Raw genomic sequence first — 72,089 nt, 5'->3', positions numbered from 1 at the left:
GCTGAAGTTCGATCACATGTTAGAGGATCACAAAAAAGGGTTGTACCCCAATTGCGAAGATGGCAACACAAAGATCGGTCCGTACTGGAATTGCTGCAGTGGAAGGCAGAGAATGTTGTGGCTGACAAAGGATTTGAGAAGCTACTGAAAATATTAAAGAAGAAGCTTCCAAAGGATAACGAATTGCCCGACAGTACATACGCAGCAAAGAAGGTCGTATGCCCTCTAGGATTGGAGGTGGAGAAGATACATGCATGCCCTAATGACTGCATCCTCTACCACGGTGCATACAAGGATCTAAATGCATGCTCGGTATGCGGTGCATTGCGATATAAGATCAGACGAGATGACCCTGGTGATGTTGACGGCGAGCCCCCCAGGAAGAGCGTTCTTGCGAAGGTGATGTGGTATGCTCCTATAATACCACGGTTGAAACGTCTGTTCAGAAACGAAGAGCATGCTAAGTTGATGCGATGGTTCAGAAACGAAGAGCATGCCAATGATTTGGCACAAGTTATCTATGTGAAGGACATGTCTACCAAACCGAGAAAAAGAAAAGATAAGGAAGCGAATACATCATACGATGAGCCAAAGTGCCACATAGTTCTTTGAGGAAAAAGGGATATCCTGGGAGTGGAGGGCAAGACAGACATGTTTGAAGATTATGAAAAGTTTCATGAAATGCCTCCCTTCAATGTCAAGGCTGACCCAAGCATCCTGATAAACGATGAAGATTATCCATGGTTACGGTGCAATAAGCAAATGACACAAGCGAAGAAAAAGTGAAGACTTTCTCCCGCAACTATTATGATGATACCATGCCAACTTTGTAACACACAAGTATGCTATGCCAACTTTTTCAGAGTTCATTTGAAAACTATGAATTTAGGTCGAATTTTCTCTATAAGTGCATCTATGTTCATTTTTTAGTAAAGTTAATCACAAACTTGTGATTCACACAAATTTCAAAGAATTCAAATTTTAACTATTCAAATTTGAAAACTAATGGCAATAACAAAAAGTTTATAATATTTCTAAACTAATGGCACTAACAGAAAGTTTATAATTTTGCTGACCTAAAAGCAAAAAGAATTAAAAAAATAAAGCAAAAAACAAAAGAAAATAAATAATACAGAAAACAAAACAAAAAAACTGAAAATAAAATAAAAATAGCAACAATAAGTACTTTGTTGTAAGTAGAAAAAAAATAAAATAAATAAAGCAACAAAGAAAACTAAAAAAGTGTTTTCAAATTTGAAAACTAATGGCACTAACAGAAAGTTTATAATTTTTCTAAAACTAAAAGCAAAAAGAATTAAAAAAATAAAGCAAAAAACAAAAGAAAATAAATAATGCAGAAAACAAAACAAAAAAACTGGAAAAAATAGGCACTAAAAGCAAAAAAAACTAAAAAAGTGTTTTCAAATTTGAAAACTAATGGCACTAACAGAAAGTTTATAATTTTTGTGACCTAGAAGAAAAAACAAATCACTAAAAAACTATAAGTATTTTGTTCTAAGTAGAAATGAAAAAATAAATAGCAAAAAAAATGCCTATAATATTTGTTATGACTAACTAAAATTACCAAATTGAGTATAATGATAAAACACGGTAATATTAAATAGCAGGAAAAAGAATGACTCAAAAATCAATTTTTATAGTAAAGTTATTCATAAACTAGTGATTCACACAAATTTTAAAAAAATTCAAATTTAAACTATTCAAATTTTAAAACTAATGGCACGAAGAGAAAGTTTATAATTTTTGTGACCTAAAAGAAAAAAATCACTAAAAAACTATAAGTATTTAGTTCTAAGTAGAAATGAAAAAATAAATAGTAAAAAAAATGCCACCTACTGGGCCACCACGGCCTGAATACGACTAGAAGCCCATCCATGGGCCAGGATTCAGGCCCGCAGAAGGCCCAGCAGGCCCACAGGCATAGTGGTGTGAGATTAGGCCCAGAGGCCTGCAGTTATGAGGAGTTCGATGGAGATGGCGGGGTAGCGCTTATAAACAGGTGTGGCCGCTCCTCAGCTAGCGAGGTGGGACTAAACATCCCACCGCACCGCGGCTTTGGCAGGCACAGGCCATTGGTCCCGGTTGGTGCCACCAACCGGGACTAAAGGGTGCATTGGTCATGGTTTGTGCCATGAACCATGACCAATGCCCCGTCTATATAAGCCACACTTGTGAAAAAATTGGTTCAGTTCGATCCCGCCCCGACAACGCCGCCAGGCTGCCCCTCCGCACCTCGCCTTCGCCGTCGTCGCCCCTGCCTCCGACGTCATCTCGCGCCGCCCAGACGCAGTTGCCACCCCGCGTCACCCTGACTCCGTTGTCGCGCGCCACCCCGCGCCGTCGCGGTCACCTCACCGCGCCGCCCCGTCGCCGTCGCCGCCCCGCGTCGCCACCCCGACGCCGTTGCCGCCCCGCCTCAGCCTCGCCGCGGCCGCCCCACGCCGCCGTCGCCTCTCGCTTTGGTCAGGCCGGCACCGCCCCCCTCTTCCCCCCTTTTTTTGCAAATACATATATGTTTTTTCTGATTATATGTATATGTATAGTATATGTATGTGTGTATATGTATGCAAAAGATAGATTAATAGAAAAAAATAGTATTTTTTTTCGTTCACAGATTTTTTTGGTGATATTGATTATTGTAAATATGCAAATGTTTGTATATTCATATGAACAATGAACACGAGGGGGGTCGATATATATACCCCCTCCCTGATAATATTATTTTCCCGCATGTAAGTATGTCGTGTCAATATAAACTCCTGATAACTTCAACACGTGGGGTGGGGTCGATATACCCCCTCCCAATAACTTCAACACGTGGGGGGTCGATATACCCCCTCCCGGTAACTTCAACATGAGGGGGGGTCGAACATGAGAGGAAGAAGAGGGTAAAAAAAGAAGAGGAAGAAGAAAAAAAAGAGGAGAAGAAAGAATAGAGGAGTTCTGCTCCTCTATTCTTTCTTCTCCTCTTTTTTTTCTTCTTCCTATTTTTTTATCGGGAACGAGGGTCGCCGAGGGGTCGAGAGTCGAGAGGGGGTCGACGGTTGCCGAGGTGTCGAGGGTCGAGAGGGGGTCTAGGGTCGCCAAGGGGTCGAGGGTCGTCGAACATGAGAGGAAGAAGAGGATAAAAAAGAAGAGGAAGGAGAAAAAAAAGAGGAGAAGAAAGAATAGAGGAGTTCTTCTCCTCTATTCTTTCTTCTCCTCTTTTTTTTCTTCTTCTTCCTCTTTTTTATCGGGAACGAGGGTTGTCCAGGGTCGCCGAGCGGTAGAGGAAACCCTAAATAGCAAGTATCGTCGGTGTGAGATACATGTGACCGTCGGTGTCAGACACTACATCCACGTCCCATAAGTGACGCCCGAAGAAAAAGTTGAGCTCAGATGAAAAGTTTGAGATCATAGCAATCGCACCCGACGGCCAACCGATTGAACCCCTCCGGACAAAGAGCACATTCGTTGCTCAGTGCGGGGTTTTGGTTAGGGACAAGATCCCGATCAGCATCCAGCAATGGTTAAAGCCGGCTACAAAAGATCCTAAGGTGTCTTATGTCAATGATATGTAGAAAAATGATCTTTGGACTGAGCTGAAGTCAAATTTCACCCTACCGCCAGAGGATGATCCGGAGAAGCCAGTTAAAGAGAAATTAATCAAGTCTTTTGCTCTTAAGAGGATGGCAGAACTATTCAGGAGGTGGAAGAAAGAGGTGAATAAGTTTGTCGAAAATAAAGAGACACCATAATTCAAGGGCAGATATGAGAAGATCAGAGATCATTGGCCCGCATTTGTGGCCCACAAGACATCGGAAAAGAGTAAGAAGATGTCGGCGACAAACAAGCAAAATGCTGCGAAGAAGAAGCATCACCATCGCACGGGGTCAGGTGGCTACCTCGTAGCCCGGCCTAAGTGGGCCAAGACTGAGAATGATCTGGTTGATAAAGGGATCGAACCAGAGATAATTAACTGGCCAGACCGTTGCTGGACTTGGTTCTTCGGGGCTGGTGGAACCTTGGACCCTATATCAGGGAAGTGCATTTGGACGAATGATCAAATGGACATACCAGTCAAGAAGCTTCAGCGGTATATCGAAGCAACACAGCAAGGGACGTTCATTCCAGACAGAGAGAACGACGAGCTCACAATGGCCCTCGGGAATCCTGAGCACCCTGGATGGACACGAGGCACGCCAGGCTCCATTCCATGGAAGGTTGGGTCTCCGGACGCAAGCGGTTACAAATGTGACGAGAGGAGGAAGAAAGTGGAGCAGACCCAACTGCAGGCGCTGCACGCTAGGGTACAAGCGATAGAGGAACGAGAAGCAAATCGCAGCAAACAAACTGCCGAAGCTTCTCCCAAAGCTACCCCGCCATTGCAGCGGAGAAGCAGCGTGGCTTCCACCGAGCTGCTTCAGCCGGAGCATGTCTTGATGGCTCCTACCAGCTATCCCGTGGATGCTATCACGGAGTCTCAAAATTGCCACCTTATGACGCAATGGATTAATATGAAGGTCAAGGCGGCTGTTGGCTCTGTTTTTCCTACTGAACCCGGTGCAACTTTTCACTACCGGCCGATTCCAGAAGGATATGCTAGGGTGATGGTGGATGAAATAACGGAGGGATATGAGGACCTCCAGCTTGACCACCCTACCGGTGAAGGGGAGACTCGGCTGGGTTCTGCTCTGAAGACTCCATGCCTATGGCGGAAGGAGCTCATCAACCTTCCGAACTGGACGCCTTCGCCTCCTCCTCCTCCGGCGAGTCAGGGCACTCTGCCTCCTACACCGCCTCCTCCTCCGGCGAGTGACGATCAGGGCACTCGGCCGGCTCCTTCTCCGGCGCGTGGCGGCACTCCGCCTCCTTCTCCGCCTGCGCAGGCGCGCCCGAGCAGCCAGCCTCCTCCTTCTCCGCCTCGACAGCAAGGGCGGAAGAGACCTGCCGCCGCTCCGGCTGCACCGGCGCGTCGTAGTCCTTCTCCTCCGCCTCGTAAGCAAGTAAAGAAGACAACCGCTCCGTCTGCTCTGCCGGCGTCTAGCAGTACAGCCAGAGGCGGGAGGACATACAGATTCGGTCCTTCTCTGAAGACTCTAGAGAAGTTACCATACGAGAGGACCCCGGAGGAGAACGCCGAGATCGCGCGAGAAGAAGTGAGGAACTTCTTTGAAGGGCTGAAAGCAAAGAAACATCCACCTCCGGAGGAGAAGGTAGATCTGGTGAAAGCGAAGCGCACTCTGGCTGCCCTGACAAAACCACCCAAGTCTCCGCCGAAAGGAAACTATGAGCGCATTATTGGAAAGGAATTTGCCGAAGCGGAGCGGTCGGGAAGTACTGTCAGTGATCAAAGGCTGAAAGAACGACGAGCTGGGAAACAAATTGCCCAGCTCGGCGAACAAGCGAAGCAATCGTGCCCCCCGCTCAAGGTGCCTAGCGACATCGTCGCTAATGATCCAAAGATGGTGCCCGGTTATAGCAATCTTGGAGATTACCTTCCCGACAATGTACATTATGATTTCATGGAGGTGCAGATACAAAGATACGAGTACGGGAACCTCTCGTCAAAGATGAAAGATCTCTATCAACGATGATGCCAAGATTGCATGATTGGTACTTGAAAATCTGCAGAGAGTCTGGGGGGAGGAGTACTTTGTATGTGAGAGTTAAAAAGGAGCATGACCTCGTTGGAATTGAACTGTTGCATGTTCCATTTGAGGAGTTCTTTCAGTTTTTCAATCAATTGGCCCTCGATAAAGCAACGGTCACCCACTACTGCCTGTAAGTAGTACTACTTCTGTCATTAAGTCTCTCTATATAGCTCAGCTCTTTCATTGCATGTATTTATAATTATCCTCACTATATTATGCAGATTGAAGATCGTCGAATTGAAGAAAAGACAAATCGGTGATATTGGGTTCATTAACACAAATCTCATAGATGCAACTCAGGTTAAATTTCATGCCGCAGATACCGAGGCCAACTTGCTACGATCGTTGGTAATAAATGAAAACAAAGATATAATACTCTTTCCTTACAACTTCAAGTGAGTGTTACTGTCTTGTGCATATTCGGTTTCCCTTATATATTAGTCAAGGTTATAGTAATGTAATTGATGAGTTATGCATGCGTGTGCAGTTTCCACTATATTCTCCTAGAGATTAAGCTTGAGCAGGGACTAGTAACCGTCTTAGACTCAAGACGAAAAGATCCCCAGGACTATGCGGACATGACTCAAATGCTCGAGAAGTAAGTTAAATCGATCATTATCCACCATATCAGCAACTTTGTTCATTTCCTGATATATCAAGTAATTGTTTTCTTTGTCTGGCAGGGTTTGGAAAAAATTCACCAAAAAAGCTCCGGGACTCCCGAAGAAGCTGCAATTTAGACACCCGAAAGTAAGTACTATAGTAGCATGTTCCGCGCATCTCCTATTGATTCAAGCGCTAGTTTCATCAATACCATTTGGCATTCTTGCTTATCAGTTTGATTGACCTCTATTTCTTGTAAAGTGGTTGTGGCAGGAACAAGGGAATGATTTCTGTGGATACTACGTTTGCGAGTCCATCCGCCACACGACCTGTGAGCGGGGCTACTCTGACGAACAATATGAAGTGCGTAAATAACAACATTCACAATTTTATTTTATTACCATCATTTGTGTTGAGTTTCATTCATTCATATATATATGTATTGACCCCCTTCTTCAAATTAGATGTTTCGGAAGCGGGATGAACTCCTAGCACCAGCTCGCATGCGAGCAATTCAAGAGGAATTGGCGGCATTCTTTCTTGACCACGTGATCGCTGAAGACGGAGAATACTATGTGGACCATGAGTCCGTATGTTAGGAGATTATATTTGTAAGAGATAATTATTGTATATATGTAGCCGGTAGTGTCGGATAGATATACGAGAACTTGTTGTTCGACCAATCTCTCGGAGAAGGAGAGGTGGTCGATATCACTTCTCTCTGTATGCATATATGTTCATGACGATCTTCTGTTTCCTTCGTTTGCTTACTAGCTAGCTAGCATGTCTAGTCCTCTCTATACGTATGTATAGTACGTAGCGTCGACCAAGCACGGACATAAGAGAGGATACTTCTCTCTATTAATTATAGCTAGCTAACACAATATATGAAACACCTAAATTAACCCCCCAAAACCCCCAACCCCCCCCTTCAAAAAAACAAAAACCCCAGCCACAGAAATGCTGACGCGTGGATGCCTATTGGTCCCGGTTGGTGCCACCAACCGGGACCAAAGGCCCTCCTGCCTGGGCTCCACGCACAGGCCACGTGGAGGCCCATCTGGCCCGGTTCTGGATTGAACCGGGACTAAAGGGACAGGGCATTAGTACCGACCCTTTAGTCTCGGTTCAGGAACCGGGACAAAAGGCCCTACGAACCAGGACAATATGCCCTTTTTCTACTAGTGAAGGGACTGCCACCTAATTCCATTGGTTCATGGGCCAAGTTAAAGGCCCGATTTATTCAGAACTTTAAAGATACATGCAAGCAGCCCATGTCGATTGTGGACTTGACTAATTGCAAGCAAGAGGAAGGTGAGTCCACGACCCATTGGGTGCGCCAGGTAAAGGAAATAATACATTCATCTTATAAGATGGATGCCGGCTCTACGGTCTTAATGTTGGAGAAATTTGCCATTTTGAACCTCTAAAACAGAAGCTAGGGCCGCTCAAGCGCGATTGTAATGACATGGGCTAGCTGATAGCGGCTCTCATCAAATATGCCGATTCAGATAGTACCAAAGATCCTGCGTCTGATGAAGAGAAGACAGGGAAGGGAAAGAAGAACGCCAATGCTAAGGGCCTTCAGCATAACCTGGCAAATCAAGGAGGGAATAACAAACGTAAGGCTCACGACAGCTCGGAGTTTGTGGCGAACACGCAAGGCAACAATCAACGGCGTAAGGGGAGGCCACCTCCTCGGTCAGGCGGGTCAGGTCCCACCCTCGAGCAGTTACTAAATGAACCCTGTCCAAGACACGACACCCGGGAGAAGCCAACCACCCATCTATGGAAAGACTATACGATCATGAAGGCTTTCAAGAATTCTAACATGTTTGACGGTAATCATGGCACGGCCGTGTTATGTTTATCTGCAGCTCAAGATGCCGGGTTATAATGGTACTATCACAGTACATGGAAGTCGGAAGATAGCCTTAGAGTGTGAGGAAGGAGATGCTTCTTACGCAGAATCTGTTTGCACGACGGAGGAGTTAAATTTCTAAAAAGACAATGTTGACCCGATAGACATGACATCTTTGAAGAAGCCAACTACAGAGCATGAGCCGGCGCTAAAGTTTAAGATAGCTGACGATATCAACATGATTGATTTTGTGCCTGGCGACTCATCCAAACAATTTATTATCAGTGCTAATTTGGATCCCAAATAGGAAGGCGCGCTCATCAAGTTCATCCGTGAGAACCGGGACATCTTTGCATGGAAGCCTTCTGACATGCCGGGTGTACCGAGAGAACTCGATGAGCACACTCTCAATATTGATCCAAAGTTTATGTCGGTCAGGCAGTTTCTTCGGCGGTTCAACAAGGAAAGGTGCAAGGCTATTGGAGAAGAGGTGGCCCGGCTTTTGGCAGCCGGGTTCATTATTGAAGTCTTTCATCTAGAGTGGTTGGCTAACCCGGTGCTCGTGCTTAAAAAGAACGGCACCTGGCGTATGTGTGTGGATTACACGGACTTAAACAAAGCTTGTCCGGCTGATCCTTTTGCTTTCCCTCGTATTGATCAAATCATTGGTGCTACGGCGGGTTGTGAATGTTTGAGCTTTTTGGATGCTTATTCTGGTTACCATCAGATCAAGATGGCGGTTAAGGACCAGGATAAGACAGCTTTCATTACCCCATTTGGAGCCTTTTGCTATGTGTCCATGCCCTTTGGGCTTAAGAGTGCCCAGGCAACTTATCAGCGGTGTGTGCAGAACTATCTTCATAATCAGATTTGGCGTAATGTTCATGCTTATGTGGATGATATAGTGGTGAAATCCAGAGAGAAGGAAACCTTGGTAGATGATCTGAAGGAAACCTTTGATAACCTCCGGGTCTACAAGATGATGCTTAACCCGGCCAAGTGCGTTTTTGGAGTACCGGCGGGCAAGCTTTTGGGTTTTTTGGTGTCTAACAGAGGCATTGAGGCTAACCTGGAGAAAATCAAGGCGATTACGTCTTTGGCTAAACCAGCGTGCATCAATGACGTTTAGCGGCTGGCGGGTCGTGTCACAGCTTTAAGCCGGTTCATAAGCCGGTTAGCTGAGAAGGCTATGCCGTTATATCAAATGATGAAGAAGACGGATGATTTTGTCTGCAGTGATGCTGCTAACTCTGCCTTTGAAGATCTGAAAAGACAGCTCGCTGAGCCGCCGGTTCTTGCTGCTCCCATTGATAAGGAGCCACTGTTGTTATATGTGGCTGCTAACACACGTGCTATCAGTGTGGCCATTGTTTTAGAGTGCAAAGAGGCTGGCAAGGAATATCCGGTTCAACGACCGGTTTACTACGTCGGTGAGGTACTCATTGAGTCCAAACAGAGATATCCACATTGGCAGAAACTTGTTTATGGGGTGTTCATGGCAAGCCGGAAGCTTAAGCATTACTTTCAGGGTCAGCCTATCACTGTGGTTAGCTCTGCTCCTTTAGGATATATTATTCAAAATAGAGAAGCCACGGGACGAGTCGCCAAGTGGGCCATTGAACTTGGGACTCATGGTTTAAAGTATGTGCCATGTACTTCCATCAAATCTCAAGCACTGGTGAACTTCATTAACGATTGGACGGAGTTACAGATACCTGAAGAGAAGCCAGACAACACATATTGGACGATTCATTTTGATGGGTCCAGACAATTGGAAGGCTCGGGGGCTAGAGTTGTTTTAACTTCTCCTCAAGGTGAAATTTTTTGTTATGTGTTAAGGTTGATGTTTCCTTGTACTAACAACGCAGCTGAGTATGAGGCCTTACTCCATGGTCTTCAAATGGCTAAAGAAATGAGTTTAATCCGGGTACGGTGCCTTGGCGACTCAGATTTGGTGGCTCAGCAAGTATCAGGCAAGTGGGATTCCAAGGACCCTCTCATGGTGTCTTATCGCCATCAGGTTGACGTTGTTGCTGGACACTTCAATGGTTATCAAGTGGAGCACATTGACCGCAGAAAGAACAAAGCAGCTGATGCTTTAAGCCGGTTGGGATCTCCGCGTAAGCCGGTGCCGCCTAACACTTTTTTAGATGTTCTGCATAACCCTTCTGTCAATTTACCTACAGAGGAAGACTTGGCTGTTCCAGAACCGGAAGCACAATTGGTGGCGGCTCTTCATGTCATTCCAGATTGGACAGTGCCGTATTTGGCTTATATGACCCGGGGCAAGTTGCCGGAGGATGAGACCTTGGCTAGATAGATAACTCGACGGTCCAAGTCAACGACAATTTCCAATGGTGAGTTGTATCATCGCAGTGTCACCGGAGCGTTTCAACGTTGTGTCTCTCCTGAAGAAGGTCAAGAAATTCTTCATGAGATCCATGAAGGAGATTGTGGCCATCATGCCGGTTCAAAGTCTCTTTTGGCCAAAGCTTTTCGTCATGGTTTTTACTGGCTAACGGCTCACGCCGACGCGGAGGATCTGGTCAGTAGGTGCGATGGGTGTCAAAAATTCGCACAACGGGCGCACATGCTGGCTCAGGAATTGCGGATGATTCCAATATACTTGGCCGTTTGCAGTCTAGGGGCTTGACATGGTTGGACCTTGCTACCTCTTGAGCACTGCGTTGGTTTTCCCGAAGAGGAAGGGATGATGCAGTAAAGTAGCGTAAGTATTTCCCTCAGTTTTTGAGAACCAAGGTATCAATCCAGTAGGAGGCTACGAGCGAGTCCCTCGCACCTGCACAAAACAAATAAATCCTCGCAACCAACGCAAATAGGGGTTGTCAATCCCTATAGGGCCACTTACGAGAGTGAGATCTGATAGATATGATAAGATAATATTTTTGGTATTTTTATGATAAAGATGCAAAGTAAAATAAAGGCAAAGGAAATAACTAAGTAGTAGGAGATTAATATGATAAAGATAGACCCGGGGGCCATAGGTTTCACTAGTGGCTTCTCTCGAGAGCATAAGTATTCTACGGTGGGTGAACAAATTACTGTTGAGCAATTGACAGAATTGAGCATAGTTATGAGAATATCTAGGTATGATCATGTATATAGGCATCACGTCCGAGACAAGTAGACCGACTCCTGCCTGCATCTACTACTATTACTCCACTCATCGACCGCTATCCAGCATGCATCTGGAGTATTAAGTTAAAAACAGAGTAACGCCTTAAGTAAGATGACATGATGTAGAGGGATAGACTCATGCAATATGAAGAAAACCCCATCTTGTTATCCTCGATGGCAACAATACAATACGTGCCTTGCCTCCCTTACTGTCACCGAGAAAGGACACGCAAGATTGAACCCAAAGCTAAGCACTTCTCCCATTGCAAGAAAGATCAATCTAGTAGGCCAAACCAAACTGATAATTCGAAGAGACTTGCAAAGATAACCAATAATACATAAAAGAATTCAGAGAAGATTCAAATATTATTCATAGATAGACTTGATCATAAACCCACAATTCATCGGTCTCAACAAACACACCACAAAAACAAGATTACATCGAATAGATCTCCACAAGAGAGGGGGGGAACATTGTATTGAGATCCACAAAGAGAGAAGAAGCCATCTAGCTATTCACTATGGACCCGTAGGTCTGAGGTAAACTACTCACACTTCATCGGAGAGGCTATGGTGTTGATGTAGAAGCCCTCCGTGATCGATGCCCCCTCCGGCGAAGCTCCGGAACAGGCCCCAAGATGGGATCTCGTGGATACAGAAAGTTACAGCGGTGGAATTATGGTTTTGGCTCTGTATATGATCGTTTGGGGGTACGTGGATATATATATAGGAGGAAGGAGTACGTCGGTGGAGCAACAGGGGGCCCACGAGGGTGGAGGGCGCGCCTGGTGGGGGTGGGCGCGCCCCCCTACCTCGTGCCCTCCTGTTTCATTTCTTGACGTAGGGTCCAAGTCTCCCTGGTCTTATTCGTTGAGAAAATCACGTTCCTGAAGGTTTCATTCCGTTTGGACTCCGTTTGATATTCCTTTTCTTCGAAACCCTAAAACAGGCAAAAAACAGCAATTCTGGGCTGGGCCTCTGGTTAATAAGTTAGTCCCAAAAATAATATAAAAGTGGATAATAAATCCCAATAATGTCCAAAATAGTAGATAATATAGCATGGAGCGATCAAAAATTATAGATATGTTGGAGACGTATCAGGCCTTTCAAAAGATCCAAAGATAAAAAGACGCACCTTTTGGTGGCAGTGGACAAGTTCACAAAGTGGGTTGAGGCAGAGCCGGTCAGTAAGTGTGATGCGGCCATGGCGGTTCAATTCATGAAGAAAGTGATCTTTCGTTTTGGTTTTCCACACAACACTATTACTGATAATGGCACCAACCTATCCCAAGGAGGTATGGAAGAATTCTGTCAATGGGAACTTATCCGGCTTGATGTTTCATTAGTAGCTCACCCCCAATCCAATGGTCAAGCTGAAAGAGCCAATCAGGAAATCCTGAAAGTTCTAAAACCTCGGCTTATGGTCCCTTTACAATGGACGCTGGGTTGTTGGGTGGAAGAGTTACCCTCTGTGATATGGAGCATCAATACTACCCCTAACAGGTCTACGGGTTATACGCCTTCTTCATGGTTTATGGAGAAGAGGCAGTCCTGCCCAGTGACATCCGTCATGACTCACCCCGAGTAGCGGCTTACGTTGAAGCTGATAACTAACAAGCCCGTCAGGATGCACTTGACCTATTAGATGAAGAGCGTGACTTAGCAGCAGCCCTCTCAGCGATTTACCAACAAGACCTGCGCCGTTATCATAGCCACCGGGTTAAGTCAACAACCTTTCAAGAAGGTGATTTGGTGCTCCGGCTCATCCAGGATCAGTCTGATGCGCACAAGCTATCCCCACCTTGGGAAGGACCCTTTGTGGTCAGCAAGAACTTGAATAACGGGTCATACTACCTTATCGATGTTCGAGAGCACAAAGACTCACGTAAGTCGGAGGAGGAGACCCGCCGGCCGTGGAATATTGCTCATCTTTGGCCTTACTACACTTGAGCCACCGGCTCTCATAATGTACATACTTTGATGTTGTATATATTATGATAAGTAATAAAGCAGGACCTCTGTCCTTTTTTCCTTAATGATCACATGTCTTTGTTATCTTAAGTATAAGACGACCAATTGGAGGCTGATCGTATTCAAATCTAGCTTAATCCTCTTGGTCCGGCTCATGATCGTATTCGAATCTAGCCGTTAAAACCTCATGGTCACTAGGCGGCTTCCTGTTCAAACATAGGGCATATTCAAACCAGAGAGAACATAGCAGTCGTTACCCTCTTGATCGGCGCAAAGCCAAACTCACTAGGGGGCTTCTTGATCGTATCCGAATCATAGCTTAACCCCTTTTGAGTCTGACTTGGATCGTATTCGAATCAGGATCGTTAAAGACCTCTCAAGGTCATTTGGGGGCTTCCTGTTCAAACATAGGTCGTATATGAACCAAAGAGAACATAGCTGTCGGTACCCTCTTGATCGGCGCAACACCAAAGCCACTAGGGGCTACATGATCGTATTCGAATCCTAGCTTAACCCCTTTGGTCCGGTTTACTGATCGTATTCGAATCAGAATCCTCCAATTTTTTCTTGATACTTGATTTACATTGTTTGAAAGATACTCTTTTGTTTTACTGGTTTTTATTGTCTAGAATATAACTGTAAGTATGGTTTCAATTTAAACCGGCTTGGTTATTTGACAATGAGTTGCCAATGTATAATAGTCATCATGCATATGGAAGTATTGACTTCTAAAAAGATTGGGTTGTCACCCTTACTCTCCGGGTCACATAAGCCGGCAGTCCAGATTCAAAGAACACAGGTATGATATTGTTGTTTAAAATTCATAAATAGACTTATCTGTGTTTTTCTTTAATCAAAGGCTTTCTGGCCTTATTTATCTTTACATCTAGCCTTGATTATTCCGTTAAGGTAATTTCATAGTTATGTATGGGGTGTTTTGACCCGTCCAGCGACAAACTGCCAGGACAGTTTCTCATCTTTTACATACAGGAACAGATTTAAACGCTACAGATATGATAGAGGATATAAAGCATATATTGACATGACGGATAAAAATGCCATACGCAGTATGATATGCACGATGGCATAGGCAGAACATGCAGTTTTAAGCTAGCCTATTACAAGGCGGTGGGAGCCCAAAAGGTTAAAACTGTTTTTTCTCCTAAGCAGATGTTAAGCTAAGGCCAGTTCATTAAGTCTTAGCCGGATTATTTGGATGGTTACGACTCCTCCCTCGCCGGTTCATCTTCCTCCACTGTTTGGAAACTGGGCTTGGACCAATCAAAGCCATGAAGAGCAACGAACTCAGCTTCATCATCAATTAGACCAGATGGGTCAATTTCTGGGGCAAAGGTGTGTTGGAGAACCGACGGGATTAGATCTGTCACTTTATACGACGAAGTCGCCATCTTTTTATTCTCAGCGTCAAAACCCGGCTGATACTTATCAACATTGGTTTCATCGCCAAGGATGGTAGCATGAGGACGAATTCCCCTCACACAAGCAGCAAAATCTTCTTGATCAAACGGAGTCCCGTCTTCCTTAAAGCTGGGATACCCCTTGGCTACATCTGTCGGGTCTAGCTCAGGCACCCATGCTTTAGAGCGGCTTAGAGCAGTTAGGGCTCCGGCTCTTGCACAAGACCGCTTGACTTCTTGGAATCTAGCGGGTAAGATAGATAACTTCTTCAAGACATCACTCAAGAGGTTTGGTCCTTGGTTGGCTGGGGAAATAATGGCAAGCGCCCGTTGAGCTCCAGTGTACAGTTGCTCCACCAGGGTGTAAACCGCCTTGAGTTTTATCAAGTTGTTTTGGCTCAGATTGTTGCTCCGTGGACCTATGAGTATTTTAAAAGGTTAAGCAGGCGGCTTATATTTATGGCAAAAATAGAGTTTAAGTAAATAATACAGTGAATCACCGAAGATTGCAGAGACCATCTGAGACACACGATTCTTTAAACAGGTGAGTTCCGTGGTAACCTCCTTGAGAGCCGCCTCGGCTGTCTCAGCACACTGTATCAGCAAGGTTTTTTCATCGGCCCAGGATTTTTTCTCTACATCAAAACTGGTCTTCAGTTTCTCTGCTTCAGATAGGCTCAACTGTAGTTTGGAGTCAGCATTCTTTATCTCAGTCTCTTGAGCCGCCAACTGGGTTTTCGCATCAGTCAGTTGAGAATCCAAGTCAGTTATGGCGGTCTACAGACATGCACAGGTGTGTCAAAATTTATTCCAATAAAGGTCATAATGATTAAAATCCCAAGTGCTTTGCAACACAACACCACTCGGCACTTGGGGGCTAATGTCTGCCAAAGCAATTTTTAAATGCAAAAATGACTCTTCTATGATTAATGTCCCAAGTGTTTTACAAGTAACAATGCTTGGCACTTGGGGGATAATGCATGATATTCAGAAAGTTTTTTCTTCTTGAGCCGGATAACAATATTAGTTTGGACTGATTCAAGACAGCTATGAAGTTAAGTACCCGCTCATTCATGATGAATTAAGCCGGCCCTTGGGGACTACATGTGAAATTATGCTAATCAGATAACTCTGGTTAAACATTTTAAACCGGACTTGGAAAAATCTAGGTCAGAACGTCAACATATATCACAAGTCTACAGATCATTCAAGTTTATCATAATCAGGAGACTTGGGGGGGCTAGCAAAGCATATAAGTTAATGAAAGCTGGACATCATACTTCATATTTCAATTGCAGCTATTTGACCATCTCAATTTCAGAGTCACGGCTAGAATGCACGTGACTAAGGTAGCCAGATAGCACATCACTAATGCTCAGGTGAGCATAGTGAGAGATGTCAAAGCAAACTTTCTGCTTTTCCAAGCCTCTTGCTTGGCGGAGTGTCTGGCCAGTACCGTTGGATTGCCCGATTCAACAAATCTGCTACCAGTGATTAAAACGTCACTGTCGTAAGTCGCCGACGGGTTAGCTGAGCTTGACGGTTCAACAGTAGATGGGTTGAAAACAGTTTTGTCAATAGGCGACTCAGGAGGATCTATTCGAACATTGACAGCAGGTTCTTCTGGTGCTTCAGGTTGTCCCGGGGCAGGAGTTGGCAGTGTCGGTTCAGCGGCGTCCGGGTTTTCAGTCGTCTTAATCACCCTGGCTTTCTTGGGTTTTGCTTGACCGCTAAGAGGAATTTGATGAGTCAGTATAATGATACGGACATAAAGATACAGAAGAAGGATAATTATCTTTACCCAGGGGCAGTCTTGAAAGCCGGAAGTTGGGTTTGTGAGGAATCACCAGAAGAACGAGAGACCTCCTGCAAAAGTGAAATCACAATTTAAAAGAGCAAGGAAGTAGATTCATTGACAAAGGCAAAAGTTAAAGGTGAAAGAAACCTCATTCTGGCATTTTCGAAGAGTTTTTGGTAAGCAGGAGGGCAGTTCATTGTCGTCACTGGTCCGGGTCTGATGGCGGCTCTCACGTCGCTGTTTTTTCAAAAGAAAATGAGGATCCAAATAAGCCAAAGGGTGTGAAAACCTTACTTTCCGGGTTACCAGTTGAGGTTTCTGTCTTGGCAAAGGATCTGAGTCGGGGGAAATAGTTACCTCTTCTTCTACTGCCTGGCTGGCCCCCGTGTCATCCTGGCAATAGTCAGTGTCAATAAGGTTGTTAAAAGGCAGGCCAAGAGAGTCAAGGGCTACCTCCGACTCAGAAACATCATCCAGCTTGAACATACCAGAAGCAGTTCTTTTCTTCTTAGATTTTCAGGTTGTCTTCTTGGCGGCTATGGCGGCCGCTCTAGCCTTCTTGGCAGCTTCATGATCGTATTTGGCTTTCCAAAAGTCAGATTTGGCCTGTAGGCAAATAACAGGTTAAAAGTCATGCAAGTACTTAATTACTGAAGGAAAAAGGGGGTCAAGGGGATTTACCTCTGGTGTCGGGTTAAGTTTGCAGAAAGGATTCAATGCAACTTTACTATAGTCCTCATATTTACTGTTTACAAGGGTGGTTGACATTTCAACAATGGCCTCTTCAGTCAGCTGTAGAGAACTATGACGCAGAGGGTCATCTGGTCCTCCGGTGTAGTTATACATCAAGTCAGAGCGGCGGCTCAGAGGGATGACCCGCCATGCGATCCAACAGCGGATCAAGTCAACTCCAGTTAAGCCATTTCCCAACAAGGCTTGAACCCTTTTGATGGTTGGGATGAGCTTCTTATGTTCAGCGGCAGTAAGCTTGTCAGGGAGTGAAAACTTAGTGTCAAGACACTCCACGCGATAACCCGGCATTGGTTTATCATCAGCTGGCGACGTGTCTTTGCAATAAAACCAAGTTTGGTTCCAATCATTGGGATGGCTTTGTAATACTACTAAGGGAAAGACATCATCCCGTCTGCACCGAATCAAAATTCCACCAAGTTCCAAGCTGGGGCCGTTGGTGTATTCATTCTGGCGGTTCAAATAGAAATACTCTCTGAAGAGTTCAACAGTAGGTTATTCTTGAAGATAAACCTCGCAGAGAACTTGAAAATTGCAGATGTTTGATATGGAGTTGGGTCCAAGATCTTGTGGATGAAGCTTGAAAAAAATTCAGAACATCTCTGAAGAATTTTGTCCCAGGTGGCGAAAAACCCTGGTTCGTATGATCAGTAAAGACAATGACTACACCATCCTTGGGTTGAGGCTTTTCTTCAGTCGGGTCAGGGGCACGATAAGACATAATGCTCTTTTCTGGTAAGTACCCAATGGTAACAAAATCCTTTAGAGTGGCGTCAGTGACTGTGGAAGGGACCCAGTTGCAAACTGTCATCGTCTTTGGCGGCATGGTGAGAGGACAAGCTAAAAAGGAAGTAATTTGCCGGTTCAAGTTAATTGGTGGAATCAATGGTTAATGATTGCAATGCAGATGAGTAATGGCGGCTTAAGTAAGGGCTAATGTTATATGAAGGAAAAATGAGCTGGCATGATAAGCCGCCATGACTAAAGGTATTCAAAAGTTGCCAACGACAAAAAAATTGGTTAAGTACGGAGATGAAAAAGTTTCACAGGCTGTTGCTATTATTTTGGATCAAGACTGTTCAAAAAAGGAAAATAAATATAGACCTAAAAAACCAGTGCAGAGGAGTTCATCAGTCCTAAGGAGGCCTTTGTGCAAGAAAAGGGGATCTACTAGCATCTAAAATGGATGCGAAACAGCTACCACATGAGTTCTATACTTCTTTTCGATCAGAAGAGGATGCGGTGGAGAAACTATGAAGAATCTCTGATGAACAGCGAAGAACACAGAAGAACTTGCAAACCCTAATGCGGATCTAAGGTGCGGAAAATCAAGAACTTACGGACGCAGTTCTACTATGGAGGATCGCCGCCGTTCTCGGGACAAGCTCACGTTGATGCAGTGGCCAAGGTTGAGGACGATGGTGAGCGCTGCGGCGGCGGCGGAGTTCGAGCGATAGAGTGTTTGTGAGAGAAGGAAGAAGAAGAATGAGGAAGACTAGCCATGCCTATTTATAAGGATATAGGTGAACAGGCAGGCGCGAAAAATGAGGAAGGCCAAAATGATGGTTATCCAGCTAATTAGACGCCTTGATTTCCGGAAGGCATTTAAGATAAGGATCCATTAAAGATGATGTCATGGCGGGTTTCCACATTTTTGGAAGGTGACGTCATGGCGGGTTACAGAGATTTTACAAGCAGTGGAAGATGGATTTTTTCTAAGTGTTGAAGATTGACATGAACAAAGTTCAAATCAACCTGGGGCCTAATGTTGGGGATATGACTACCAGGTATGACCCTCCCAGGAGGGGCCGGATCAACCACGACGGCGGGTTATGTGAATGAAGCCCGAAGAGTATACAAGGTGACGGTTTACAATAAGGCTTATAATAGGCCCAAGCCCAGAGGCGGCTTAAGGCCCGTAAGTATAAACCGCCATGTATGAATAGACTTGTAATACAAGGCATGTAAGAGAGGTCACCGAGCCAGACACGTTGTATGAGCCGGCCGGGACTCTGTAGGCCGCAGGGCATCAACCCGTGTATATAAGGGGACGGCCCAACGGTGGCTTAGGGCAAGAAACAATAGATCGAGAGCCAAGCTAGCGTATTCGCTCCTTGGTTATCGAAACCTAGCAATACCACATCAACTGGACTAGGCTTTACCTTCACCACAAGGGGCCGAACCAGTATAAACCTCTCATATCATTTGTCCCGATTAACCCCTTTAAGCTTCCTAGTTGCGATGGCTCCACGACTAAGACCTTTCACTAGGACATCTGTCGTGACAATTCCATGACAACCACCATCATCTTCTTCATCACCAAAAGAAAATTGAGTATCGGGTATGGGCACTCCCCTTGGCTTCCGCCAAGCTTGGGGGAGGTGCCCCCGTAACGTATCATCCCCCCTATCTTTTGCCTGTACTTATTTTAGTTTGATCTTTTGCTTTAGATGAATAAAAGTTTAGTTTGATCCTTTCTTTTCGAGAGTTTTCTTAGTGATCTATACTTGTAATCGTGTGCGAGATATATAATAAAGTTTAGTTTGAGTTTTTGTTTTCTTTACTTTCATGTTCCAATAAAAGGAAAGGAAATAAATCAAGAAGATCATATGCTAATATTATGGTAGGTGATGACACCACATAAGGAAAAGTATAAGTAGAAAATTTTATTAGAGATTGACAAACATAGCATTGGTCAATGATGCAACTCATGAAAGAATTAATAAGGGAAGAGATGTCACAGCCCTAGAATTGTTTGGAGATAGTTGCATTAGTGAGCATCATGCATCCTGTTAATTTCAAGAAACTTGAAATGAGGAAAGTGAAAGCCTTAGAAATCAATTTAAAAGAAGGGCAAGAACCCTTTAAATTGCATTCATTGTTTCCAAAATGCCTTCATAAATGTTTCTTAATTTTTGGCAAGGCTTTGAGACCAAACCAAAAATAGGGAACATTTTTGTGGAATATTTTGGGCACTGAATTTAAATCACTATCATATTTGAATTTGGAAATATACCCAAATATATATAGGATATATCTCCAAATACCTCTGATATATTTTATGTGCATTTGGAAAAGTCCATTTTGCAACATGAAATTATTAGAGGATAATTGGCACTATTTTTGAAACTATTCTGAATTTTAAAAGCAGTGGCAAAGATAAAATAAAAACAAAGAGAACAAAAAAACAGAAACAGAGAGAGAGAGTTACCGGGACTTTCCTCGGCCCACCTACCTGTTGCCGGCCCAACTTCACCGGCCCAGCCCACCACCGCAGCCCCCTCTGTCGTCTTCCTCCCCGTGCCAGTAGACAGGGCGCGTGCTCGTCGCGCGCGCGCCAGCTCTTGCTTCCACCGCGATGCCCCGACTCTTCTGAACGCGCCACGGAGACGCCCTCGACCCCCTGCGTCTCTCCCCTCTCGCTCTGGACCCCCTCCCCCTCCTCTGCTCTCTCTCTCTCTCACGCGCACGGCCGAGCGAGACCGTCGCTGCCGCTTGTTGTCACCGCGTCCACCATGTTCCCCGAGCCGCCCCGAGCTATCCCCGAGCTCCGCCACCTTGTTCCCTACCTCCTCACCGAGCCAAGCTACCGGAAGGGCCCCAAAGCGCCACCCCCGCCGCTTTTCCCCTCCTCGGCCGCCGGAGATTCGCCTTGCCGCCCCGCTCAGCTCCGGCCTTCCCCGAGCACGCTTCGACGCCTGCTGCAACCGCCGTGAGCTGTTGCTCCTCCTCCCCCTCTCCGTTTTCTCGGTTGCACGCCGTAGTCGCCGTTTCGCCGATGACCGAACTCCGCCGCCGCCTGCGCTCACCGCCATCGACGCTCCGGTGACCATTTGGTCCCGGGCGCGTGTCCACCGAGCCCACTGCACTGCGTAGAGCATCTCCAGTGCTTCGCCCCGCCCGTTTACACAGCGCAGTCGCGCTCCCGCGCACACCCGAACACCGGCCGCCGCGGCCGAGCTCCTCGTCGTCATCTCCGGCCGCCCCAGCCCCTGCAACCACCATCGTTGGACGCGCCGCATCGCGGCCGTTCCAACGAGACCAGCCCCGCTTGCTCCCGTCGCCGGAGTCGGCCGGACGGGCAACGCCGCCTCGTCCTGGTTACGCCGGCGATTAGCCGCCGGTGATAGCCACTGTTTGGGGATTAAACACCCCGCTAACTAAGCCTCTAAGCCACTGACAGCCGGGCCCCATCGCCTAACTAACCGGCTAACTAAAATAGATTAAGGTTAAGCTAATTGCAGTGGCCCCACGTGCAGTTTTGACTATGCTGATGTGTCCGTTGACCGGGCCCCACCTGTCTGTGACCCTAGGCAGCACTAGGTCACTGACCAGGGGGTCCCACTGGTCAGGTTTGACCTAGACTGCGTCTGTTGACCAGATGACGTCAGCATGATGCAAGGCTTACGCAGTAAATGCTTTTCTGTATTTTTAAATAAATCTAAATGATTTATTTAATTCCAGAAAATAGCCAAAACTTCTAAAATTCATATAAAATTATCTATAACTCAAAATGAAATAAATTATATATGAAAAATTATCAGAAAAATTCAAGGAATCTGTTTATGGCATTTGCATGCATGTTTGAACAACCTAGGGTTGCTGTACAGGGCAATTTGCATAATTGACATTTAAATAAGCACATATGGAGTTTGAATTTGAACCCTTGGTTCAAACCAACTTCATTTAATATGATTGCTAGTTGCATTAGGCCAATCAACAACATATTGCCATGTCACATTCATGCATCATATTGTTGCATTGCATTGATTGTGTCCTTCTCTATTTGCCGGTAACCGTCCCCTCTCAGACGACGATGTTTCCGACGACGTGATCGATGACACCGATGCAGAACTATATTATCTTCAGAAGTGCCAGGCAAGCAAAACCCCCTTGTTCATTCCGATACAATCCCACTCTCTCGCTCCTGCTCTCTTTTACTGCATTAGGACAACAACGATTCAACTGTAACATGTTGCGGTAGTTGAACCCTTTTCCTCTGCATGACCTGTCATTGCCACAGTAAATAGATGAAACCCACTAGCATGAGTAGGAGTTGTTTGAGCCCTAATGCGCCTACTCATTCATGCTTGTTTGTCATGCCTGCTATTGCATAGAGTTGTGTCAGGTCTGATTCATCGGGGATGAATCGGAGGTGCGTGAACATGTCCTACTGTGTGTGAGCTAAGTGTGTGAACACGATTTGGTAAAGGTAGCGGTGAGAGGCCATGTAGGAGTACATGGTGGGTTGTCTCATTGAAACCGTCCACAAGAACTGAGTTCTATGTCTGTGATCCATGAATAGCTACTACCACTCATTGGGATCCTTAATTGACCCTCTCGGCTTCTTAATTACCCTAGTACTCTGTCCAGGTGTTGCAACTAGTTTCCGGTGTTTGTAGGTTATGTGTTGGTGGCCGTGCATAGCGCTGACCCTAGGGGTGGGCTACGATGCAGTAGATACACCGTGGCACGGTGTACCGGGCGCCCGTTTGGTGTCTCGGGAACCCTGTTCACATCGTTCGGGGCCGTATGTGGAAACCTCGGTCGGACTCCCTGTGGATGGAACCTGGATAGGAAATAAACCTGGACTAGAGACTTGAGTGTTTAGGTAGGCCGTGGCCGACACCCTCGCCAGGCTTCTGCTTGAAGGTTGCCGAGATACATGACGTGTATATGGTGATAAGTGGTGGGAGCGTGTGTGAAGAAGTACACCCCTGCGGGGTTATCATTATCTATTCGAATAGCCGGATTCCTCGGATATGGAAACTTGGACCCCTTGCAATGTTCATAGACAAGTGAAAGTGGATACTCTAAAACTCGCAAGATAAACGTGAGTGCTCTGGATGGCCTTCTCATAGGGAGACGGGAGCGGATCCATAGTGGTGTATTGATATGGTGAATATGTGGACTCGTGTGCGCCACCTCAAAAGAGTTGCTTGCAGTCGTAGTTTAGGTTAGCTACTGAGTCAAAGCTGGCTTGCTACAGTTAAACCCCACCATCCCTTTGTTGATGCCGATGCATATGTAGCTAGTTCTGATGTAAGTCTTGCTGAGTACTTCTGTACTCACGTTTGCTTAATTTATGTTTTGTAGAGAGACTTCAGTCTCGCTAGTAGTTCCGCGTGGGCTTTGAGGTTTAGCTCGATACCTCAGCTACGATCTTGTGTCCTCGGCAGGATCTGGTAGATAGTCAGGCTTCTTAGCCTTTTTCATTTGTAGATGTCTGTACTCAGACATGTTAAGCTTCCGCATGTGCTTTGATTTGTATGCTATGATTGTTGGGTCATGACACCCATGTTTTTAATATCTCGCTCCTCGGAGCCTAATGAATAAATGTTTGAGTCGTAGAGTTATGTTGTGATGCCATGTTGTATTTACACATATCAAGCATATTGTGTATATGATTGAAATGCTTGGTATGTGTGGGATCCAACAATCTAGTTGTTTATCCTTGGCAACCTCTCTTATGGGGAAATGTAGTCTAGTGCTTCCATGAGCCATAGTAGTCCGCTACAGCCCGGTTCACCGAAGTCCTGCTAGCCCAGCACTACTGCTCAGAACACTTGACTGTCCGGCATGTGTTTCACTTCGTTCCTGTGTCTGTCCCTTCGGGGAAATGTCACGCGGTGACATCCGGAGTCCTGCCTAGCCTGCTATAGCCCGGGTTCCCAGAGTCCTGTTAGCCAGTGCTACAGCCCGGATTCACACACTGCTGACCGACATGCTCGATGTGATTCATGTATGCCTATTCCCATAGGTTAGTGCCGCTTTGGGTTCACGACTAGCCATGTCGGCCCGGGTTCTCTGTCATATGGATGCTAGCGACACTATCATATACATGAGCCAAAAGGCGCAAACGGTCCCGGGCTATGGTAAGGCGACATCCGTGGGAATACCGTGCGTGAGGCCGCAAAGTGATATGAGGTGTTACCGGCTAGATCGATGTGACTTGGAATCGGGGTCCTGACAGCTTTGGTATCAGAGCCTGACTGCCTGTAGGATTACCAAGCCAAACCCGTCGAAGTTGTGTCTAGAAATGCTTTAGTTATGTAGGGGAATTGATTGTGGAAGGGAACGTCAGGCTCTTTTTACTCCTTTACCTTATGGCCTTCTGATCTGAGTCATCCTCTTCTCTTCTACGGGGTTTAAGAACTAGGCCTTCTAATCTATCTATCAGGATGACGTGTTACTAATCCATAGACTTATAGGATTGATGGATTCAATTCTTAGTTCAGTTCCTACTATTTCTATGTGTTAACAATTGATCTCGGAACCTTGATATTGTGTTGTTGAGTGGTTATGCCACCATTTTGCAGGATGTCTCAAATCTTTTGAGCATTTACAGCCGTTATGCTGTCCGAGTCATCCCATGTTTCTAGATAATTTGATGCATTTGCAATCCTTTCTTTCCGTTCCCGATGTCCTTTATGGTCAGAATAAGCACACTAACCGGTGCATTGAGGAAATTTATTGTCTCAACATATATGTTGGAGCTATTATTATGACCGTAGGTGTTTTAGGGAGTCACCTAGTAATCTAGCAATGCTTTGTATCCCCAGTGTGATGATTCTGGCCACCATTCTCGAAAGCATTCCGCGATGCCATTTAGTAGTAGGTATTCTACTCCTGGGTTCTTAACCCAAGATCCACTCTACTTACCTCGTGTTGATAGTGTTGCTCGTACCTTTAGGATATTAGTAATCTTTGTGATAGTCTTCGAGGTCCGTGGTATATCATTCTTCCAAATACCATGAATCATCCTTGGCAAAAATTCGTTTGAATGAAAAGATCACAACCAGATTGCTCTTAATGAGTTCTCCATTCTACATTGTGAATCTGTGAGTTCTACCTTTCTGCATGGGTTATCCGGGAGAAATGTTGAGCTTTTCTCAACATACTAACCTATGTATCCACAACTCAAAAAGATATATGTTCCCTTGAGTTGTCCCTCTTCATTTGTATTCCAACCATCATCTATCAATTGATAGTCAGGAGTAATTGTGCATCCGTGTTATCGATGCTTATTATTCCTGTAGTCCGTCAAACCATTCTAGTTCAGAATGACTAGGAGAAATAAACTCTAGTACCTCATCCATTTCTAGGATTGGGTCAAAGCAGTTGTATTCCGCAGATCAAATGCAATCATGCTTTGATTCTGTTCTACCCTGAAGTATTACCCACTTTTATGTCAGGAACGTCATGAGAATTGCACCTTCTCTTATGAATTTTTGATGCAGCGATACTCTCGCCATCATCGTTCATTCCTCGGTCCCGTGTTGCCATAACCGGAATGCCGACAAGTGAACTGTGATGTGTGAAATCGGCCTAGCAACCTCGTTGCTTGGTAGTTAATGGACAATATTCTCATTCTTAGCGTGTTGGTTATTGAATCATCATTCTAAGATTATTCGTGCTACCTAGTCCATTTTCCTAGTGCACTCTTCGATCAAGAGTTGGGACTGTGTCTATCCTTGCTTAGTTGATCATATCGTCTTGCCCTGAAAAGCAAGATTGTTCTCGAGCTTAGTAACATATCGGTGGTTCGTGATTTTCCGAAGATCTTCTCGGAAGTATTACCTGGTTGTCACCTGACCGGTATGTTGAGTTCGTGATTAAATGGGTTTTCTTATAAATCACCCCTTCTCCAAGAATCTGTGTTGGATATCCCTGAGCTAGTTGGTTGAGCTAAACAACAACTTGGAGAGTTGGAAGATAAAGCCTGTCTGACTTAGTTCATGTTAAGGGATATCTTTTTGTGTGTGTGTGTGTGATGAAGAAAGATGATATCTCCATTGATTGGTCCTCGTGATCAGTTGTTGGATCTATTGCCTTGTCAAAACCTTGACTTGAGTATGGGCTATCATCAAGTCAAATCAGTACCAATGATGTTCGTAATGTTGTCTTACTCGTGGTTGATCCCTCGAGCATACACCATTACATCTTTGGTCTGACCAATGCTATCACCGTGTTCACATGATGGTGGAAGTCCAGTTATATGGAAATTTCGATGAGTTGTTGTTGAGTCCATCAGCAGCATTTTGTCTCCTCCATGATTCGTGTTGAACATCCAGCTAGCATTGGAAACTTGTGTAAGAATTTTTTTTCATGCCCCATTCATGAAGTATCTGTCTGGATGAAAGAAGTGACTTCCTGTGGTTCACGTGCAATCGATGCAAGTTGCCGCCGTGAATTCGAGAAAGTTTATTCTGCCTCCTCTGGAATCATCCCAAGTTAGTCATGCACGTGCGAAGTGCCCTATGGTTTGATAGGTTGGCCGCCTCCATTCTATATGTGTTCCTAGCACACCAAGCCACTGATTGACTTGCTCAAGGATAAGAAGTTCATCGATAAGTGCACAAGGACTTCGATATCCTCAATGATGGTTCCCAACCTGAACTCGGTAGTGTTTTATTATAAGACTACTGTGTGGTCATGCTTGTCTGGGACAGCGTGTTCACATGTTGTAGCAAAACCTGCTCATGTTTTGGAGCTTGCTATCGTAGTTCATTCCCTGAGAATGTTGCAACGTCATCTCGTCGATTTGTGTTGCAACCATTCTTTCCAGGTATGTTTTCTGAAATATCATGTTATCAACCAGATCTGAATCTCAGGCAGATATGATGGTTGGAACATTTCCAACATTAGCATTTTGTTTCCAGCTTGCATGGCCACTGTGCTAGTTTCCCATGGGCTGCCATTCTCAATTGCTGAAGAAGGATCATCTTCAGAAGTGGACTTACCATGAGTCCCATCCATTTCCGATGATAAGCAAAAAATCATTCGTTGCGTTGTCTTCAACAAGGTAGTCCACACCACCCATTCGAGTCCGGGTATGCCATTCCTTTGAACACTGCCAAATGTCTGTTGGTGATTTGTCTTAGGCTGGTGTAGAGAGTTTCAATGATCTCTGTATCAAAAGTAATTCTTTTTGCCACTTAAGGGGATAGATCTATGAGTCACCTTCCTCAAGGTGCCCCGTTGTGGAATCATGGCAGTTAACTCCTCGCTACGTCGTGATCGAGCGTGGATTTGTTGCCTACTTAGTGGACCTTCGTCATCTGTTACACCCCATCCCCCCGAATGTATGTTTCGTGTCTCAGCTCAAGAGGAGTTTTATATCTCACCCTAAGAGTTGATCTTGAGTTGCCCGATCTTCGAGAAGATCGATTCTGGTAGAGTTCCTGTCCGTCGTCATCGTGTTGGATGAAGATCTTGAAAGGAAGGACGCCAAGATCGATCTGAAGCAATGGATCATGAAGATCATGTTAGTTTGTACCCCCTCTGTCTTTGTACCTCACGTCTTGAATCTCGGGACGAGATTCTTGTTTAGTGGGGGTGAGTTGTCACAACCCTAGAATTGTTTGGAGATAGTTGCATCAGTGAGCATCATGCATCCTATTAATTTCAAGAAACTTGAAATGAGGAAAGTGAAAGCCTCAGAAATCAATTTAAAAGAAGGGCAAGAACCCTTTAAATTGCATTCATTGTTTCCAAAATGCCTTCATAAATGTTTCTTAATTTTTGGCAAGGCTTTGAGACCAAACCAAAAATAGGGAACATTTTTGTGGAATATTTTGGGCACTGAATTTAAATCACTATCCTATTTGAATTTGGAAATATACCCAAATATATATAGGATATATCTCCAAATACCTCTGATATATTTTATGTGCATTTGGAAAAGTCCATTTTGCAACATGAAATTATTAGAGGATAATTGACACTATTTTTGAAACTGTTTTGAATTTTAAAAGCTGTGGCAAAGATAAAATAAAAACAAACAGAACAAAAAAACAGAAACAGAGAGAGAGAGAGTTACCTGGACTTACCTCGGCCCACCTACCTGTTGCCGGCTCAGCCCACCACCGCAGCCCCCTCTGTCGTCTTCCTCCCCGTGCCAGTAGACAGGGCGCATGCTCGTCGTGCGCGCGCCAGCTCCTGCTTCCACCGCGATGCCCCGGCTCTTCTGAACGCGCCACGGAGACGCCCTCGACCCCCTGCGTCTCTCCCCTCTCGCTCTGGACACCCTCCCCCTCCTCTGCTCTCTCTCACGCGAACGGCCGAGCGAGGCCGTCGCCGCCGCTTGCCGTCACCGCATCCACCGTGTTCCCCGAGCTGCCTCGAGCTATCCCCGAGCTTCGCCACCTCGTTCCCTACCTCCTCACCGAGCCAAGCTACCGGAAGGGCCCCGAAGCGCCACCCTCGCCGCTTTTCCCCTCCTCAGCCGCCGGAGATTCACCTCGCCGCCCCGCTCAGCTCCGGTTTCCCCGAGCCTGCTTCGACGCCTGCTGCAACCTCCGTGAGCTGCTCCTCCTCCTCCCCCTCTCCATTTTCTCGGTTGCACGCCGTAGTCGCCGTTTCGTTGATGACCGAACTCCGCCGCCGCCTGCGCTCGCCGCCGCCGACGCTCCGGTGACCATTTGGTCCCGGGCGCGTGTCCACCGAGCTCGCTGCACCGCGTAGAGCATCTCCAGTGCTTCGCCCCGCCCGTTTACACAGCGCAGTCGCGCTCCCGCGCACACCCGAACGCCGGCCGCCGCGGCCGAGCTCCTCGTCGTCGTCTCCGGCCGCCCCAGCCCCTGCAACCACCATCATTGGACGCGCCGCATCACAGCCGTTCCAACGAGACCAGCCCTGCTTGCTCCCGTCGCCAGAGTTGGCCGGACGGGCAACGCCGCCTCGTCCTGGTTACACTGGCGATTAGCTGCCGGTGATAGCCACTGTTTGGGGATTAAACACCCCGCTAACTAAGCCTCTAAGCCACTGACAGCCGGGCCCCACCGCCTAACTAACCGGCTAACTAAAATATATTAAGGTTAAGCTAATTGTAGTGGCCCCACGTGCAGTTTTGACTATGCTGACATGTCCATTGACCGGGCCCCACCTGTTTGTGACCCTAGGCAGCACTGGGTCACTGACCTGTGGGTCCCACTGGTCAGGTTTGACCTGGACTGCGTCTGTTGACCAGATGACGTCAGCATGATGCAAGGCTGACACAGTAAATGCTTTTCTGTATTTTTAAATAAATCTAAATGATTTATTTAATTCCAGAAAATAGCCAAAACTTCTAAAATTCATAGAAAATTATCTATAACTCAGAATGAAATAAATTATATATGAAAAATTATCAGAAAAATTCAAGGAATCTGTTTATGGCATTTACATGCATGTTTGAACAACCTAGGGTTGCTGTAGAGGGCAATTTGCATAATTGACATTTAAATAAGCACATATGGAGTTTGAATTTGAACCCTTGGTTCAAACCAACTTCATTTAATATGATTGCTAGTTGCATTAGGCCAATCAACGGCATATTGCCATGTCACTTTCATGCATCATATTGTTGCATTGCATTGATTGTGTCCTTCTCTGTCTGCCGGTAACCGTCCCCTCTCAAACGACGATGTTTCCGACGACGTGATCGATGATACCGATGAAGAGCTATATTATCTTCAGAAGTGCCAGGCAAGCAAAAACCCCTTGTTCATTCCGATACAATCCCACTCTCTCGCTCCTGCTCTCTTTTACTTCATTAAGACAACAACGATTCAACTGTTACATGTTGCGGTAGTTGAACCCTTTTCCTCTTCATGACCTGTCATTGCCACGGTAAATAGATGAAACCCACTAGCATGAGTAGGAGTTGTTTGAGCCCTGATGTGCCTACTCATTCAAGCTTGTTTGTCATGCCTGCTATTGCATAGAGTTGTGTCAGGTCTGATTCATCGGGGATGAATCGGAGGAGTGTGAACATGTCCTACTGTGTGTGAGCTAAGTGTGTGAACACGATTTGGTAAAGGTAGTGGTGAGAGGCCATGTAAGAGTACATGGTGGGTTGTCTCATTGAAACCGTCATCAGGAACTGAGTTCTGTGTCTGTGATCCATGAACAGCTACTACCACTCATTGGGATCCATAATTGACCCTCTCGGCTTCTTAATCACCCTAGTACTCTGTCCAGGAGTTGCAACTAGTTTATGGTGTTTGTAGGTTACGTGTTGGCGGCCGTGCATAGCGCTGACCCTAGGGGTGGGCTACGATGCGGTAGATACACTGTGGCACGGTGTACCGGGTGCCCGTTTGGTGTCTCGGGAACCCTGTTCACATCGTTCGGGGCCGTATGTGGAAACCTCGGCCGGACTCCCTGCGGATGGAACCTGGAAAGGCGATAAACCTGGACTAGAGACTTGAGTGTTTAGGTAGGCCGTGGCCGACACCCTCGCCAGGCTTCCGCTTGAAGGTTGCCGAGATACATGACGTGTATATGGTGATAAGTGGTGGGAGCGTGTGTGAAGAAGTACACCCCTGCAGGGTTATCATTATCTATTCGAATAGCCGGATTCCTCGGATATGGAAACTTGGACCCCTTGCATAGTTCATAGACAAGTGAAAGTGGATACTCTAAAACTCGCAAGATAAGCGTGAGTGTTATGGATGGCCTTCTCGTAGGGAGACGGGAGCGGATTCGTAGTGGTGTATTGATATGGTGAATATATGGACTCGTGTGCGCCACCTCAAAAGAGTTGCTTGCAGTCGTAGTTTAGGTTAGCTACTGAGTCAAAGCTGGCTTGCTGCAGTTAAACCCCACCATCCCTTTGTTGATGCCGATGCATATGTAGCTAGTTCTGATGTAAGTCTTGCTGAGTACTTTTGTACTCACGTTTGCTTAATTTATATTTTGTAGAGAGACTTCAGTCTCGCTAGTAGTTCCGCGTGGGCTTTGACGTTTAGCTCGATACCTCAGCTACGATCTTGTGTCCTCGGCAGGATCTGGTAGATAGTCAGGCTTCTTAGCCTTTTTCATTTGTAGATGTCTGTACTCAGACATGTTAAGCTTTTGCATGTGCTTTGATTCGTATGCTATGATTGTTGGGTCATGACACCCATGTTTGTAATATCTCGCTCCTCGGAGCCTAATGAATAAATGTTTGAGTCGTAGAGTTATGTTGTGATGCCATGTTGTATTTACACATATCGAGCATATTGTGTATATGATTGAAATGCTTGGTATGTGTGGGATCCGACAATCTAGTTGTTTATCCTTGGCAGCCTCTCTTATGGGGAAATGTAGTCTAGTGCTTCCATGAGCTATAGTAGTCCGCTACAGCCCGGTTCACCGGAGTCCTGCTAGCCCAGCACTACTGCTTAGAACACTTGACTGGCCGGCATGTGTTTCACTTCTGTAACATCCCAAATTATCAATTTGGAATGTTATACATTAGATCATCATTGCATATTATAATTTATTTGCTTTTGGTTTTGATCCTAGAAATTTTGCGCAACTAAAGGACCCACGGAGAGAGTTGGGATTTCATTATTTTCATATTTGAGTTTTCTCAAATTTTGAGAATAGGATCATTTGATTTTAATTATTTTATCATCAATTATTTATATTACAAAAATATGAGAGAGGGAATAAAATGACTTTCCCAAAATAAAGAAATATTTAGGATTTAATAATAAAATCAAATAAGATTTTATTTCGGAGTTTTTCGATATTTTATTTGAATTTAGGAAAAATGTGCGTTTTTCAAAATTGCATTTAGGCCCCAAATAAATGTTCACCTTGTGCGCCTTGATTTTAGAAGCCAGGGAAAATTTATTTCGGGATTTTTGGAGTCCGTTTAGTATTCCTTTTATTTGTTTTTCTGTGCGGAATAAAAAAAACGCGACCGACCTACGTGTCGTGTCCGACCCGGACACTAGGCCCGGCCAGGCTTTATAAGCCGGGGAGCCCAGCCCGGGGCCTCCAAACCCTAGCGCCCCGACCGCCGCCGCCCCAGCATCGTCGCCGCCGCCGCTGCCCCCGACCCCCGCGCCGCCGCCGACCACCGCCGCCGGAGTTGCCGGGGTAGTTTTTTTTATTCGCCGGTTTTTTCCCAAAAAACCGTTCGGTTTTCCGACGGTTTTGTTTGTTTTTTTTGTTTCGGTTTTTTTAAATAGATCGGTTTTTCCGATTTATTTAAATAGCGAGCGTTCGTTTGTTCGTTCTAGCGAACGTTCGTCGTTTTTCTTTTCTCGGATTAAATCCGCGATTTTTCTAATCGCGATTCCTGATCCGATTTTTGTTTTAGTATAACTTTTCTCTCGTTTATCAGAATCAGGCGATTCAAGAGCCTGGAGTTTCGTCTTGAAACCCTCTATCCATTTAACCAACTTAAACAAGTTTTTGCCACTGTAAAAATTGCCCTAGATCCAGAATAGTAAACGAAGCCTGTTTCTTTTGTCGTTTGACTTACGTTGCTTCGTTTGATTTGATTCTTTTTGCAAACCGGAGTTATTAAGTTGAACTTTCTGGTTAGATCTCTTATTTGAGTTTTACCTATGCATTAGATGAATAATTATTGTATGCTTGTTTGTTTGTCTGCGATAGAATACCCGGAGTGCGCCGCCTGTTACTTCGAATCTCTAGGTTTCGCGGATCATCAGCAAGGCAAGGAACACTTTGATCATACCTCCTACTACCCAGTTTTATTACATTAGATCAATCCTCAAACATTGCATGATTAGGATCTAATTAAATTGTGGGATGGGAAGTAGTTGAGGTAGTACCTATTACCTGTTGTATTATCAAACCTTTGGGAGTTACTTCTACGTTTGCCTATTATGACATGCTATGCTAGTAGACGTGGATTGGGTGAGTGATATCCATGACAGATGTGAGTTTGTTAATTAATGGTTTATCTAAGGTGGCAACTTAAACACACATCTGGGTGGATTGAGGTACCTGGGTATTCCAGGATTGCCTGTTTTTCTTTATGGACCGCCACCCAGGCCCAAAGGGATCATGAGATTTTTCATACTAGAAACTTCCATGTGCAGCCACAAGCTATTATGGGCTCTAGCATAGTTGATTAAGTCGTGCAAACTCTTACAGGGTAGACTAGCAGATGTAGGGGAAAGTAGGTGTAACGGTCTATCCATCGTAAGGTGCTAGCGCTTCTGAAAGACTATGTCTTGGTCATCCGTTTCTCAAACACCGTGTAGTGCGAGAAACCAAACGGAGGCAATCGAGTCTTGTGGGGAAAAGTGTGCAAACCTCTGCAGAGTGTATAAACTAATCATGGTTAGCCGTGTCCCCGGTTATGGACATCTTGATTATCTAGTACTTGGATTATCATGTGAATCTCAACATGTTACTCTAAAATTTAATTTTGATGGGTTTTGTTTAATGATGATGCTTAATTGGGATTGAGAATGCTGTCAACCATTCTCAATGTTTAACAACTACCATGATAGTTAAATAAAATTTATTCCTTTGTAGTAGGGAAAAATTAGCTTTACGCAAAACTGTAACCATAGAGCTTTCCACCAGCCAAATATGCATATAGTATAGCTGTTTCATTCCATTACTCTGTATGTGTTACTTTGCTAGCATATTCCTTCTTATCCGCCAAATACTTGGGGCAGTTCCGCTTCCAGTGACCAGTCTGCTTGCAGTAGAAGCACTTAGTTTCAGGCTTAGGTCCAGGTTTGGGTTTCTTCTCTTGAGTAGCAACTTGCTTGCTGTTCTTTTTGAAGTTCCCCTTCTTCTTCCCTTTGCCCTTTTTCTTGAAACTACTGGTCTTGTTGACCATCAACACTTGATGCTCCTTCTTGATTTCTACCTCCGCAGCTTTCAGCATTGCGAAGAGCTCGGGAATAGTCTTATTCATCGCTTGCATATTATAGTTCATCACGAAGCTCTTGTAGCTTGGTGGCAGTGATTGGAGAATTCTGTCAATGACGCAATCATCTGGAAGATTAACTCCCAATTGAATCAAGTGATTATTATACCCAGACATTTTGAGTATATGCTCACTGATAGAACTGTTCTCCTCCATCTTGCAGCTATAGAACTTATTGGACACTTCATATCTCTCAATCCGGGCATTTGCTTGAAATATTAACTTCAACTCCTGGAACATCTCATATGCTCCATGACGTTCAAAACGTCATTGAAGTCCCAATTCTAAGCCGTAAAGCATGGCACACTGAACTATCGAGTGGTCATCAGCTTTGCTCTGCCAGACGTTCATAACATCTGGTGTTGCTCCAGCAGCAGGCCTGGCACCCAGCGGTGCTTCCAGGACGTAATTCTTCTGTGCAACAATGAGGATAATCCTCAAGTTACGGACCCAGTCCGTGTAATTGCTACCATCATCTTTCAACTTTGCTTTCTCAAGGAACGCATTAAAATTCAACGGAACAACAGCACGGGCCATCTATCTACAATCAAGCATAAACAAGCAAGATACTATCAGGTACTAAGTTTCATGATAAATTTAGGTTCAATTAATCATATTACTTAAAGAACTCCCACTTAGATAGATATCCCTCTAATCCTCTAAGTGATTACGTGATCCAAATCAACTAAACCATGTCCGATCATCACGTGAGATGGAGTAGTTTCATTGGTGAACATCACTATGTTGATCATATCTACTATATGATTCACGCTCGACCTTTCGGTCTCCGTGTTCCGAGGCCATATCTGTATATGCTTGGCTTGTCAAGTATAACCTGAGTATTTCGCGTGTGCAACTGTTTTGCAGCCGTTGTATTTGAACGTAGAGCCTATCACACCCGATCATCACGTGGTGTCTCAGCACGAAGAACTTTCGCAATGGTGCATACTCAGGGAGAATACTTCTTGATAATTAGTGAGAGATCATCTTATAATGCTACCGTCAATCAAAGCAAGATAAGATGCATAAAAGATAAACATCACATGCAATCAATATAAGTGATATGATATGGCCATCATCATCTTGTGCTTGTGATCTCCATCTTCGAAGCACCGTCGTGATCACCATCGTCACCGGCGCGACACCTTGATCTCCATCGTAGCATCGTTGTCGTCTCGCCAATCTTATGCTTCCACGACTATCGCTACCGCTTAGTGATAAAGTAAAGCATTACAGCGCGATTGCATTGCATACAATAAAGCGACAACCATATGGCTCCTGCCAGTTGCCGATAACTCGGTTACAAAACATGATCATCTCATACAATAAAATTTAGCATCATGTCTTGACCATATCACATCACAACATGCCCTGCAAAAACAAGTTAGACGTCCTCTAGTTTGTTGTTGCAAGTTTTACGTGGCTGCTACGGGCTTAAGCAAGAACCAATCTTACCTACGCATCAAAACCACAATGATAGTTTGTCAAGTTGGTGCTGTTTTAACCTTCGCAAGGACCGGGCGTAGCCACACTCGGTTCAACTAAAGTTGGAGAAACTGTCAGCCTGTAGGATCGAAAGTATGTCTAGAGGGGGGTGATTAGACTACTTGACCAAATAAAAACTTAACCTTTTCCCAATTTTAGTTCTTGGCAGATTTTAGCTAATTTAGGACAAGTCAAGCAATCATCACATAATTCAAGCAAGCATGCAAAGAGTATATAGGCAGCGGAAAGTAAAGCATGCAACTTGCAAGAATGTAAAGGGAAGGGTTTGGAGAATTCAAACGCAATTGGAGACACGGATGTTTTTCCCGTGGTTCGGATAGGTGGTGCTATCCTACATCCACGTTGATGGAGACTTCAACCCACGAAGGGTAACGGTTGCGCGAGTCCACACAGGGCTCCACCCAAGGGTAACGGTTGCGCGAGTCCACACAGGGCTCCACCCACGAAGGGTCCACGAAGAAGCAACCACCCACAAAGGGTCCACGAAGAAGCAACCTTGTCTATCCCACCATGGCCATCGCCCACACAGGACTTGCCTCACTAGCGGTAGATCTTCACGAAGTAGGCGATCTCCTTGCCCTTACAAACTCCTTGGTTCACTCCACAATCTTGTCGGAGGCTCCCAAGTGACACCTAGCCAATCTAGGAGACACCACTCTCCAAGAAGTAACAAATGGTGTGTAGGTAATGAACTCCTTGCTCTTGTGCTTCAAATGATAGTCTCCCCAACACTCAACTCTCTCACATAGGATTTGGATTTAGTGGAAAGAAGATTTGAGTGGAAAGCAACTTGGGAAGGCTAGAGATCAAGATTCATATGGTAGGAATGGAATATCTTGGTCTCAACACATGAGTAGGTGGTTCTCTCTCAGAACATATGAGTTGGAATGGTGTGTGTGTTCTGATGGCTCTCTCTATGAATGAAGAGGAGGTGGAGGGGTATATATAGCCTCCACACAAAATCCAACCGTTACACACAGTTTTCCAATCTCGGTGAGACCGAATCAATAAACTCGGTCGGACCGAAAATGTAAACCTAGTGACCGTTAGAGATTTTCGGTGGGACTGACATGCAACTCGGTAGGACCGATATGGTTAGGGTTTGGTCATAACGTAATCTCGGTGAGACCGATTACACAAACTCGGTGAGACCGAATTTGGTAATTAGCTAACCAGAGAGTTGGTCAGGCAAACTCGGTGGGACCGATTTGCTCTTTCGGTGAGACCGAGTGGAACTCGGTGAGACCGAAAAGTTACAAAGGGGAAACACTGAGTTTACATTGCAATCTCGGTGGGACCGATTCGCTCTTTCGGTGAGACCGAAAAGTTACGAAAGGGAAACAGAGAGTTTGCAATCCCATCTCGGTGAGACCGAGATCCTTATCGGTAGAACCGAATTGCTAGGGTTTGGCAGTGGCTAATGACAAGTGAAACTCGGTGGCGCCGGATAGGAAGAATCGGTAGGACCGAGTTTGGCTTAGGGTTTAGGTCATATGTGGATATGGGAAAGTAGTTGAGGGTTTTGGAGCATATCACTAAGCACATGAAGCAAGAGGCTCATTAAGCAACACCTCATCCCTCCTTGATAGTATTGGCTTTTCCTAAAGACTCAATGTGATCTTGGATCACTAAAATATAAAATGAAGAGTCTTGAGCTTTTGAGCTTGAGCCAATCCTTTGTCCTTAGCATTTTGAGGGTTCCACTTTCACATCCATGCCATGCCAATCATTGAGCTTTCCTGAAATAATCATCTTGGAATAGCATTAGCTCAATGAGCTATATGTTGTTATGAATTACCAAAACCACCTAGGGATAGTTGCACTTTCAATCTCCCCCTTTTTGGTAATTGATGACAACATATAGATCAAAGCTTCGACAAATGATAATAAGCATGAAATATATCGTCGCTTTGAGAAGTATGTGATAAGTAAGAGCTCCCCCTAAATTTGTGCATATTTAAAATTTGCTTTGGACTGCAAATGCACAAGGAGTTAGAGTCATGGGTTACTCTTCCATGTCACATACATCTTGGTGGAGCGCTTAAAATGATAAGAATGAAATACATGCACTCATCACCAAGAAAGTGAATGATCACATAAGATAGATAGGATAATAGCATTAAGCAAGCATTAAGTGTAGCTTATGATCAAACACATGATCATCAATGTCTCACAAAAATGACGTAGTATCTCAAGCACTCAAAAGCAAACAAGTTTGAAAACCACCAAATAAAGCAAGAGAGAAAAGCAACACTCTCTCTCTCTCGAAGCCTATGATCTATACATCTTCTCCCCCTTTGGCAACAAGTTACCAAAAAGTTCCTAGAAAATGCATAGCACTAGATCGACGCTCAGGCTTGATCTTCAGGTGGTGGTGGAGTCCGGATCACTCCAAGGACGAAGGCTTCGGTAGATGCTGAAGTAGACGCTGGAGTTGGAGCTGAAGTAGATGCTGGAGCTGGTGGAACTAAGGCTGTGGCTAGTGCTGAAGTGGTGGCTCTGGTGTCAGCAACTGGCACGGCAGATGACCTCGGGCCTCATGGCACTCTGGCAAAGACATGAGTGGTAGTCCTGCCTCTCCTCTCCTGCATATCCTCCTGGAGCTGCTCCACTGCAGACTGAACTTCCGTTACTTTGACATCCAAGTCATAGAACTTCTGTTCCATGATTCTCTCTAGGCTCTGCTGATTCTGAGTGAGGGTGGCCAGACTTTGCTCAATCCTCAGCGTGGATACAATCAAGTAACCAAGCTGCTCTTGTTTAGTCTTCAAGAAGTATTCAGATGCCTCCTCTTGAGTTGGCATCTTGGCAGCTTTCTCCTTTCTTGCCTTCTCCTTCTTTGCGAATGCTTGGGCAGATGATGGCTCGTTCTCAGTCATGACAACTTGATTGTCCTCGAAATCTGGACGGATGGGCAGGTGTTCCTTGTCCAATAGATATATGCCCGTGCCCATCTTGGAGTTAATGAGCTCCTGAATCTGAGGGGCATATTCGCATCTCCTCTTTTGATCTGCTGCAGTCCTTTTGATAGTTTCCACTATGAGGCTCATCACTTTGAACTTCTGAGGCACATCAAACACATGTAGCAAGTTGATAGCATGGCCTCTGATCATCTTGTGATCTCCAGACTTGGGCAAGAGAGTGTGCCTCAATATCCAATTGATTGTTGGCAATCCTGACAGAAGATAGTGTACTGAGCCAAACTTGAAGGTATCAAGTGCTTCATTTGGGATCTCCTTGTACATATTTGACATTGAGTTGTGGTCCATCTTCTTCTTGGCATATATGTCCAAGTCATCATCATGCTCCTCTGGGGCATTAATCAACTTTGCCCATTCCTCAACAATGGATTGGTACCTCGTACCCTCAGACATCCATGTGATCCTCCCATCTGGATAAAAGTGTGTCGTGGAGTAGAACTGCATGATAAGCTCCTCGTTCCACTTTGTGAGATTCTGCCCAACAAAGTCAGCTACTCCACAAGCTATGAAGCTGTCTTGCACTCCAGGATAGTGCTCCTCATTGTCCTTAATGTATTGCCAATCAACCCATCGCATATCACAGACAATGGGCTTCTTATCTAGCAGCACTGTCTCATAAAAATCCTGCTGCTCCTTGGTGTGAAATCTGTAGTCAACTGCTGTCCTTCTCCTTGAAGCATACGGGTCTGCTTCTCTCCATTTCCTCAGCCCTGAATCTCTCCTGAGCTTCATGTCCTCAGCCACAGGATGAGCATCGTTGTGGTCTGGGATCTTGGGCTTTAGCTTTCTCAGAATTTGCTCTTCATCCTCTTCTTCAGCAATAGTCTCACGCACTGGGGCCTTGTTCTTCTCAGCTGCAGGAATGCTTCTTGTGTTCCTCTTTGTCTTTGGCTTTGGAGCTGGCTTGGCCTTGGAAGCAGCTCCCCCTGATTTTATGGCATCTCCCATTAGCTTGGGTGCCTTGGGTGCTGGTGCAGCTACCTCTTCTTCTTCTTCCTCTTCCATGATGGAAGCTTTGCCAAGCACTCTAGCCACAGTCTTCTTCACCCTTTCCTTTCTTTTCTTGCCCTCAGCTGCAACTGGCTCTATGGGCTTCTCAGTTGACATTCTGGCCTTTGACATTGGCTGCCTGCCTGCTGGCCTTTTGATTTTCAAGCCTGGCTTAGTGCCTTGAGCTGGCTCAACTCTCTTGGAAGTGGCCTCTTCCTTTGCCACATAATCTTCATCTTCGGAATCAGAAGTCCTCTTCTTCCTCTGTCCCGTGGCAGCTTTTGGCAAGTTGCTAGGAGTGCTCCTGCTGCCTTCATCAGAAGAACTGGAGGGACTAGTGCCCTCACTCATCACCACTTGCTGCTCTGACAAGTTCTGGCTGTCACTCTGATCATACATGCTGCAAACTCTGACTGCTGACCCTGTGAACAGATTATAGATGAGGTAGAAAGGATGAGCATCACAAAATGCAGAGATTTTTGCAAAAAAATGATCCAAAAACTTAGTTTTAGTTTCCCACTGAAATTATCTCGGATCTACCGATTTTCAAAATCGGTGATACCGAAGCAGTTTTGGAACCTAAACTAGTGAACTCGGTAGGACCGAGTCACAGTTCGGTGGCACCGAGACTGCTAGGGTTTCAGAGAGTTCCAAAATCGGTCACACCGATAAGTAATTCTCAGTCAGACCGAGTCTCACTTGTGCAATGGCATAAGCCAAATCGGTGGGACCGAGTTTTTCAACTCGGTGGGTCCGAGATGGTTTCGGCGGAAACCTAACCCTAAAATTTACGAATCAAAGCTAATCTACGGGCATTTTGACTGGATAGGAGTGTTTCAATCGTGGCAAGAATCATGAAGAACACAATGTGCTAGGAATCGGACGGGGAATAGCACTGTGATCAAGTCCATACCCTAGTTCGGTGGAGACTTGCTACGGCGGCAACGGCGGGGCAGAATTCCCGTTGACGGCGACGGAGACCAGCGACTGGAGGCGGCTGGCGGCGAGAAGACGATCCGGAGACCACGAGGGCAGAGCAGGCTATCGCGCGGGCGAAGGGGTTCGGAGAAATTTCCAAATTTTGCCCGTGACTATATATAGCCCGACCCTGTCGGTGTGACTGAGTGGAACAACTCGGTGGCACCGAGATTCATAACTGCAGCAGTTACTGAAACTCGGTGTGACCGAAATGTTCAAATCGGTTGCACCGAGATCGAAAACCTAGATCAACTTAATGATCTCGGTTGGACCGAAAGTGGAGTATCGGTCAGACCGAGAATCATAAAGAGGTTTTGGAAGTTTAAGTCTATGACGAATCGGGGACTCCGAGCGCTCCTCACACAGAGTGGTTCGAATCTGACTTGATCAAATTTTGTGATGCAGCATGAATAGAGTTTGAGACGAGAAAAGCATAGATAGCTAGAGGAGGTTCTTAGGCATTCTTGTCCATCCACTTGGCAAAAGAAGATAAAACCAAACAATCAAAACAACAAGTGGATGTCCTCGAATGAGTAAAATATGCAACCAGCATGCTCACACAATAAGATGGCAAATGAAATATGTGGCAAGGCATGCACAACCAATTCTAGCATCTATCAAGCAATTTGCGATGACTAGGTCATCTATATATGAGTATATTGACTTAGGAGTCAAGTGAGAACACTTGATCATAGGTCATACTCATCGTTTAAGCTCAAGTGGGGTTACCACTTTTACATAAAGCATTGTTGTGTTCACATCTTTAGAGTTGCTTTAGCTCAAGTCTTAGAGTAAAGCTCCCCCTAGATGTGATATCCCCCCTAAGAGGGATGAACTAACCTTGGGTTTTGTCGATGATGACTTCATGTAGATGTTGAAGATGTGGATGCTCAATGTTGATGTAGATCACTTGGAGCTATCCATTTGAGTGAATTGCACTTTCAATACCTACATGGGTTAGTCCCACAAGGAACAAACAAGGATATCCATAGACATAGAGTGATGCACACAAAGATGATGTCCATGAAAACTTTTAGGTTACCTTGTCCCTTGTCTTACCAACAAGAGGGTTTGTGACTCCTTGAACTAGTGCAAGATGTGGAAGTTGATTGCACTTGTTCTTGCCAAAATGATAAGAGTGAAGTATGTTGGCGGAGTCACCCTCAAGAACTCTCTAGTTCTTCTTCTTTTGGATCCACATCATCTTGATGGGAATCCTTGGAGTTGTAGTCGTACTTGATGAAGTGGAACTTGAAGTAGTCTTGGGAATCCACTTGACTAAGGTCTTTGGAGCTTCTTCAAATGCATCAATTTCCTCTTGAAGCTTGTCCTTGCCTTTTTGCTTGTAGTCTTGTGGTGGAAGATCATCTTGAGCTTGTGTCCCCTTGAAAGAAGTCATACTTCTCTTGTTGAGGAACAAACTTTGTCTTGGGGTATTGATCTTCTTCCCACTCAACTCCATTGGCATTGAACTTTCGTTCAAAACCAACACCTTGATTCTTCCGGTGCATTCCTTGCTTGCGCACAATTTCCTCGAATTGCTTACTCCCGGCAAGGCTTTTGTACACTCCTTTCTCTATAATTCCCTTCAATAAACTATTTTCTTGCTCAAGTGTAACTTGGCTAAGAGAATCATTAGTGGAATCAAGAGAACTACTAGAAGCAACAATATTGGATTTAGCATGATCATTGTTACTACTAGAGGAAGAATCTTTCTTGTTCTTGTTACTAGACTTGACTTGAGGCATGTAAGTGGATAAGAGTAAACGCTTGGCAATGTAAGAAGAACTTTTCTTGCGGAGATCATCATTGATTGCTTTTAAGAACTCATGCTCTTGCTCAAGATTGAGCTTTTCAAAGCGTAATTTCTCATGAGCTCTTAAAAGTTCTCGATGATCTTCGAAGATAGTTTCATGAGCTAACTTAAGAGTGTTTAGTTCTTTAGTTAGAGCCTCAATCTTCTCCTTATCATTGTCATTCGTTTTATCTTGATTAGCATGTTTAATTGACATTTCATCATAGTATTCATCACTAGAGTTGTCAACAAGCAAATCATCACCTAACAAGTCATCTTCATCACTATTGAAATCAACATACTCGGGGTGTGTTACCTTAGGACCTTTGGCCATGAAGCATCTTCCAATTCCTTCATTTGGTGAGTCAAATATGTCGTAGGAGTTGGTTGACACAAGTGCTAGACCGGCAACACCTTCATCTTGAGTATCTTCGGAGTCGGAGTGATAACTTCTCTCGGAGTGGCTGTCGGAGTCGGAGCCGGATACCCATTCACCAACATGAGCTTGATGTCTTCGTCTTGTGTAGCTCCTTGATGATTTTTCCTTCCTTTCCGAATCCTTGCTTCTCCGTGAGTATCTTCGTTCATAACGATCATCTCTACTCCTTCTCTCTCTTGGTGGTGATTCTTTGCTTCTTCTTCTTGGAGAATCTTCTCTTCTCTTGTAGGGAGCCGTACACTCATTGGAATAGTGTCCGGGTCTTCCACAATTGTAGCAGTTTCGCTCTCGACTAGAAGATCTTTTGTCATTGTAGGACCTTGACTTGAAGCTTCTATCTTTGCTTCTACTCTTGTAGAACTTGTTGAAGTTCTTCACCATTAAGCTCAATTCTTCATTGAAGTCTTGTTTCTCACTTGATGATGTAGGGGCTTCACATGAGGCTTTATAGGCACCACTTGATTTGTTGTGAAGTTCCTCTTTATCCTTAAGTGACATCTCATGAGCAACAATTCTTCCAATCACCTCCGTTGGCTTGAGATCTTTGTAATTGGGCATCATTTGGATCAATGTGCACACGGTATCATATTTTCCATCCAAGGCTCTTAGAATCTTCTTGATGATGAATCTATCGGTCATCTCTTCACTTCCTAAGCCGGCAATCTCATTTGTGATGAGAGCAAGCCTAGAGTACATTTCAGCGACACCTTCACCATCCTTCATCTTGAACTTGTCAAGTTGGCTTTGAAGCACATCCAACTTGGATTCCTTGACGGAGTCGGTACCTTCGTGCATATCAATCAAAGTGTCCCAAATTTCCTTTGCATTCTCAAGACGGCTGATTTTGTTGAATTCTTCGGGGCACAATCCGTTGAAGAGAATATCACAAGCTTGAGCATTGTATTGCAACATCTTCAACTCATCCGCGGTAGCTTCACGGTTTGGTTCTCTCCCATCAAAGAAGTCACCTTGCAAACCAACACACACAATAGCCCAAACGGCGGGGTTATGTCCAAGAATATGCATTTTCATTTTATGCTTCCAACTAGCAAAATTAGTACCATCAAAGTAAGGACCTCTACGGTGATAATTTCCCTCGCTAGACGCCATACTCTCCTAGGTTGTGAAACCAAGGCTATGACCACCAAAAGCTATGGAGATCAAAGCAAATGGAGACCAAAGCTCTGATACCACTTGTAGGATCGAAAGTATGTCTAGAGGGGGGTGATTAGACTACTTGACCAAATAAAAACTTAACCTTTTCCCAATTTTAGTTCTTGGCAGATTTTAGCTAATTTAGGACAAGTCAAGCAATCATCACATAATTCAAGCAAGCATGCAAAGAGTATATAGGCAGCGGAAAGTAAAGCATGCAACTTGCAAGAATGTAAAGGGAAGGGTTTGGAGAATTCAAACGCAATTGGAGACACGGATGTTTTTCCCGTGGTTCGGATAGGTGGTGCTATCCTACATCCACGTTGATGGAGACTTCAACCCACGAAGGGTAACGGTTGCGCGAGTCCACACAGGGCTCCACCCAAGGGTAACGGTTGCGCGAGTCCACACAGGGCTCCACCCACGAAGGGTCCACGAAGAAGCAACCACCCACAAAGGGTCCACGAAGAAGCAACCTTGTCTATCCCACCATGGCCATCGCCCACACAGGACTTGCCTCACTAGCGGTAGATCTTCACGAAGTAGGCGATCTCCTTGCCCTTACAAACTCCTTGGTTCAACTCCACAATCTTGTCGGAGGCTCCCAAGTGACACCTAGCCAATCTAGGAGACACCACTCTCCAAGAAGTAACAAATGGTGTGTAGGTAATGAACTCCTTGCTCTTGTGCTTCAAATGATAGTCTCCCCAACACTCAACTCTCTCTCATAGGATTTGGATTTGGTGGAAAGAAGATTTGAGTGGAAAGCAACTTGGGAAGGCTAGAGATCAAGATTCATATGGTAGGAATGGAATATCTTGGTCTCAACACATGAGTAGGTGGTTCTCTCTCAGAACATATGAGTTGGAATGGTGTGTGTGTTCTGATGGCTCTCTCATCGAATGAAGAGGAGGTGGAGGGGTATATATAGCCTCCACACAAAATCCAACCGTTACACAGTTTTCCAATCTCGGTGGGACCGAATCAATAAACTCGGTCGGACCGAAAATGTAAACCTAGTGACCGTTAGAGATTTTCGGTGGGACTGACATGCAACTCGGTAGGACCGATATGGTTAGGGTTTGGGCATAACGTAATCTCGGTGAGACCGATTACACAAACTCGGTGAGACCGAATTTGGTAATTAGCTAACCAGAGAGTTGGTCAGGCAAACTCGGTGGGACCGATTTGCTCTTTCGGTGAGACCGAGTGGAACTCGGTGAGACCGAAAAGTTAAAAAGGGGAAACACTGAGTTTACATTGCAATCTCGGTGGGACCGATTCGCTCTTTCGGTGAGACCGAAAAGTTACGAAAGGGAAACAGAGAGTTTGCAATCCCATCTCGGTGAGACCGAGATCCTTATCGGTAGAACCGAATTGCTAGGGTTTGGCAGTGGCTAATGACAAGTGAAACTCGATGGCACCGGATAGGAAGAATTGGTAGGACCGAGTTTGGCTTAGGTTTTAGGTCATATGTGGATATGGGAAAGTATTTGAGGGTTTTGGAGCATATCACTAAGCACATGAAGCAAGAGGCTCATTAAGCAACACCTCATCCCTCCTTGATAGTATTGGCTTTTCCTAAAGACTCAATGTGATCTTGGATCACTAAAATATAAAATGAAGAGTCTTGAGCTTTTGAGCTTGAGCCAATCCTTTTTCTTAGCATTTTGAGGGTTCCACTTTCACATCCATGCCATGCCAATCATTGAGCTTTCCTGAAATAATCATCTTGGAATAGCATTAGCTCAATGAGCTATATGTTGTTATGAATTACCAAAACCACCTAGGGATAGTTGCACTTTCACACCCGCTAGCCACCTTTGTGCAAAGCACGTCGGGAGAACCGGTCTCGTGTAAGCGTACGCGTAATGTCGGTCCGGGCCGCTTTGTCCAACAATACCGCCGAACCAAAGTATGACATGCTGGTAAGCAGTATGACTTATATCGCCCACAACTCACTTGTGTTCTACTCGTGCATATAACATCAACACATAAAACCTAGGCTCGGATGCCACTGTTGGGGAACATAGTAATTTCAAAAAAATTCCTACGCACACGCAAGATCATGGTAATGCATAGCAACGAGAGGGGAGAGTGTGATCTATGTACCCTTGTAGACCGACAGCGGAAGCATTAGCACAACGCGGTTGATGTGGTCGTACGTCTTCACGGCCCGACCGATCAAGCACCGAAACTACGGCACCTCCGAGTTCTAGCACACGTTCAGCTCGGTGATGATCCCCGGACTCCGATCCAGCAAAGTGTCGGGGAAGAGTTCCGTCAGCACGACGGCGTGGTGACAATCTTGATGTACTACCGTCGCAGGGCTTCGCCTAAGCACCGCTACAATATTATCGAGGATTATGGTGGAAGGGGGCACCGCAGACGGCTAAGAATATGATCACGTGGATCAACTTGTGTGTCTAGGGGTGCCCCCTGCCCCGTATATAAAGGAGCAGGGGAAGGTGCGGCCGGCCAGGGGGAGGGCACGCCAGTAGGAGTCCTACTCCCACCGGGAGTAGGATTCCCCCCTTTCCTAGTTGGAATAGGATTCGGGAGGGGGAAAGAGGAGAGAGAGAAGGAAGGGGGGCGCCGCCCCCCTCTCCTTGTCCTATTCGGACTAGGGGGCAGGGGCGCGCGGCCCAGCCCTGGCCACCTCTCCTCTCTTCCACTAAAGCCCACTAAGGCCCATATACCTCCCGGGGGGTTCCGGTAACCTCCCGGTACTCCGGTAAAATCCCGATTTCACCCGGAACACTTCCGATATCCAAATATAGGCTTCCAATATATCAATCTTTATGTCTCGACCATATCGAGACTCCTCTTCATGTCCGTGATCACATCCGGGACTCCGAACAAACTTCGGTACATCAAAATGCATAAACTCATAATATAACTGTCATCAAAACCTTAAGCGTGCGGACCCTACGGGTTCGAGAACAATGTAGACATGACCGAGACACGTCTCCGGTCAATAACCAATAGCGGAACCTGGATGCTCATATTGGCTCCCACATATTCTACGAAGTTCTTTATCGGTCAGACCGCATAACAACATATGTTGTTCCCTTTGTCATCGGTATGTTACTTGCCCGAGATTCGATCGTCGGTATCTCAATACCTAGTTCAATCTCGTTACCGGCAAGTCTCTTTACTCGTTTCGTAATACATCATCTTGCAACTAACTCATTAGTTGTAATGCTTGCAAGGCTTATGTGATGTGCATTACCGAGAGGGCCCAGAGATACCTCTCCGACAATCGGAGTGACAAATCCTAATCTCAAAATATGCCAACCCAACATGTACCTTTGGAGACACCTGTAGAGCTCCTTTATAATCACCTAGTTACGTTGTGATGTTTGGTAGCACACAAAGTGTTCCTCCGGCAAACGGGAGTTGCATAATCTCATAGTCATAGGAACATGTATAAGTCATGAAGAAAGCAATAGCAACATACTAAACGATCGGGTGCTAAGCTAATGGAATGGGTCATGTCAATCACATCATTCTCCTAATGATGTGATCCCATTAATCAAATGACAACACATGTGTATGGTTAGGAAACATAACCATCTTCGATTAACGAGCTAGTCAAGTAGAGGCATACTAGTGACGTTTGGTTTGTCTATGTATTCACACAAGTATTATGTTTCCGGATAATACAATTCTAGCATGAATAATAAACATTTATCATGATATAAGTAAATAACATTATTATTGCCTCTAGGGCATATTTCCTTCAGTCTCCCACTTGCACTAGAGTCAATAATCTAGATTACACAGTAATGATTCTAACACCCATGGAGCTTTGGTGTTGATCATGTTTTGGTGTTGATCATGTTTTGCTCGTGGAAGAGGCTTAGTCAATGGGTCTGCTATATTCAGATCCGTATGTATCTTGCAAATCTCTATGTCTCCCACCTGGACTAGATCCCGGATGGAATTGAAGCATCTCTTGATGTGCTTGGTTCTCTTGTGAAATCTGGATTCCTTTGCCAAGGCAATTGCACCAGTATTGTCACAAAAGATTTTCATTGGACCCGATGCACTAGGTATGAAACCTAGATCGGATATGAACTCCTTCATCCAGACTCCTTCGTTTGCTGCTTCCGAAGCAGCTATGTACTCCGCTTCACATGTAGATCCCGCCACAACGCTTTGTTTAGAACTGCACCAACTGACAGCTCCACCGTTTAATGTAAACACGTATCCGGTTTGCGATTTAGAATCGTCCGGATCAGTGTCAAAGCTTGCATCAACGTAACCATTTACGATGAGCTCTTTGTCACCTCCATATATGAGAAACATATCCTTAGTCCTTTTCAGGTATTTCAGGATGTTCTTGACCGCTGTCCAGTGATCCACTCCTGGATTACTTTGGTACCTCCCTGCTAGACTTATAGCAAGACACACATCAGGTCTGGTACACAGCATTGCATACATGATAGAGCCTATGGCTGAAGCATAGGGAACATCTTTCATTTTCTCTCTATCTTCTGCATTGGTCGGGGATTGAGTCTTACTCAATTTCACACCTTGTAACACAGGCAAGAATCCTTTCTTTGCTTGATCCATTTTGAACTTCTTCAAAACTTTGTCAAGGTATGTGCTTTGTGAAAGTCCAATTAAGCGTCTTGATCTATCTCTATAGATCTTAATGCCCAATATGTAAGCAGCTTCACCGAGGTCTTTCATTGAAAAACTCTTATTCAAGTATCCTTTTATGCTATCCAGAAATTCTATATCATTTCCGATTAGCAATATGTCATCTACATATAATATCAGAAATGCTACAGAGCTCCCACTCACTTTCTTGTAAATACAGGCTTCTCCAAAAGTCTGTACAAAACCAAATGCTTTGATCACATTATCAAAGCGTTTATTCCAACTCCGAGAGGCTTGCACCAGTCCATAAATGGATCGCTGGAGCTTGCACACTTTGTTAGCTCCCTTTGGATCGACAAAACCTTCCGGCTGCATCATATACAACTCTTCTTGCAGAAATCCATTCAGGAATGCAGTTTTGACATCCATTTGCCAAATTTCATAATCATAAAATGCGGCAATTGCTAACATGATTCGGACAGACTTAAGCATCGCTACGGGTGAGAAGGTCTCATCGTAGTCAATCCCTTGAACTTGCCGAAAACCTTTTGCGACAAGTCGAGCTTTGTAGACAGTAATATTACCGTCAGCGTCAGTCTTCTTCTTGAAGATCCATTTATTCTCAATTGCTTGCCGATCATTGGGCAAGTCAACCAAAGTCCATACTTTGTTCTCATACATGGATCCCATCTCAGATTTCATGGCTTCAAGCCATTTTGCGGAATCTGGGCTCACCATCGCTTCTTCATAGTTCGTAGGTTCATCATGATCTAGTAGCATGACTTCCAGAACAGGATTACCATACCACTCTGGCGCGGATCTTACTCTGGTTGATCTACGAGGTTCAGTAGTATCTTGTTCTGAAGTTTCATGATCATTATCATTAGCTTCCTCACTAATTGGTGTAGGTGTCACAGAAACTGGTTTCTGTGATGTACTACTTTCCAATAAGGGAGCAGGTACAGTTACCTCGTCAAGTTCTACTTTCCTCCCACTCACTTCTTTAGAGAGAAACTCCTTCTCTAGAAAGTTTCCGAATTTAGCAACAAAAGTCTTGCCTTCGGATCTGTGATAGAAGGTGTATCCAATAGTTTCCTTTGGATATCCTATGAAGACACATTTCTCCGATTTGGGTTCGAGCTTATTAGGTTGAAGTTTTTTCACTTAAGCATCGCAGCCCCAAACTTTCAGAAACGACAACTTTGGTTTCTTGCCAAACCACAGTTCATATGGCGTCATCTCAACGGATTTTGATGGTGCCCTATTTAACATGAATGCGGCCGTCTCTAGAGCATATCCCCAAAACGATAGCGGTAAATCAGTAAGAGACATCATAGATCGCACCATATCTAGTAAAGTACGATTACGACGTTCGGACACACCATTATGCTGTGGTGTTCCGGGTGGCGTGAGTTGCGAAACTATTCCACATTGTTTGAAATGTATACCAAACTCGTAACTCAAATATTCTCCTCCACGATCAGATCGTAGGAATTTTATTTTCTTGTTACGATGATTTTCAACTTCACTCTGAAATTCTTTGAACTTTTCAAATGTTTCAGACTTATGTTTCATTAAGTAGATATACCCATATCTGCTTAAGTCATCTGTGAAGGTGAGAAAATAACGATATCCGCCACGAGCCTCAACATTCATCGGACCACATACATCTGTATGTATGATTTCCAATAAATCTGTTGCTCTCTCCATAGTACCGGAGAATGGTGTTTTTGTCATCTTACCCATAAGGCACGGTTCGCAAGTACCAACTGATTCATAATCAAGTGGTTCCAAAAGCCCATCAGTATGGAGTTTCTTCATGCGCTTTATACCGATATGACCCAAACGGCAGTGCCACAAATAAGTTGCACTATCATTATCAACTCTGCATCTTTTGGTTTCAACACTATGAATATGTGTGTCACTACTATCGAGATTTAATAAGAATAGACCACTCTTTAAGGGTGCATGACCATAAAAGATATTACTCATGTAAATAGAACAACCATTATTCTCTGATTTAAATGAATAACCATCTTGCATCAAACAAGATCCAGATATAATGTTCATGCTTAACGCTGGCACCAAATAACAATTATTTAGGTCTAATACTAATCCCGAAGGTAGATGTAGAGGTAGCGTGCCGACCGCGATCACATCGACTTTGGAACCATTTCCCACGCGCATCGTCACCTCGTCCTTAGTCAATCTTCGCTTAATCCGTAGTCCCTGTTTCGAGTTGCAAATATTAGCAACAGAACCAGTATCAAATACCCAGGTGCTACTGCGAGCATTAGTAAGGTACACATCAATAACATGTATATCACATATACCTTTGTTCACCTTGCCATCCTTCTTATCCGCCAAATACTTGGGGCAGTTCCGCTTCCAGTGACCAGTCTGCTTGCAGTAGAAGCACTCAGTTTCAGGCTTAGGTCCAGGTTTGGGTTTCTTCTCTTGAGTAGCAACTTGCTTGCTGTTCTTTTTGAAGTTCCCCTTCTTCTTCCCTTTGCCCTTTTTCTTGAAACTAGTGGTCTTGTTGACCATCAACACTTGATGCTCCTTCTTGATTTCTACCTCCGCAGCTTTCAGCATTGCGAAGAGCTCAGGAATAGTCTTATTCATCCCTTGCATATTATAGTTCATCACGAAGCTCTTGTAGCTTGGTGGCAATGATTGGAGAATTCTGTCAATGACGCAATCATCTGGAAGATTAACTCCCAATTGAATCAAGTGATTATTATACCCAGACATTTTGAGTATATGCTCACTGACAAATCTGTTCTCCTCCATCTTGCAGCTATAGAACTTATTGGAGACTTCATATCTCTCAATCCAGGCATTTGCTTGAAATATTAACTTCAACTCCTAGAACATCTCATATGTTCCATGACGTTCAAAACGTCGTTGAAGTCCCGATTCTAAGCCGTAAAGCATGGCACACTGAACTATCGAGTAGTCATCAGCTTTGCTCTGCCAGACGTTCATAACATCTGGTGTTGCTCCAGCAGCAGGCCTGGCACCCAGCGGTGCTTCCAGGACGTAATTCTTCTGTGCAACAATGAGGATAATCCTCAAGTTATGGACCCAGTCCGTGTAATTGCTACCATCATCTTTCAACTTTGCTTTCTCAAGGAACGCATTAAAATTCAACGGAACAACAGCACGGGCCATCTATCTACAATCAAGCATAAACAAGCAAGATACTATCAGGTACTAAGTTTCATGATAAATTTAGGTTCAATTAATCATATTACTTAAAGAACTCCCACTTAGATAGATATCCCTCTAATCCTCTAAGTGATTACGTGATTCAAATCAACTAAACCATGTCCGATCATCACGTGAGATGGAGTAGTTTCATTGGTGAACATCACTATGTTGATCATATCTACTATATGATTCACGCTCGACCTTTCGGTCTCCGTGTTCAAGGGCCATATCTGTATATGCTTGGCTCGTCAAGTATAACCAGAGTATTCCGCGTGTGCAACTGTTTTGCAGCCGTTGTATTTGAACGTAGAGCCTATCACACCCGATCATCACGTGGTGTCTCAGCACGAAGAACTTTCGCAACGGTGCATACTCAGGGAGAACACTTCTTGATAATTAGTGAGAGATCATCTTATAATGCTACCGTCAGTCAAAGCAAGATAAGATGCATAAAAGATAAACATCACATGCAATCAATATAAGTGATATGATATGGCCATCATCATCTTGTGCTTGTGATCTCCATCTTCGAAGCACCATCGTGATCACCATTGTCACCGGCGCGACACCATGATCTCCATCGTAGCATCGTTGTCGTCTCGCCAATCTTATGCTTCCACGACTATCGCTACCGCTTAGTGATAAAGTAAAGCATTACAGCGCGATTGCATTGCATACAATAAAGCGACAACCATATGGCTCCTGCCAGTTGCCGATAACTCGGTTACAAAACATGATCATCTCATACAATAAAATTTAGCATCATGTCTTGACCATATCACATCACAACATGCCCTGCAAAAACAAGTTAGATGTCCTCTACTTTGTTGTTGCAAGTTTTACGTGGCTGCTACGGGCTTAAGCAAGAACCAATCTTACCTACGCATCAAAACCACAACGATAGTTCGTCAAGTTGGTGTTGTTTTAACCTTCGCAAGGACCGGGCGTAGCCACACTCGGTTCAACTAAAGTTGGAGAAACTGTCACCCGCTAGCCACCTTTGTGCAAAGCACGTCGGGAGAACCGGTCTCGCGTAAGCGTACGCGTAATGTCGGTCCGGGCCGCTTCGTCCAACAATACCGCCGAACCAAAGTATGACATGCTGGTAAGCAGTATGACTTATATGCCCACAACTCACTTGTGTTCTACTCGTGCATATAACATCAACACGTAAAACCTAGGCTCGGATGCCACTGTTGGGGAACGTAGTAATTTCAAAAAAATTCCTACGCACACGCAAGATCATGGTGATGCATAGCAATGAGAGGGGAGAGTGTGATCTACGTACCCTTGTAGACCGACAGCGGAAGCGTTAGCACAATGCGGTTGATGTAGTCGTACGTCTTCACGGCCCGACCGATCAAGCACCGAAACTACGGCACCTCCGAGTTCTAGCACACGTTCAGATCGATGACGATCCCCGGACTCCGATCCAGCAAAGTGTCGGGGAAGAGTTCCGTCAGCACGATGGCGTGGTGACGATCTTGATGTACTACCGTCGCAGGGCTTCGCCTAAGCACCGCTACAATATTATCGAGGATTATGGTGGAAGGGGGCACCGCACACGGCTAAGAATATGATCACGTGGATCAACTTGTGTGTCTAGGGGTGCCCCCTGCCCCCGTATATAAAGGAGCAGGGGAAGGTGCGGCCGGCCAGGAGGAGGGGCCGCCAGGAGGAGTCCTACTCCCACCGGGAGTAGGATTCCCCCCTTTCCTAGTTGGAATAGGATTCGGGAGGGGGAAAGAGGAAAGAGAGAAGGAAGGGGGGCGCCGCCCCCCTCTCCTTGTCCTATTCGGACTAGGGGGGAGGGGGGCGCGGCCCAGCCCTGGCCACCTCTCCTCTCTTCCACTAAAGCCCACTAAGGCCCATATACCTCCCGGGGGGTTCCGGTAACCTCCCGGTACTCCGGTAAAATCCTGATTTCACCCGGAACACTTCCGATATCCAAATATAGGCTTCCAATATATCAATCTTTATGTCTCGACCATTTCGAGACTCCTCGGCATGTCCGTGATCACATCCGGGACTCCGAACAAACTTCGGTACATCAAAATGCATAAACTCATAATATAACTGTCATCAAAACCTTAAGCGTGCGGACCCTACAGGTTCAAGAACAATGTAGACATGACCGGGACACGTCTCCGGTCAATAACCAATAGCGGAACCTGGATGCTCATATTGGCTCCCACATATTCTACGAAGATCTTTATCGGTCAGACCGCATAACAACATACGTTGTTCCCTTTGTCATCGGTATGTTACTTGCCCGAGATTAGATCGTCGGTATCTCAATACCTACTTCAATCTTGTTGCCGGCAAGTCTCTTTACTCGTTTCGTAATACATCATCTTGCAACTAACTCATTAGTTGTAATGCTTGCAAGGCTTATGTGATGTGCATTACCGAGAGGGCCCAGAGATACCTCTCCGACAATCGGAGTGACAAATCCTAATCTCGAAATATGCCAACCCAACATGTACCTTTGGAGACACCTGTAGAGCTCCTTTATAATCACCCAGTTACGTTGTGACGTTTGGTAGCACACAAAGTGTTCCTCCGGCAAACGGGAGTTGCATAATCTCATAGTCATAGGAACATGCATAAGTCATGAAGAAAGCAATAGCAACATACTAAATGATCGGGTGCTAAGCTAATGGAATGGGTCATGTCAATCACATCATTCTCCTAATGATGTGATCCCATTAATCAAATAACAACACATGTCTATGGTTAGGAAACATGACCATCTTCGATTAACGAGCTAGTAAAGTAGAGGCATACTAGTGACGTTTGGTTTGTCTATGTATTCACACAAGTATTATGTTTCCGGATAATACAATTCTAGCATGAATAATAAACATTTATCATGATATAAGGAAATAACATTATTATTGCCTCTAGGGCATATTTCCTTCAGTGTATATGGTGATAAGTGGTGGGAGCGTGTGTGAAGAAGTACACCCCTGCAGGGTTATCATTATCTATTTGAATAGCCGGATTCCTCGGATATGGAAACTTGGACCCCTTGCAATGTTCATAGACAAGTGAAAGTGGATACTCTAAAACTCGCAAGATAAGCGTGAGTGCTATGGATGGCCTTCTCGTAGGGAGACGGGAGCGGATCCATAGTGGTGTTTTGATATGGTGAATATGTGGACTCGTGTGCGCCACCTCAAAAGAGTTGCTTGCAGTCATAGTTTAGGTTAGCTACTAAGTCAAAGCTGGCTTGCTGCAGTTAAACCCCACCTTCCCTTTGTTGATGCTGATGCATATGTAGCTAGTTCTGATGTAAGTCTTGCTGAGTACTTTTATACTCACGTTTGCTTAATTTATGTTTTGTAGAGAGACTTTGGTCTCGCTAGTAGTTCCGCGTGGGCTTCGACATTTAGCTTGATACCTCAGCTACGATCTTGTGTCCTCGGCAGGATCTGGTAGATAGTCAGGCTTCTTAGCCTTTTTCATTTGTAGATGTCTGTACTCAGACATGTTAAGCTTCCGCATGTGTTTTGATTTGTATGCTATGATTGTTGGGTCATGACACCCATGTTTGTAATATCTCGCTCCTCGGAGCCTAATGAATAAATGTTTGAGTCGTAGAGTTATGTTGTGATGCCATGTTGTATTTACACATATCGAGCATATTGTGTATATGATTGAAATGCTTGGTATGTGTGGGATCCAACAATCTAGTTGTTTATCCTTGGCAGCCTCTCTTATGGGGAAATGTAGTCTAGTGCTTCCATGAGCCATAGTAGTCCGCTACAGCCCGGTTCACCGGAGTCCTGCTAGCCCAGCACTACTGCTCAGAACACTTGACGGTCCGGCATGTGTTTCACTTCGTTCCTGTGTCTGTCCCTTGGGGGAAATGTCACGCGGTGACATCCAGAGTCCTGCCTAGCCTGCTACAGCCCGAGTTCTCGGAGTCCTGTTAGCCAGTGCTACAGCCCGGATTCACACGCTGCTGACCGACATGCTCGATGTGATTCATGTATGCCTGTTCCCATAGGTTAGTGCCGCTTTGGGTTCACGACTAGCCATGTCGGCCCGGGTTCTCTGTCATATGGATGCTAGCGACACTATCATATACGTGAGCCAAAAGGCACAAACGGTCCCGGGCTATGGTAAGGCGACACCCGTGGGAATACCGTGCGTGAGGCCGCAAAGTGATATGAGGTGTTACCGGCTAGATCGATGTGACTTGGAATCGGGGTCTTGACAGCTTTGGTATCAGAGCCTGACTGCCTGTAGGATTACCAAGCCAAACCGGTCGAAGTTGTGTCTAGAAATGCTTTAGTTATGTAGGGGAATTGATTGTGGAAGGGAACGTAAGGCTCTTTTTACTCCTTTACCTTATGGCCTTCTGATCTGAGTCATCCTCTTCTCTTCTACGGGGTTTAAGAACTAGGCCTTCTAATCTATCTATCAGGATGACGTGTTACTAATCCATAGACTTATAGGATTGATGGATTCAATTCTTAGTTCAGTTCCTACTATTTCTGTGTGTTAACAATTGATCTCGGAACCTTGATATTGTGTTGTTGAGTGGTTATGCCACCATTTTGCAGGATGTCTCAAATCTTTTGAGCATTTACAGCCGTTATGCTGTCCGAGTCATCCCAGGTTTCTAGATAATCTGATGCATTTGCAATCCTTTCTTTCCGTTCCCAATGTCCTTTATGGTCAGAATAAGCACACTAACCGGTGCGTTGAGGTAATTTATTGTCTCGACATATATGTTGGAGCTATTATTATGACTGTAGGTGTTTTAGGGAGTCACCTAGTAATCTAGCAATGCTTTGTATCCCCAGTGTGATGATTCTGGCCACCATTCTCGAAAGCATTCCGCGATGCCATTTAGTAGTAGGTATTCTACTCCTGGGTTCTTGACCCAAGATCCACTCTACTTACCTCGTGTTGATAGTGTTGCTTGTACCTTTAGGATATTCGTAATCTTTGTGATTGTCTTCGAGGTCCGTGGTATATCATTCTTCCAAATACCATGAATCATCCTTGGCAAAAATTCGTTTGAATCAAAAGATCACAACCAGAGTGCTCTTAATGAGTTCTCCATTCTACATTGTGAATCTGCGAGTTCTACATTTTTGCATGGGTTATCCGGGAGAAATGTTGAGCTTTGCTCAACATACTAACCTATGTATCCACAACTCAGAAAGATATATATTCCCTTGAGTTGTCCCTCTTCATTTGTATTCCAACCATCATCTATCAATTGATAGTCAGGAGTAATTGTGCATCCGTGTTATCGATGCTTATTATTCCTGTGGTCCGTCAAGCCATTCTAGTTCAGAATGACTAGCAGAAACAAACTCCAGTACCTCATCCATTTCTAGGATTGGGTCAAAGCAGTTGTATTCCGCAGATCAAATGCAATCAAGCTTTGATTCTGTCCTACCCTGAAGTATTACCCACTTTTATGTCAGGAACATCATGAGAATTGCACCTTCTCTTATGAATTTTTGATGCAGCGATACTCTCGCCATCATCGTTCATTCCTCGGTCCCGTGTTGCCATAACCGGAATGCCGACAAGTGAACTGTGATGTCTGAAATCGGTACTCCTAGCAACCTCGTTGCTTGGTAGTTAATGGACAATATTCTCATTCTTAGCGTGTTGGTTATTGAATCATCATTCTAAGATTGATCGTGCTACCTAGTCCATTTTCCTCGTGCACTCTTCGATCAAGAGTTGGGACTGTGTCTATCCTTGCTTAGTTGATCATATCGTCTTTCCCTGAAAAGCAAGATTGTTCTCGAGCTTAGTAACATATCGATGGTTCGTGATTTTCCGAAGATCTTCTCGGAAGTATTACCTGGTTGTCACCTGACCGGTATGTTGAGTTCGTGATTAAATGGGTTTTCTTATAAATCACCCCTTCTCCAAGAATCTATGTTGGATATCCCTGAGCTAGTTGGTTGAGCTAAACAACAACTTGGAGAGTTGGAAGATAAAGCCTGTCTGACTTAGTTCATGTTAAGGGATATCTTTTTGTGTGTGTGTGTGATGAAGAAAGATGATCTCCATCGATTGGTCCTCGTGATCAGTTGTTGGATCTATTGCCTTGTCAAAACCTTGACTTGAGTATGGGCTATCGTCAAGTCAAATCAGAACCAATGATGTTCGTAATGTTGTCTTACTTGTGGTTGATCCCGCGAGCATACACCATTACATCTTTGGTCTGACCAATGCTATCACCGTGTTCACATGATGGTGGAAGTCCAGTGATATGGAAATTCCGATGAGTTGTTGTTGAGTCCATCAGCAGCATTTTGTCTCCTCCATGATTCGTGTTGAACATCCAGCTAGCATTGGAAACTTGTGTAAGCATTTTTTTTCATGCCCCATTCATGAAGTATCTGTCTAGATGAAAGAAGTGACTTCCTTTGGTTCACGTGCAATCGATGCAAGTTGCCGCCGTGAATTCGAGAAAGTTTATTTTGCCTCCTCTGGAATCATCCCAAGTTAGTCACGCATGTGCGAAGTGCCCTATGGTTTGATAGGTTGGCCGCCTCCATTCTATAAGTGTTCCTAGCACACCAAGCCACTGATTGACTTGCTCAAGGATAAGAAGTTCATCGATAAGTGCACAAGGACTTTGATATCCTCAATGATGGTTCCCAACCTGAACTCGGTAGTGTTTTATTATAAGACTACTGTGTGGTCATGCTTGTCTGGGACAGCGTGTTCACATGTTGTAGCAAAACCTGCTCATGTTTTGGAGCTTTCTATCGTAGTTCATTCCCTGAGAATGTTGCAACGTCATCTTGTCGATTTGTGTTGCAACCCTTCTTTCCAGGCATGTTGTCTGAAATATCATGTTATCAACCAGATCTGAATCTCAGGCAGATATGATGGTTGGAACATTTCCAACATTAGCATTTTGTTTCCAGCTTGCATGTCCATTGTGCCAGTTTCCCATGGGCTGCCATTCTCAATTGCTGAAGAAGGATCATCTTCAGAAGTGGACTTACCATGAGTCCCATCCATTTCCGATGATAAGCAAAAATCATTCGTTGCGTTGTCTTCAACAAGGTAGTCCACATCACCCATTCGAGTCCGGGTATGCCATTCCTTTGAACACTGCCAAATGTCTGTTGGTGATTTGTCTTAGGCTGGTGTAGAGAGTTTCAATGATCTCTGTATCGAAAGTAATTCTTTTTGCCACTTAAGGGGATAGATCTATGAGTCACCTTCCTCAAGGTGCCCCGTTGTGGAATCATGGCAGTTAACTCCTCGCTACGTCGTGATCGAGCGTGGATTTGTTGCCTACTTAGTGGACCTTCGTCATCTGTTACACCCCATCCCCCCGAATGTATGTTTCGTGTCTCAGCTCAAGAGGAGTTTTATATCTCACCCTAAGAGTTGATCTTGAGTTGCCCGCTCTTCGAGAAGATCGATTCCGGTAGAGTTCCTATCCGTCGTCATCGTGTTGGATGAAGATCTTGAAAGGAAGGACGCCAAGATCGATCTGAAGCAATGGATCATGAAGATCATGTTAGTTTGTACCCCCTCTATCTTTGTACCTCACGTCTTGAATCTCGGGACGAGATTCTTGTTTAGTGGGGGTGAGTTGTCACAACCCTAGAATTGTTTGGAGATAGTTGCATCAGTGAGCATCATGCATCCTCTTAATTTCAAGAAACTTGAAATGAGGAAAGTGAAAGCCTCAGAAATCAATTTAAAAGAAGGGCAAGAACCCTTTAAATTGCATTCATTGTTTCCAAAATGCCTTCATAAATGTTTCTTAATTTTTGGCAAGGCTTTGAGACCAAACCAAAAATAGGGAACATTTTTGTGGAATATTTTGGGCACTGAATTTAAATTACTATCCTATTTGAATTTGGAAATATACCCAAATATATATAGGATATATCTCCAAATACCTTTGATATATTTTATGTGCATTTGGAAAAGTCCATTTTGCAACATGAAATTATTAGAGGATAATTGACATTGTTTTTGAAACTGTTTTGAACTTTAAAAGCAGTGGCAAAGATAAAATAAAAACAAACAGAACAAAAAAACAGAAACAGAGAGAGAGAGAGTTACCTGGACTTACCTCGGCCCACCTACCTGTTGCCGGCCCAGCCCACCACCGCAGCCCCCTCTGTCGTCTTCCTCCCCGTGCCAGTAGACAGGGCGCGTGCTCGTCGCGCGCGCGCCAGCTCCTGCTTCCACCGCGATGCCCCGGCTCTTCTGAACGCGCCACGGAGACGCCCTCGACCCCCTGCGTCTCTCCCCTCTCGCTCTGGACCCCCTCCCCTCCTCTGCTCTCTCTCACACGCATGGCCGAGCGAGACCGTCGCCGCCGCTTGCCGTCACCGCGTCCACCGTGTTCCCCGAGCTGCCCCGAGCTATCCCCGAGCTTCGCCACCTCGTTCCCTACCTCCTCACCGAGCCAAGCTACCGGAAGGGCCCCGAAGCGCCACCCCCGCCGCTTTTCCCCTCCTCGGCCGCCGGAGATTCGCCTCGCCGCCCCGCTCAGCTCCGGCCTTCCCCGAGCCCGCTTTGACGCCTGCTGCAACCTCCGTGAGCTGCTGCTCCTCCTCCCCCTCTCCATTTTCTCGGTTGCACGCCGTAGTCGTCGTTTCGCCGATGACCGAACTCCACTGCCGCCTGCGCTCGCCGCCGACGCTCCGGTGATCATTTGGTCCCGAGCGCGTGTCCACCGAGCTCGCTGCACCACGTAGAGCATCTCCAGTGCTTCGCCCCGCCCGTTTACACGGCGCAGCCATGCTCCCGCGCACACCCGAACGCCGGCCGCCGCGGCCGAGCTCCTCGTCGTCGTCTCCGGCCGCCCCAGCCCCTGCAACCACCACCGTTGGATGCGCCGCATCGCAGCCGTTCCAACGAGACCAGCCCCGCTTGCTCCCGTCGCCGGAGTTGGCCGGACGGGCAACGCCGCCTCGTCCTGGTTACACCGGCGATTAGCCGCCGGTGATAGCCACTTTTTGGGGATTAAACACCCCGCTAACTAAGCCTCTAAGCCACTGACAGCCGGGCCCCACCGCCTAACTAACCGGCTAACTAAAATAGATTAAGGTTAAGCTAATTGCAGTGGCCCCACGTGCAGTTTTGACTATGCTGACGTGTCCATTGACCGGGCCCCACCTGTCTGTGACCCTAGGCAGCACTGGGTCACTGACCAGTGGGTCCCACTGGTCAGGTTTGACCTGGACTGCGTCTGTTGACCATATGACGTCAGCATGATGCAAGGCTGACGCAGTAAATGCTTTTCTGTATTTTTAAATAAATCTAAATGATTTATTTAATTCCAGAAAATAGCCAAAACTTCTAAAATTCATAGAAAATTATCTATAACTCAGAATGAAATAAATTATATATGAAAAATTATCAGAAAAATTCAAGGAATCGGTTTATGGCATTTACATGCATGTTTGAACAACCTAGGGTTGCTGTAGAGGGCAATTTGCATAATTGACATTTAAATAAGCACATATGGAGTTTGAATTTGAACCCTTGGTTCAAACCAACTTCATTTAATATGATTGCTAGTTGCATTAGGCCAATCAACAGCATATTGCCATGTCACATTCATGCATCATATTGTTGCATTGCATTGATTGTGTCCTCTGTCTGCCGGTAACCGTCCCCTCTCAGACGATGATGTTTCCGACGATGTGATCGATGACACCGATGAAGAACTATATTATCTTCAGAAGTGCCAGGCAAGCAAAAACCCCTTGTTCATTCCGATACAATCCCACTCTCTCGCTCCTGCTCTCTTTTACTGCATTAGGACAACAACGATTCAACTGTTACATGTTGCGGTAGTTGAACCCTTTTCCTTTTCATGACCTGTCATTGCCACAGTAAATAGATGAAACCCACTAGCATGAGTAGGAGTTGTTTGAGCCCTGATGTGCCTACTCATTCAAGCTTGTTTGTCATGCCTGCTATTGCATAGAGTTGTGTCAGGTCTGATTCATCGGGGATGAATCGGAGGAGTGTGAACATGTCCTACTGTGTGTGAGCTAAGTGTGTGAACACGATTTGGTAAAGGTAGTGGTGAGAGGCCATGTAGGAGTACATGGTGGGTTGTCTCATTGAAACTGTCCTCAGGAACTGAGTTCTGTGTCTATGATCCATGAATAGCTACTACCACTCATTGGGATCCTTAATTGACCCTCTCAGCTTCTTAATCACCCTAGTACTCTGTCCAGGAGTTGCAACTAGTTTCTGGTGTTTGTAGGTTATGTGTTGGCGGCCGTGCATAGCGCTGACCCTAGGGGTGGGCTACGATGCGGTAGATACACTGTGGCACGGTGTACCGGGTGCCCGTTTGGTGTCTCGGGAACCCTGTTCACATCGTTCGGGGCCGTATGTGGAAACCTCGGCCGGACTCCCTGCGGATGGAACCTAGATAGGCGATAAACCTGGACTAGAGACTTGAGTGTTTAGGTAGGCCATGGATGACACCCTCGCCAGGCTTCCGCTTGAAGGTTGCCGAGATACATGACGTGTATATGGTGATAAGTGGTGGGAGCGTGTGTGAAGAAGTACACCCCTGCAGGGTTATCATTATCTATTCGAATAGCCGGATTCCTCGGATATGGAAACTTGGACCCCTTGCATAGTTCATAGACAAGTGAAAGTGGATACTCTAAAACTCGCAAGATAAGCGTGAGTGTTATGGATGGCCTTCTCGTAGGGAGACGGGAGCGGATCCGTAGTGGTGTATTGATATGGTGAATATATGGACTCGTGTGCGCCACCTCAAAAGAGTTGCTTGCAGTCGTAGTTTAGGTTAGCTATTGAGTCAAAGCTGGGTTGCTGCAGTTAAACCCCACCATCCCTTTGTTGATGCCGATGCATATGTAGCTAGTTCTGATGTAAGTCTTGCTGAGTACTTTTGTACTCATGTTTGCTTAATTTATATTTTGTAGAGAGACTTCAGTCTCGCTAGTAGTTCCGCATGGGCTTCGACGTTTAGCTCGATACCTCAGCTACGATCTTGTGTCCTCGGCAGGATCTGGTAGATAGTCAGGCTTCTTAGCCTTTTTCATTTGTAGATGTCTGTACTCAGACATGTTAAGCTTTTGCATGTGCTTTGATTTGTATGCTATGATTGTTGGGTCATGACACCCATGTTTGTAATATCTCGCTCCTCGGAGCCTAATGAATAAATGTTTGAGTCGTAGAGTTATGTTGTGATGCCGTGTTGTATTTACACATATCGAGCATATTGTGTATATGATTGAAATGCTTGGTATATGATTGAAAGGCAAGTAACACTTTGATCATACCTCCTACTACCCAGTTTTATTGCATTAGGTCAATCCTCAAACATTGCATGATTAGGATATAATTAAATTGTGGGATGGGAAGTAGTTGTGGTAGTACCTATTACCTGCTGTATTATCAAACCTTTGGGAGTTACTTCTACGTTTGCCTATTATGCCATGCTATGCTAGTAGACGTGGATTGGGTGAGTGATATCCATGACAGATGTGAGTTTGTTAATTAATGGTTTATCTAAGGTGGCAACTTAAACACACATATGGGTGGATTGGGGTACCTGGGTATTCTAGGATTGCCTATTTTTCTTTATGGACCGCCACCCAGGCCCAAAGGGATCATGAGATTTTTCATACTAGAAACTTTCGTGTGCAGCCACAAGCTATTATGGGCTCTAGCATAGTTGATTAAGTCATGTGAACTCTTACAGGGTAGACTAGCAGATGTAGGGGAAAGTAGGTGTAACGGTCTATCCATCGTAAGGTGCTAGCGCTTCTGAAAGACTATGTCTCGGTCATCCGTTTCTCAAACACCGTGTAGTGCGAGAAACCAAACGGAGGCGATCGAGTCTTGTGGGGAAAAGTGCGCAAATCTCTGCAGAGTGTATAAACTAAACATGGTTAGCCGTGTCCCCGGTTATGGACATCTTGAGTATCTAGTACTTGGATTATCATATGAATCTCAACATGTTACTCTAAAATTTAATTTTGATGGGTTTTGTTTAATGATGATGCTTAATTGGGATTGAGAATCCTGTCAACCATTCTCAATGTTTAACAACTACCATGATAGTTAAATAAAATTTATTCCTTTGAAGTAGGGGAAAATTAGCTTTACGCAAAACTGTAACCATAGAGCTTTCCACCAGCCAAATATGCATATAGTATAGCTGTTTCATTCCATTACTCTCTATGTGTTACTTTGCCAGCATATTCCATGTGCTGACCCGTTTCGGGCTGCAACGTTAATGTTGCAGACTTTTCAGACGACGATTAAGGAGTTTTAGGTCGTGGTTCTATACTCAGTGATGCCGTTGGAGTTGATGGACTCACTATCTTCTAAGCCTTCCACTGTTATCGTTATTAGATGGCCTTAAGCCATATTTATTGTAATAAGTTCTCTATTGAGACACTCGATGTAATAAGTGTGTGATTGCTACTCTGTTATAAATCCTTCAAGTACTGTGTGGTGTCAGCATTACTGATCCAGGGATGACACCTGAGCATAGAGATTGGACCGTTTGAGGTCTGGTCACTACAAAGATGGTATCAGAGCACACGCTGACTGTAGGACACGACCACTAAGCTAAAGACCTAGATCACTATTCACTCTCTTCTCTTCTGACCTCTCATCTTTTCTACTCTTTAGGATGGCGGATGCAAGGAACAAGTTCACGCAACCGGATGAAGATACACCCTTTGGACGTCACCTGAAGGAAGTCACTAGATACCTGAACATAGGAGTACCAAGCTTCACCGAAACCTACAACGCCACCTTACCTGAAGAAGAGCGCTGGATGATTCAAGTTCAAGTTCTAGGAAGGACGTTCATGCCAGTCACTGAGCCCATAGAGTTTTCTTTTGATGCACCAACTTGGAGTCTAGGAAAGAGCATGGCAGCTCACATCGCCATGGGACGCATTGGAGAAGTCTACCGCAATGATCTCAAGGATACTATCTACCAGATTTGTGGGCACTGAGATGAGCACTGGGAGATGATAAGCACCAGAATGGATAGATCAATTGCAGCTTTTATCCAGGAATTAAACCAGCACATTCGACGTCAGGAGAACCAGATGTGCGCCGACATGATAGACCTGAAGAAGGCAAGGACAAGAATCAAGGAACTGGAGGAAGAACTCAAGGCTACACGTGAAGATTATGAAGAAGAAATTGAAGTATTAGTGGGTAAGAATGCCGACATAACAATGAAGATCGCGATATTTATGGGAGGCCCTACACTAGTAGATGAAGACGAAGAACCCAAGGAGATTCGCCCGGAAGACTACATCATCATCGACGACACCGAATCGGACCCAGATGATAGCGATGATGACTATGTTGATGAAGTCGGAGCAGATATCATGGAGTCTGCAACCGAAGAATATTTCTAGTAGACCACCTCATCAGTAGTAGTAGTCCACCATGTAAATACAGTAGTCCGAGCACTTTTGCGATAGTTAGATCGATTGTATGCCCTTGTTTGATTGAATGAAGTGAATTGTTTGCTTTTGCCTCATGTGCATATGGGTAGTGTTTTCTCTTTAGACCCCCTCTATTCTTAAATCTCATCTTTTCTAAACCCTCAGATGCCTCCGAGATGTGACCCCGGATTTACCTTCCCACCGGAGCTCACCCAGTTGATCCAGCAGCAGAACACATTGATGTGGTTGCTAGTCCAGAATCAGGGGAACAACAACCCACCACCACCACCACCACTTGTTGATCACTTAGCCCGTTTTCTTAGGCTGAATCCACCGGTGTTTTCCAGTAGCACCAAGCTGATAGTAGCAGATGATTGGCTCCGCAAGACAACTAGAGAGTTGACCACAGCAGGATGCACAGATGCGGAGAAGGTGAAGTTTGCCGCACATCAGCTTGAAGGACCCGCACCATCATGGTGGGAGAATTTCACAGCCACTTTCCCTGTCGACACTGTCACATGGGACCAGTTTCAGCAGGCTTTTCGAACTGCCCATGTTTCAGCAGGAGCTATGGCCTTGAAGAAGCGAGAATTTCGCAACTTGCGCCAAGGAGGACGGACAGTTGGCCAGTATGTGGAGGACTTTAGTAAATCAGCATGTTATGCCCCAGATGACATTGCTACGGATGCAGCTAAGCAGGAGAAGTTTCTGGAAGAACTGAATGATGAGTTGAGCATGCAGTTGATGGTAGCAACCTTCAACAACTACCAGGAGTTGGTAGATCGTGCTCTTATGATTGAAGGGAAGCAGCAGCAAATTGAAAATCGCAAGAGGAAGTATGCACAAGGAAAGTATAATTCAAGAGCTCAGCAGAAGCCGCGATTTACCCCTAGATCGGGAGGGCATTTTCAGCATACTCATGGAGGAGGTACCTCGCACAATCACAATGGCACCAAGAATGGTAATGGTAATGGAGGACGCAACAGCCAGAACCGTACCAACCCATCAACCCCAGCCAAGAAAGACCTGAGCCAAGTCACTTGCTTTAAGTGTCAGAAGACCGGACATTATGCCAATGAATGTCCTGAAGGCCAGAATGGCAATGGAAGCTCTGGGAAGAAGTCGAACCCTTTCAATAGGGGACGGGTGAACCACGTTAATGTGGAGGAGGTTGAAGAGCAGCCGGATGCAGTAATCGGTAAGTTTTTGGTTAAGTCATTTACTGCACTCGTTCTTTTTGATACTGGTGCATCGCATTCATACATATCAAGGGGATTTGTGGATAAGTATAACTTGCCCACTAAGGTTCTTAGAACACCTATGCTAGTAAGCTCACTAGGAGCGGAGTATATGGCCAGTCAAGGATGTTTCCAAGTGCCATTAAGTATAGGAAGGCATATTTTCCCAACGGATTTAATTATTCTGGAATCCCAAGGTTTGGATGTAATTCTCGGTATGGATTGGCTGTCGATGTATGGGGGAAACATCGATTGCGCCAGTAAGACAATTTTGCTTACGACGCCAGAAGGAAGAAGGATCAAGTATGTATCCCGGCATGCGCCAAATAGGACACAAGTAAATTCCTTATCAGGAGTTGTGCAGGAGGAAGTACCAGTGGTAAGGGATTTCCCTGACGTATTTCCCGAAGAGTTGCCAGGCATGCCACCGGATAGAGATATTGAGTTTTTGATTGAGCTATTGCCAGGCACAGGGCCAATATCAAAGAGACCATACAGGATGCCCGCAAAGGATTTGGTGGAGATTAAGAAGCAGATTAAGGAGTTACTGGATAAAGGTTACATTCGCCCAAGTTCGTCGCCTTGGGGATCACCAGTACTTCTAGTGGAGAAAAAGGATGGATCGTTAAGGATGGTTGTTGACTATCGTGGGTTGAATGAAGTAACGATCAAGAACAAGTACCCACTACCAATGATCAATGATCTGTTTGATCGATTGCAAGGAGCTAAGGTATTTTCCAAGATCGATCTGCGATCAGGATACCACCAGTTGAAGATTCGAGAACAGGATATACCTAAGACAGCTTTTACCACCAGGTATGGGCTGTACGAGTATACCGTTATGTCATTTGGTCTGACTAACGCACCTGCCTATTTTATGAACATGATGAACAAAGTGTTTATGGAGTTCTTGGATAAGTTCGTCGTGGTGTTCATTGATGATATTCTGGTTTACTCGAAGAATGAAGAGGAGCATAAGGAACATTTGCGTTTGGTTCTTGGAAAGCTCAGGGAACATCAACTATATGCCAAGTTTAGCAAATGTGAGTTTTGGTTGAAGGAAGTAGGATTCCTCGGACACGTTATATCCGGAGAAGGAATAGCAGTTGATCCCACTAAATTTGATACCGTGACCAAGTGGGAGGCACCAGCAACAGTTGGAGAGATACGGAGTTTCATTGGACTCGCAGGATACTATCGGAGATTTATTGAGAATTTCACCAAAATTGCAAAACCTATGACGGAGTTGTTAAAGAAGGATACCAAGTTCATATGGACTGAGGAGTGTGAGGCTAGTTTCCAGGAGTTGAAGAAACGCTTGGTTACTTCACCAGTGTTGATTTTGCCAGACCAGACCAAGGATTATGAGGTGTATTGCGATGCTTCACGGCGAGGACTTGGAGCAGTGCTTATGCAGGAAGGGAGAGTTGTTTCATATGCCTCACGACAACTGAAACCCCACGAATTGAATTATGCCACGCATGATTTGGAGTTAGCAGCCGTAGTGCATGCATTGAAAACATGGAGACATTTCCTCATTGGAAATCATTGCGAGGTGTACACGGATCACAAGAGTTTGAAATACATTTTCACGCAGAAGGAGTTAAACCTCAGACAAAGGAGATGGTTGGAGCTCATCAAGGATTATGATATGAGATTGCATTACCATCCCGGAAAGGCTAATGTAGTAGCTGACGCATTGAGCCGTAAGAGCCATGTCAATACACTAATGACGGGAGAAATACCAAAGGTGTTAGCCGAGGATCTTCGTGAGCTATGTTTGGAAATAGTTCCGAGAGGCTATGTAGCAGCATTGGAGATTCAGTCAACTTTGATGGATAGCATCAGAGAAGCTCAGAAGACTGACAAGGAGATTGCCTCTATAAAGGAGAAAATGAGCGAAGGAAAGGCTAAAGGATTTCGTGAGGATGAGCACGACACCCTATGGTTTGAAGACCGTGTTTATGTGCCCAATGACCCGGAGATCAGGAAGTTGATTCTGCAAGAGGCACACGATTCACCATATTCGATTCACCCAGGAAATACCAAGATGTATTTGGATTTGAAGGATACTTTCTGGTGGACCGGAATGAAGAAAGATATTGCGGAGTATGTAGCGGTTTGTGACGTATGTCAGAGAGTAAAGGCAGAGCATCAGAAGCCAGCAGGATTGCTACAGCCATTGCCGATACCCGAATGGAAGTGGGATAAGTTAGGCATGGATTTTATCACGGGATTACCCAGGACTCGTTCAGGCTATGACTCGATTTGGGTTGTAGTTGATCGGTTGACGAAAGTAGCTCATTTCATCCCGGTAAAGACCACTTACACCAGTGCTAAGTTGGCAAAGATATACATGACCAGGATTGTATGCTTACATGGAGTTCCGAGGAGTATAGTATCAGATAGAGGAACCAAGTTTACCTCAAAGTTCTGGAATCAGTTGCATGAAACTTTGGGTACCAGGCTAGAGTTCAGCACAGCTTTTCATCCACAGACAGATGGACAGACCGAGAGAGTCAATCAGATTTTGGAGGACATGCTGAGAGCTTGTGCGCTAGATTATGGATCTAGTTGGGACGACAATTTGCCATATGCAGAATTCTCTTACAACAATAGCTATCAATCCAGTTTAAAGATGGCCCCTTTCGAAGCCTTGTACGGAAGGAGGTGCAGGACACCGTTGTCGTGGGATGAAATTGGAGACCGCCAGTTGTTTGGGCCTGATTTGATTAAAGAGTCTGAACAGAAGGTGAAATTGATTCGCGATAGGCTCAAGGTAGCTCAATCCAGGCAGAAGAGTTATGCAGATTCAAAACGCAAGGAGACAGTTTACAAAGTCGGAGACAGAGTTTATCTTCGAGTATCCCCACTTTGGGGCATGAAGCGCTTTGGTGTTAAGGGAAAGTTAGCGCCACGATTTGTAGGACCATACCGAGTATTGGAACGTATGGGAGAAGTGGCCTACAAGTTGGAATTGCCCGAAGGATTATCAGGAGTTCATGATGTGTTCCACGTTTCTCAGCTGAAGAAGTGCCACGCGGAGATGGCTGACATGCCCTTGAGAGACACAGTGCCATTGGAAGCAATTCAGTTGGATAACAATTTGACCTATGAGGAGAAACCAGTTAAGATTCTCGAGTTTGCCAGCCGAGTCACCCGCAGCAAGGTTATCAAGTTTTGTAAGGTTCAGTGGAGCCACCACACGGAGGATGAAGCCACCTGGGAGCGAGAGGAAGATTTGCTCAAGGACCACCCTCACCTATTTTCTAGCCAACCCGAATCTCGAGGGCGAGATTCATCTTAAGGGGGGTAGGTTTGTAACATCCCAAATTTTCAATTTGGAATGTTATACATTAGATCATCATTGCATATCATAATTTATTTGCTTTTGGTTTTGATCCTAGAAATTCTACGCAACTCAAGGACCCACGGAGAGAGTTGGGGATTTCGTTATTTTCATATTTGAGTTTTCTCAAATTTTGAGAATAGGATCATTTGATTTTAATTATTTTATCATCAATTATTTCTATTACAAAAATATGAGAGAGGGAATAAAATGACTTTCCCAAAATAAAGAAATATTGAGGATTTAATAATAAAATCAAATAAGATTTTATTTCGGAGTTTTTCGATATTTTATTTGAATTTAGGAAAAATGTGCGTTTTTCAAAATTGCATTTAGGCCCCAAATAAATGTTCACCTTGTGCGGCTTGATTTTAGAAGCCGGGGAAAATTTATTTCAGGATTTTTGGAGTCCGTTTAGTATTCCTTTTATTTGTTTTTCTGCGCGGAATAAAAATAACGCAACCGACCTACGGGCCGTGTCCGATCCGGACACTAGGCCCGTCCAGGCTTTATAAGCAGGTGAGCCCAGCCCGGGGCCTCCAAACCCTAGCGCCCCGACCGCCGCCGCCCCAGCACCGCCGCTGCCGCCGACCCCCGCGCCGCCGCCAACCACCGCCGCCGCCGGAGTTGCCAGGGTAGTTTTTTTTAGTCGCCGGTTTTTTTCCTGAAAAACCGTTCGGTTTTCCGACGGTTTTGTTCATTTTTTTAGTTTCAGTTTTTTTAAATAGATCGGTTTTTCCGATTTATTTAAATAGCGAGCGTTCGTTCATTCGTTCTAGCGAACGTCCGTCGTTTTTCTTTTCTCGGATTAAATCCGCGATTTTTCTGATCGCGATTCCTGATCCGATTTTCGTTTTAGTATAACTTTTCGCTCGTTTATCGGAATCAGGCGATTCAAGCGCCTGGAGTTTTGTCTCGAAACCCTCTATCCGTTTAACCAACTTAAACAAGTTTTTGCCACTGTAAAAATTGCCCTAGATCCAGAATAGTAAATGAAGCCTGTTTCTTTTGTCGTTTGACTTACGTTGCTTCGTTTGATTTGATTCTTTTTGCAAACCGGAGTTCTTAAGTTGAACTTTCTGGTTAGATCTCTTATTTGAGTTTTACCTGTGCATTAGATGAATACTTATTGTATGCTTGTTTGTTTGTCTGCGATAGAATACCCGGAGTGCGCCGCCTGTTACTTCGAATCTCTAGGTTTCGCGGATCATCAGCAAGGCAAGTAACACTTTGATCATACCTCCTACTACCCAGTTTTATTGCATTAGATCAATCCTCAAACATTGCATGATTAGGATCTAATTAAATTGTGGGATGGGAAGTAGTTGAGGTAGTACCTATTACCTGTTGTATTATCAAACCTTTGGGAGTTACTTCTACGTTTGCCTATTATGCCATGCTATGCTAGTAGACGTGGATTGGGTGAGTGATATCCATGACAGATGTGAGTTTGTTAATTAATGGTTTATCTAAGGTGGCAACTTAAACACACATCTGGGTGGATTGAGGTACCTGGGTATTCCAGGATTGCCTGTTTTTCTTTATGGACCGCCACCCAGGCCCAAAGGGATCATGAGATTTTTCATACTAGAAACTTCCGTGTGCAGCCACAAGCTATTATGGGCTCTAGCATAGTTGATTAAGTCGTGCGAACTCTTACAGGGTAGACTAGCAGATGTAGGGGAAAGTAGGTGTAACGGTCTATCCATCGTAAGGTGCTAGCGCTTCTGAAAGACTATGTCTCGGTCATCCGTTCCTCAAACACCGTGTAGTGCGAGAAACCAAACGGAGGCGATCGAGTCTTGTGGGGAAAAGTGCGCAAACCTCTGCAGAGTGTATAAACTAATCATGGTTAGCCGTGTCCCCGGTTATGGACATCTTGAGTATCTAGTACTTGGATTATCATGTGAATCTCAACATGTTACTCTAAAATTTAATTTTGATGGGTTTTGTTTAATGATGATGCTTAATTGGGATTGAGAATGCTGTCAACCATTCTCAATGTTTAAAAACTACCATGATAGTTAAATAAAATTTATTCCTTTGCAGTAGGGAAAAATTAGCTTTACGCAAAACTGTAACCATAGAGCTTTCCACCAGCCAAATATGCATATAGTATAGCTGTTTCATTCCATTACTCTTTATGTGTTACATTGCCAGCATATTCCATGTGCTGACCCGTTTCGGGCTGCAACGTTAATGTTGCAGACTTTTCAGACGACGATTAAGGAGTTTTAGGTCGTGGTTCTATACTCAGTGATGCCGTTGGAGTTGATGGACTCGCTATCTTCTAAGCCTTCTGTTGTTATCGTTATTAGATGACCTTAAGCCATATTTATTGTAATAAGTTCTCTATTGAGACACTCGATGTAATAAGTGTGTGATTGTTACTCTGTTATAAATCCTTCAAGTACTGTGTGGAGTCAGCATTACTGATCCAGGGATGACACCTGAGCACAGAGATTGGACCGTTTGAGGTCTGGTCGCTACAACTTCATTCCTGTGTCTGTCCCTTCGGGGAAATGTCACGCGGTGACATCCGGAGTCCT

Source organism: Triticum aestivum, chromosome 1A (genome assembly GCF_018294505.1).
Source record: "Triticum aestivum cultivar Chinese Spring chromosome 1A, IWGSC CS RefSeq v2.1, whole genome shotgun sequence".
NCBI classification, from domain to species: domain Eukaryota; kingdom Viridiplantae; phylum Streptophyta; class Magnoliopsida; order Poales; family Poaceae; genus Triticum; species Triticum aestivum.
Note: the sequence above shows the minus strand (reverse complement) of the source record.